The sequence below is a fragment of the Cyanistes caeruleus genome, chromosome 3 (assembly GCF_971803275.1).
Source record: "Cyanistes caeruleus chromosome 3, bCyaCae1.hap1.1, whole genome shotgun sequence".
NCBI classification, from domain to species: domain Eukaryota; kingdom Metazoa; phylum Chordata; class Aves; order Passeriformes; family Paridae; genus Cyanistes; species Cyanistes caeruleus.
The window spans coordinates 115,125,241-115,197,106 of NC_141703.1; the positions used below are offsets into that span (position 1 = coordinate 115,125,241).

Here is a 71,866-nt window from a genome sequence, read left to right on the forward strand (position 1 = left end):
AAATCCCACCAAATCTCCACAAATTCCCACAAAATACATGAAAAATCCCTCAAGATCCCTAAATCGCCTCAATATCCCACAAAATTCCACAAAAATCACACAAAACCTCCACAAGTTTCCACAAAATCTAAGAAAAATTCCTCAAAATACTTAAACTCTCCTCAAAACCACACAAAGTCCTTGAAAAGGCCCACCAAATTCCACAAAAATCCCACAGAATCTACACAAATTCCCACAAAATCTAAAACAAATTCCTCAGCATTCTTCAAGTCTCTTCAGAATCCCACACAATTCCAGAAAAACCCCCACAAAATTACAGACAAGTCCCACAAAATTCCCTAAATCATTTCAAAACCCTACCAATTCACAGGAATGTCCCACAAAATCTCCACCGATTCCCAGAACATCCCACAAAAATCCCACAAAAATCCCTAAATCTTCTGAAATCTTGACCAAATTCCAGAAACGCCCCATAAAATCACCACAGTTTCCCACAAAATTCAAGAAAAACTACACAAAATTCCCTAAATCTTTTCAAAATACTACAAAATTCTTGAAAAGCCCCACCAAAGTCCAGAAATATCCCACAAAATGACCTAAATCATTCCAAAACTCTACCAGATTCCACAAAAATCCCACCAAATCTCCACAAATTCTTACAAAATACATGAAAAATCACAGATAATTCCTCAATTCTCTGCTGAATCTCACAAAATTCCAGAAAAGACCCTCAAAATTCCACAACCATCCCACAAAATCTCCTCAAAATCCAAAAAAATTCCAGGAAAAATCCCACAACATTCCCTACATCTTCTCAAAACATGACCAAATTCTAAAAAAAAATCCCACCAAATCTCCACAAATTCTTACAAAATACATGAAAAATCACAGATAATTCCTCAATTCTCTGCAAAATCTCGCAAAATTCAAGAAAAGACCCTCAAAGATCCACAAACATCCCACAAAATCTCCTCAAAATCCAACAAAATTCCAGGAAAAATCCCACAACATTCCCGAAATCTTCTCAAAACACGACCAAATTCTAAAAAAAAATCCCACCAAATCTCCACAAATACCCACAAAATACATGAAAAATCCCTCAAGATCCCTAAATCGCCTCAATATCCCACAAAATTCCACAAAAATCACACAAAACCTCCACAAGTTTCCACAAAATCTAAGAAAAATTCCTCAAAATACTTCAACTCTCCTCAAAACCACACAAAGTCCTTGAAAAGGCCCACCAAATTCCACAAAAATCCCACAGAATCTACACAAATTCCCACAAAATCTAAAACAAATTCATCAACATTCTTCAAGCCTCCTCAGAATCCCACACAATTCCAGAAAAATCCCCACAAAATTACAGACAAGTCCCACAAAATTCCCTAAATCATTTCAAAACCCTACCAATTCACAGGAATGTCCCACAAAATCTCTGCCAATTCCCAGAACATCCCACAAAAATCCCACAAAAATCCCTAAATCTTCTGAAATCTTGACCAAATTCCAGAAACGCCCCATAAAATCACAACAGTTTCCCACAAAATTCAAGAAAAACAACACAAAATTCCCTAAATCTTTTCAAAATACTACAAAATTCCTGAAAAGCCCTACCAAATTCCAGAAATATCCCACAAAATGACCTAAATCATTCCAAAACTCTACCAAATTCCACAAAAATCCCACCAAATTCCCTACATCTTCTCAAAACTCTACAAATTTCAACAAAAATCCCACCAAATCTCCACAAATTCTTACAAAATACATGAAAAATCACAGATAATTCCTCAATTCTCTGCAGAATCTCACAAAATTCCAGAAAAGACCCTCAAAGTTCCACCAACATCCCACAAAATCTCCTCAAAATCCAAAAAAATTCCAGGAAAAATCCCACAACATTCCCGAAATCTTCTCAAAACACGACCAAATTCTAAAAAAAAATCCCACCAAATCTCCACAAATTCCCACAAAATACATGAAAAATCCCTCAAGATCCCGAAATCGCCTCAATATCCCACAAAATTCCACAAAAATCACACAAAACCTCCACAAGTTTCCACAAAATCTAAGAAAAATTCCTCAAAATACTTCAACTCTCCTCAAAACCACACAAAGTCCTTGAAAAGGCCCACCAAATTCCACAAAAATCCCACCAAATTCCCTACATCTTCTCAAAACTCTACAAATTTCAACAAAAATCCCACCAAATCTCCACAAATTCTTACAAAATACATGAAAAATCACAGATAATTCCTCAATTCCCTGCAGAATCTCACAAAATTCCAGAAGACCCTCAAAGTTCCACCAACATCCCACAAAATGTCCACAAATGTCCACAAAATCCCAGAAAAATCCCACAAAATTCCCTAATTCTTCTAAAACACGACCAAATTCTAGAAAAATATCCCACCAAATCTCCACAAATTCCCACAAAATACATGAAAAATCCCTCAAGATCCCTAAATCGCCTCAATATCCCACAAAATTCCACAAAAATCACACAAAACCTCCACAAGTTTCCACAAAATCTAAGAAAAATTCCTCAAAATACTTAAACTCTCCTCAAAACCACACAAAGTCCTTGAAAAGGCCCACCAAATTCCACAAAAATCCCACCAAATTCCCTACATCTTCTCAAAACTCTACAAATTTCAACAAAAATCCCACCAAATCTCCACAAATTCTTACAAAATACATGAAAAATCACAGATAATTCCTCAATTCTCTGCAGAATCTCACAAAATTCCAGAAAAGACCCTCAAAGTTCCACCAACATCCCACAAAATGTCCACAAATGTCCACAAAATCCAAGAAAAATCCCACAAAATTCCCTAATTCTTCTAAAACACGACCAAATTCTAGAAAAATATCCCACCAAATCTCCACAAATTCCAACAAAATACATGAAAAATCCCTCAAGATCCCTAAATCGCCTCACTATCCCACAAAATTCCACAAAAATCACACAAAACCTCCACAAGTTTCCACAAAATCTAAGAAAAATTCCTCAAAATACTTCAACTCTCCTCAAAACCACACAAAGTCCTTGAAAAGGCCCACCAAATTCCACAAAAATCCCACCAAATTCCCTACATCTTCTCAAAACTCTACAAATTTCAACAAAAATCCCACCAAATCTCCACAAATTCTTACAAAATACATGAAAAATCACAGATAATTCCTCAATTCTCTGCAGAATCTCACAAAATTCCAGAAAAGACCCTCAAAGTTCCACAAACATCCCACAAAATCTCCTCAAAATCCAACAAAATTCCAGGAAAAATCCCACAACATTCCCGAAATCTTCTCATAACACGACCAAATTCTAAAAAAAAATCCCACCAAATCTCCACAAATTCCCACAAAATACATGAAAAATCCCACAAGATCCCTAAATCGCCTCAATATCCCACAAAATTCCACAAAAATCACACAAAACCTCCACAAGTTTCCACAAAATCTGAAAAAAATTCCCTCCAACTTCTTCAAGTCTCCTCCAAATCCCACAAAATTCAAGAAAAATCCCACAAAATTCCACAAAAATCCCACAAAATTCCATAAATCTTCTCAAAACCCAACCAAATTCCTGCAACATCTCACAAAATCTCCACCAATTTGCACAACATGTAGGGAAAATACCTAAAAATTATTCGTCTCCTCCAAATCCCACAAAAATCCCACCAAATTCCAGAACCATCTCACAAAATATCAACAAATTTCCACTAAATTCAAGAAAACTCTCACAAAGTTCTTGAAAGCCCCTCAAAATTCCAGAAAAATGCCACAAAATTCCCTACATCTTCTAAAAACCCAACCACATTCCTGCAACATCCCACAAAATCTCTGGAAATTTCCACAAAATTCAAGAAGACTCTCACAAAATACTTGAAAGCCCCTCAAAATTCCAGAAAAATGCCACAAAATTCCCTACATCTTCTCAAAACCCAACCACATTCCTGCAACATCTCACAAAATCTCCACCAATAGCCAAAAAATTCAAGAAAAATCCCTCCAAATTCTTCAAGTCTCGTACAAATCCCAGAAAAATCCCACCAAATTCCAGAAACATCCCACAAAATCTCCTCAATATCACCAAACATTCTGGAAAAGCCCCTCAAAATTACAGAAAAATGCCACAAAATTCCCTAAATCTTCTCAAAACATTACAAAATTCCACAGACATCTCACAAAATCTCCACCAATTTCCAGAAAATTCAAGAAAAATCCCGCAAAATTCTTCAAGTCTCCTCCAAATCCCACAAAATTCAAGAGAAATCCTCAAAATTCCACAAAAATCCCACAAAATTCCTTCCATCTTCTCAGAACCCAAACAAACTCCTGCAGCATCTTACAAAATCTCCACCAATATCCAAAAAATTCAAGAAAATTCCCTCCAAATTCTTCAAGTTTCCTCCAAATCCCACAAAATTCAAGACAAATCCTCAAAATCCCACAAAAATCCCACCAAATTCCAGAACCATCTCACAAAATCTCAACAAATTTCCACTAAATTCAAGAAAACACTCGCAAAATTCTTGAAAGCCCTTCAAAATTGCAGAAAAATGCCACAAACTTCCCTAAATCTTCTCAAAACCCAACCAAATTCCTGCAACATCTCACAAAATCTCCACCAATTTCCAAAAAATTCAAGAAAAATCTGGCAAAATTCTTCAAGTCTCCTCCAAATCCCACAAACATCCCACAAACATGCCACAAACATCCCACAAACATCCCACAAACATCCCACAAACATCCCACAAAATTCAAGAGAAATCCCACAAAATTCAAAAGAAATCGCCCCAAAATCCACCAAAATCATCCCAAAATCCACCAAAATCATCCCAAAATCCACCAAAATCATTCCGAAATCCACCAAAATCATCCCAAAATCCACCAAAATCCACCCAAAAACATACCAAACTCACCCCAAAATCCATAAAAATCGTCCCAAAATCCACCAAAATCATCCCAAAATCCACCAAAATCATTCCGAAATCCAACAAAATCCACAAAGATCACCCCAAAATGCCCCAAAATCCATCAAAATAACCCCAAAATGCCCCAAAATCCACCAAACCCCCCAAAAATCATCCCAGACTCCATCAAAATCCACCAAAATCTCCCCAAAATCCATCAAAATCATCCCTAAATCCACCAAAATCCACCAAAATTCACAAAAATCATCCCAAAATCCCCCGAAATCCCTCCTAAACCCCCTAAATCTCCCCTAGGACCCCTCCAGGACCCCCCAAATTCCCCCAGGAACTCCCAAATCCCCCCAGGACCCCCCCCGGACCCCCACCTTGAAGGAGGGCAGCCTCAGGGCCCCCCGCAGGCCGGAACCCCCCCCCCCCCAGGCCCAGTCCACGAGGGAGAGGAGGGTGGGGGTGGCTCCTTCGGCCTCGCCCGCTCGGGGGCCTCGTCCCGGGCCCGGCCCGACTGGAAGGGCTGCGGGGAAAACGGGGGGTCAGGGGGGGTCTGGGGGGGCCTGGGGGGATTTGGGGGGATTTGAGGGGGTCCTGGGGGGTGTGGGGGGATTTGGGGGACCGGGAGGGGTCCTGGAGGGGGTTTGAGGGGTTTGAGGGAGGATTGGGGGGGTTTGAGGGGATTTTGGGGGGATATGGGGGGATTTGAGGAGTCCTGGGGGGGATTTGGGGGGCTTTGAGGGGGATTTGGGGGTCCTGGGGGGGATTTGGACGGGTTTGGAGGGGTTTGGGGGTCCTGAGGGGGGGCCTGGGGGGTATTTGGGACCTACGGGTCACCCCGAGTGTCACCGTTGAAAATGGCCAATTGCAGTGTGAGATTTTGAGAGATGGTTCTGGAATTTGGTGGGATTTTTGTGGGATTTTGAGGATTTCTCTTGAATTTTGTGGGATTTGGAGGAGACTTGAAGAATTTGGAGGGAATTTTCTTGAATTTTTTGGATATTGGTGGAGATTTTGTGAGATGCTGCAGGAATGTGGTTGGGTTTTGAGAAGATTTAGGGATTTTTGTGGGATTTTCGTGGAATTTTCAGCAGCTTTCAAGTATTTTGTGAGAGTCTTCTTGAATTTTGTGGAAATTTCCGGAGATTTTGTGAGATGTTGCAGGAATTTTGTGGGATTTTTCTTGAATTTTGAGGATTTCTCTTGAATTTTGTGGGATTTGGAGGAGAATTGAAGAAGTTTGAGGGATTTTTCCTAAATGTGGAAATTGGTGGAGATTTTGTGAGATGTTGCAGGAATTTGGTTGGGTTTTGAGAAGATGGAAGGAATTTTGTTGGATTTTTGTGGAATCTGGAGGATTTCTCTCGAATTTTGTGGGATTTGGAGGAGACTTGAAGAATTTTGCGGGAATTTTTTTAGATTTTGTGGAAATGTGTGGAGATTTTGTGAGATGTCTGTAGAATTTTGTAATGTTTTGAGAAGATGTAGGGAATTTTGTGGCATTTTTCTGGAATTTTGAGGGGCTTTCAAGAACTTTGTGAGAGTTTTTTTGAATTTTTTGGAAATTTGTTGAGATTTTGTGAGATGGTTCTGGAATTTGGTGGGATATTGAGGAAATTCAGTGAATTCTGAGAGATTTTTCTTGAATTTTGTGGAAATTTTTGGAGATTTTGTGGGATGTTGCAGGAATGTGGTTGGGTTCTGAGAAGATTTAGGGAATTGTGTGAGGCTTGTACAGAATTTTATGGGATTTCTCTTGAATTTTGTGGGATTTCTATTGAATTTTATGGGATGTTTTTGGGATGTTTGTGAGATGTTTGTGGTATTTGGAGGAGACTTGAAGAATTTTGCGGGATTTTTCTTGAAATGTTTGGAAATTGGTGGAGGTTTTGTGAGATGTTGCAGGAATTTGTTTGGGTTCTGAGAAGATGGAAGGAATTTTGTTGGATTTTTGTGGGATTTTGAGGATTTCTCTTGAATTTTGTGGGATTTGGAGGAGACTTGAAGAATTTGGAGGGAATTTTCTTAGATTTTGTGGAAATTTGTTGAGATTTTGTGAGATGGTTCTGGAATTTGGTGGGATATTGAGGAAATTCAGTGAATTTGGAGGGATTTTTCTTGAATTTTGTGGAAATTGTTGGAGATTTTGTGGGATGTTGCAGGAATTTGGTAGGGTTTTGAGAAGGTTTAGGGAATTTTGTGGCATTTTTCTGCAATTTTGTGAGGCTTTTCCAGAATGTTTGGTGATATTGAGGTGATTTGGTGGGATGTTGCAGGAATTTTGTGGGATTTTTATGGGATTTGTACGAGACTTGAAGAATTTGGAGGGATTTTTCTTGAATTTTGTGGAAATTGGTGGAGATTTTGTGAGATGTCTGTGGAATTTTGTAATATTTTGAGCAGATTTAGGGAATTTTGTGGCATTTTTCTGGAATTTTGGGGGCTTTTCCAGAATGTTTGGTGATATTGAGTAGATTTTGTGGGATGTTTCTGGAATTTTGTGGGATTTTTCTGGGATTTGTACGAGACTTGAAGAATTTGGAGGGATTTTTCTTGAATTTTTTGGATATTGGTGGAGATTTTGTGAGATGCTGCAGGAATGTGGTTGGGTTTTGAGAAGATGTAGGGGATTTTGTGGCATTTTTCTGGAATTTTGAGGGGCTTTCAAGAACTTTGTGAGCGTTTTCTTGAATTTAGTGGAAATTTATTGAGATTTTGTGAGATGGTTCTGGAATTTGGTGGGATTTTTGTGGGATTTTGAGGATTTCTCTTGAATTTTGTGGGATTTGGAGGAAACTTGAAGAATTTGGAGGGAATTTTCCTGAATTTTTTGGATATTGGTGGAGATTTTGTGAGATGCTGCAGGAATGCGGTTGGGTTTTGAGAAGATTTAGGAATTTTTGTGGGATATTCGTGGAATTTTCAGCAGCTTTCAAGTATTTTGTGAGAGTCTTCTTGAATTTTGTGGAAATTTCCGGAGATTTTGTGAGATGTTGCAGGAATTTGGTGGGATTTTTGTGGGATTTTGAGGATTTCTCTTGAATTTTGTGGGATTTGGAGGAGACTTGAAGAAGTTGGAGGGATTTTTCCTAAATGTTGTGGAAATTGGTGGAGATTTTGTGAGATGTTGCAGGAGTTTGTTTGGGTTTTGAGAAGATGGAAGGAATTTTGTTGGATTTTTGTGGGATTTTGAGGATTTCTCTTGAATTTTGTGGGATTTGTAGGAGACTTGAAGAATTTGGAGGGAATTTTCTTAGATTTTGTGGAAATTTGTTGAGATTTTGTGAGATGGTTCTGGAATTTGGTGGGATATTGAGGAAATTCAGTGAATTTGGAGGGATTTTTCTTGAATTTTGTGGGAATTGTTGGAGATTTTGTGGGATGCTGCAGGAATGTGGTTGGGTTTTGAGAAGATTTAGGGAATTGTGTGGGGCTTGTACAGAATTTGGTGGGATTTCTCTTGAATTTTGTGGGATTTCTATTGAATTTTATGGGATGTTTGTGGGATGTTTGTGGGATGTTTGTAGGATGTTTGTGGTATTTGGAGGAGACTTGAAGAATTTTACGGGATTTTTCTTGAAATGTTTGGAAATTGGTGGAGATTTTATGAGATGTTGCAGGAATTTGGTTGGGTTTTGAGAAGATGGAAGGAATTTTGTTGGATTTTTGTGGGATTTTGAGGATTTCTCTTGAATTTTGTGGGATTTGGAGGAGACTTGAAGAATTTTGCGGGAATTTTCGTAGATTTTGTGGAAATTTGTTGAGATTTTGTGAGATGGTTCTGGAATTTGGTGGGATTTTTGTGGGATTTGGAGGATTTGTCTTGAATTTTGTGGGATTTGGAGGAGACTTGAAGAATTTGGAGGGAATTTTCTTGAATTTTTTGGATATTGGTGGAGATTTTGTGAGATGCTGCAGGAATGTGGTTGGGTTTTGAGAAGATTTAGGGATTTTTGTGGGATTTTCGTGGAATTTTCAGCAGCTTTCAAGTATTTTGTGAGAGTCTTCTTGAATTTTGTGGAAATTTCCAGAGATTTTGTGGGATGTTGCAGGAATGTGGTTGGGTTTTGAGAAGATTTAGGGAATTGTGTGGGGCTTGTACAGGATTTTGTGCGATTTCTTTTGAATTTTGTGGGATGTTTGTGGGATGTTTGTGGGATGTTTGTGGTATTTGGAGGAGACTTGAAGAATTTTGCGGGATTTTTCTTGAATTGTTTGGAAATTGGTGGAGATTTTGTGAGATGTTGCAGGAGTTTGTTTGGGTTCTGAGAAGATGGAAGGAATTTTGTGGGATTTTTGTGGAATTTTGAGGATTTCTCTTGAATTTTGTGGGATTTGGAGGAGACTTGAAGAAGTTGGAGGGATTTTTCCTAAATGTTATGGAAATTGGTGGAGATTTTTTGAGATGTTGCAGGAATTTTTTGGATTTTGAGAAGATGTAGGGAATTTTGTTGGATTTTCGTGGAATTTTGAGGATTTCTCTTGAATTTTGTGGGATTTGGAGCAGACTTGAAGAATTTTGTGGAAATTTTCTTAGATTTTGTGGAAATGTGTGGCGATTTTGTGAGATGTCTGTAGAATTTTGTAATGTTTTGAGAAGATGTAGGGAATTTTGTGGCATTTTTCTGGAATTTTGAGGGGCTTTCAAGAACTTTGTGAGCGTTGTCTTGAATTTAGTGGAAATTTGTTGATATTTTGTGAGATGGTTCTGGAATTTGGTGGGATATTGAGGAAATTCAGTGAATTTTGAGAGATTTTTCTTGAATTTTGTGGAAATTGTTGGAGATTTTGTGGGATGTTGCAGGAATGTGGTTGGGTTTTGAGAAGATTTATGGAATTGTGTGGGGCTTGTACAGGATTTTTTGCGATTTCTTTTGAATTTTATGGGATTTCTCTTGAATTTTGTGGGATGTTTGTGGGATGTTTGTGGTATTTGGAGGAGACTTGAAGAATTTTGCGGGATTTTTCTTGAATTGTTTGGAAATTGGTGGAGATTTTGTGAGATGTTGCAGGAATTTGTTTGGGTTCTGAGAAGATGGAAGGAATTTTGTTGGATTTTTGTGGAATTTTGAGGATTTCTCTTGAATTTTGTGGGATTTGGAGGAGACTTGAAGAATTTTGCGGGATTTTTCTTGAATTTTGTGGAAATTGGTGGAGATTTTGTGAGATGTCTGTGGAATTTTGTAATGTTTTGAGCAGATTTAGGGAATTTTGTGGCATTTTTCTGTAATTTTGAGGGGCTTTTCCAGAATGTTTTGTGATATTGAGGAGATTTTGCGGGATGTTTCTGGAATTTGGTGGGATTTTTCTGGGATTTGTACGAGACTTGAAGAATTTGGAGGGATTTTTCTTGAATTTTTTGGCTATTGGTGGAGATTTTGTGAGATGTTGCAGGAATGTGGTTGGGTTTTGAGAAGATGTAGGGAATTTTGTGGCATTTTTCTGGAATTTTGAGGGGCTTTCAAGAACTTTGTGAGCGTTTTCTTGAATTTAGTGGAAATTTGTTGAGATTTTGTGAGATGGTTCTGGAATTTGGTGGGATTTTTGTGGGATTTTGAGGATTTGTCTCGAATTTTGTGGGATTTGGAGGAGACTTGAAGAATTTGGAGGGAATTTTCTTGAATTTTTTGGATATTGGTGGAGATTTTGTGAGATGCTGCAGGAATGTGGTTGGGTTTTGAGAAGATTTAGGGATTTTTGTGGGATTTTCGTGGAATTTTCAGCAGCTTTCAAGTATTTTGTGAGAGTCTTCTTGAATTTTGTGGAAATTTCCAGAGATTTTGTGGGATGTTGCAGGAATGTGGTTGGGTTTTGAGAAGATTTAGGGAATTGTGTGGGGCTTGTACAGGATTTTGTGCGATTTCCTTTGAATTTTGTGGGATTTCTCTTGAATTTTGTGGGATGTTTGTGGGATGTTTGTGGGATGTTTGTAGGATGTTTGTGGTATTTGGAGGAGACTTGAAGAATTTTACGGGATTTTTCTTGAAATGTTTGGAAATTGGTGGAGATTTTGTGAGATGTTGCAGGAATTTGGTTGGGTTTTGAGAAGATGGAAGGAATTTTGTTGGATTTTTGTGGAATTTTGAGGATTTCTCTTGAATTTTGTGGGATTTGGAGGAGACTTGAAGAATTTGGAGGGAATTTTCTTAGATTTTGTGGAAATTTGTTGAGATTTTGTGAGATGGTTCTGGAATTTGGTGGGATATTGAGGAAATTCAGTGAATTTGGAGGGATTTTTCTTGAATTTTGTGGAAATTGTTGGAGATTTTGTGGGATGTTGCAGGAATTTGGTAGGGTTTTGAGAAGGTTTAGGGAATTTTGTGGCATTTTTCTGCAATTTTGTGAGGCTTTTCCAGAATGTTTGGTGATATTGAGGTGATTTGGTGGGATGTTTGTGGGATGTTTGTGGGATGTTTGTGGTATTTGGAGGAGACTTGAAGAATTTGGAGGGATTTTTCTTGAATTTTGTGGAATTTGTTGGAGATTTTGTGGGATGTTGCAGGAATGTGGTTGGGTTTTGAGAAGATGTAGGGAATTTTGTGGCATTTTTCTGGAATTTTGAGGGGCTTTCAAGAACTTTGTGAGAGTTTTCTTGAATTCAGTGGCAATTTGTTGAGATTTTGTGAGATGGTTCTGGAATTTGGTGGGATTTTTGTGGGATTTTGAGGATTTCTCTTGAATTTTGTGGGATTTGGAGGAGACTTGAAGAATTTGGAGGGAATTTTCTTGAATTTTTTGGATATTGGTGGAGATTTTGTGAGATGTTGCAGGAATGTGGTTGGGTTTTGAGAAGATTTAGGGAATTGTGTGGGGCTTGTACAGGATTTTGTGCGATTTCTTTTGAATTTTGTGGGATTTCTCTTGAATTTTGTGGGATGTTTGTGGGATGTTTGTGGGAAGTTTGTGGTATTTGGAGGAGACTTGAAGAATTTTGCGGGATTTTTCTTGAATTGTTTGGAAATTGGTGGAGATTTTGTGAGATGTTGCAGGAGTTTGTTTGGGTTCTGAGAAGATGGAAGGAATTTTGTTGGATTTTTGTGGAATTTTGAGGATTTCTCTTGAATTTTGTGGGATTTGGAGGAGACTTGAAGAATTTGGAGGGAATTTTCTTAGATTTTGTGGAAATTTGATTGAGATTTTGTGAGATGGTTCTGGAATTTGGTGGGATATTGAGGAAATTCAGTGAATTTTGAGGGATTTTTCTTGAATTTTGTGGAAATTGTTGGAGATTTTGTGGGATGTTGCAGGAATTTGGTAGGGTTTTGAGAAGATTTATGGAATTTTGTGGCATTTTTCTGCAATTTTGTGAGGCTTTTCCAGAATGTTTGGTGATATTGAGGTGATTTGGTGGGATGTTTCTGGAATTTTGTGGGATTTTTCTGGGATTTGTACGAGACTTGAAGAATTTTGCGGGATTTTTCTTGAATTGTTTGGAAATTGTTGGAGATTTTGTGAGATGTTGCAGGAGTTTGTTTGGGTTTTGAGAAGATGTAGGGAATTTTGTGGCATTTTTCTGGAATTTTGAGGGGCTTTCAAGAACTTTGTGAGCGTTTTCTTGAATTTAGTGGAAATTTGTTGAGATTTTGTGAGATGGTTCTGGAATTTGGTGGGATTTTTGTGGGATTTTGAGGATTTCTCTTGAATTTCGTGCGATTTGGAGGAGACTTGAAGAATTTGGAGGGAATTTTCTTGAACTTTTTGGATATTGGTGGAGATTTTGTGAGATGTCTGTGGAATTTTGTAATGTTTTGAGAAGATGTAGGAAATTTTGTGGCATTTTTCTGGAATTTTGAGGGGCTTTCAAGAACTTTGTGAGCGTTGTCTTGAATTTAGTGGAAATTTGTTGAGATTTTGTGAGATGGTTCTGGAATTTGGTGGGATATTGAGGAAATTCAGTGAATTTTGAGAGATTTTTCTTGAATTTTGTGGAAATTGTTGGAGATTTTGTGGGATGCTGCAGGAATGCGGTTGGGTTTTGAGAAGATTTAGGGAATTGTGTGGGGCTTGTACAGGATTTTGTGCGATTTCTTTTGAATTTTATGGGATTTCTCTTGAATTTTGTGGGATGTTTGTGGGATGTTTGTGGGATGTTTGTGGGATGTTTGTGGTATTTGGAGGAGACTTGAAGAATTTTGCGGGATTTTTCTTGAATTGTTTGGAAATTGGTGGAGATTTTGTGAGATGTTGCAGGAATTTGTTTGGGTTCTGAGAAGATGGAAGGAATTTTGTTGGATTTTTGTGGAATTTTGAGGATTTCTCTTGAATTTTGTGGGATTTGGAGGAGACTTGAAGAATTTTGCGGGATTTTTCTTGAATTTTGTGGAAATTGGTGGAGATTTTGTGAGATGTCTGTGGAATTTTGTAATGTTTTGAGCAGATTTAGGGAATTTTGTGGCATTTTTCTGTAATTTTGAGGGGCTTTTCCAGAATGTTTGGTGATATTGAGGAGATTTTGTGGGATGTTTCTGGAATTTTGTGGGATTTTTCTGGGATTTGTACGAGACTTGAAGAATTTGGAGTGATTTTTCTTGAATTTTTTGGATATTGGTGGAGATTTTGTGGGATGTTGCAGGAATTTGGTTGGGTTTTGAGAAGATGTAGGGAATTTTGTGGCATTTTTCTGGAATTTTGAGGGGCTTTCAAGAACTTTGTGAGAGTTTTCTTGAATTTAGTGGCAATTTGTTGAGATTTTGTGAGATGGTTCTGGAATTTGGTGGGATTTTTGTGGGATTTGGAGGATTTGTCTTGAATTTTGTGGGATTTGGAGGAGACTTGAAGAATTTGGAGGGAATTTTCTTGAATTTTTTGGATATTGGTGGAGATTTTGTGAGATGCTGCAGGAATGTGGTTGGGTTTTGAGAAGATTTAGAGATTTTTGTGGGATTTTCGTGGAATTTTCAGCAGCTTTCAAGTATTTTGTGAGAGTCTTCTTGAATTTTGTGTAAATTTCCGGAGATTTTGTGAGATGTTGCAGGAATTTGGTGGGATTTTTGTGGAATTTTGAGGATTTCTTTTGAATTTTGTGGGATTTGGAGGAGACTTGAAGAAGTTGGAGGGATTTTTCCTAAATGTTGTGGAAATTGGTGGAGATTTTGTGAGATGTTGCAGGAGTTTGTTTGGGTTTTGAGAAGATGGAAGGAATTTTGTAGGATTTTTGTGGAATTTTGAGGATTTCTCTTGAATTTTGTGGGATTTGGAGGAGACTTGAAGAATTTGGAGGGAATTTTCTTAGATTTTGTGGAAATTTGATTGAGGTTTTGTGAGATGGTTCTGGAATTTGGTGGGATATTGAGGAAATTCAGTGAATTTTGAGGGATTTTTCTTGAATTTTGTGGAAATTGTTGGAGATTTTGTGGGATGCTGCAGGAATGTGGTTGGGTTCTGAGAAGATTTAGGGAATTGTGTGGAGCTTGTACAGAATATGGTGGGATTTCTCTTGAATTTTGTGGGATTTCTATTGAATTTTATGGGATGTTTGTGGGATGTTTGTGAGATGTTTGTAGGATGTTTGTGGTATTTGGAGGAGACTTGAAGAATTTTACGGGATTTTTCTTGAAATGTTTGGATATTGGTGGAGATTTTGTGAGATGTTGCAGGAATTTGGTTGGGTTTTGAGAAGATGGAAGGAATTTTGTTGGATTTTTGTGGAATTTTGAGGATTTCTCTTGAATTTTGTGGGATTTGGAGGAGACTTGAAGAATTTGGAGGGAATTTTCTTAGATTTTGTGGAAATTTGTTGAGATTTTGTGAGATGGTTCTGGAATTTGGTGGGATATTGAGGAAATTCAGTGAATTTGGAGGGATTTTTCTTGAATTTTGTGGAAATTGTTGGAGATTTTGTGGGATGTTGCAGGAATTTGGTAGGGTTTTGAGAAGGTTTAGGGAATTTTGTGGCATTTTTCTGCAATTTTGTGAGGCTTTTCCAGAATCTTTGGTGATATTGAGGTGATTTGGTGGGATGTTTGTGGGATGTTTGTGGGATGTTTGTGGTATTTGGAGGAGACTTGAAGAATTTTGCGGGATTTTTCTTGAATTTTGTGGAATTTGTTGGAGATTTTGTGGGATGTTGCAGGAATGTGGTTGGGTTTTGAGAAGATGTAGGGAATTTTGTGGCATTTTTCTGGAATTTTGAGGGGCTTTCAAGAACTTTGTGAGAGTTTTCTTGAATTCAGTGGCAATTTGTTGAGATTTTGTGAGATGGTTCTGGAATTTGGTGGGATTTTTGTGGGATTTGGAGGATTTGTCTTGAATTTTGTGGGATTTGGAGGAGACTTGAAGAATTTGGAGGGAATTTTCTTGAATTTTTTGGATATTGGTGGAGATTTTGTGAGATGCTGCAGGAATGTGGTTGGGATTTGAGAAGATTTAGGGATTTTTGTGGGATTTTCGTGGAATTTTCAGCAGCTTTCAAGTATTTTGTGAGAGTCTTCTTGAATTTTGTGGAAATTTCCAGAGATTTTGTGGGATGTTGCAGGAATGTGGTTGGGTTTTGAGAAGATTTAGGGAATTGTGTGGGGCTTGTACAGGATTTTGTGCGATTTCTTTTGAATTTTGTGGGATTTCTCTTGAATTTTGTGGGATGTTTGTGGGATGTTTGTGGGAAGTTTGTGGTATTTGGAGGAGACTTGAAGAATTTTGCGGGATTTTTCTTGAATTGTTTGGAAATTGGTGGAGATTTTGTGAGATGTTGCAGGAGTTTGTTTGGGTTTTGAGAAGATGGAAGGAATTTTGTTGGATTTTTGTGGAATTTTGAGGATTTCTCTTGAATTTTGTGGGATTTGGAGGAGACTTGAAGAATTTGGAGGGAATTTTCTTAGATTTTGTGGAAATTTGATTGAGATTTTGTGAGATGGTTCTGGAATTTGGTGGGATATTGAGGAAATTCAGTGAATTTTGAGGGATTTTTCTTGAATTTTGTGGAAATTGTTGGAGATTTTGTGGGATGTTGCAGGAATTTGGTAGGGTTTTGAGAAGATTTATGGAATTTTGTGGCATTTTTCTGCAATTTTGTGAGGCTTTTCCAGAATGTTTGGTGATATTGAAGTGATTTGGTGGGATGTTTCTGGAATTTTGTGGGATTTTTCTGGGATTTGTACGAGACTTGAAGAATTTTGCGGGATTTTTCTTGAATTTTGTGGAATTTGTTGGAGATTTTGTGGGATGTTGCAGGAATGTGGTTGGGTTTTGAGAAGATGTAGGGAATTTTGTGGCATTTTTCTGGAATTTTGAGGGGCTTTCAAGAACTTTGTGAGAGTTTTCTTGAATTCAGTGGCAATTTGTTGAGATTTTGTGAGATGGTTCTGGAATTTGGTGGGATTTTTGTGGGATTTGGAGGATTTGTCTTGAATTTTGTGGGATTTGGAGGAGACTTGAAGAATTTGGAGGGAATTTTCTTGAATTTTTTGGATATTGGTGGAGATTTTGTGAGATGCTGCAGGAATGTGGTTGGGATTTGAGAAGATTTAGGGATTTTTGTGGGATTTTCGTGGAATTTTCAGCAGCTTTCAAGTATTTTGTGAGAGTCTTCTTGAATTTTGTGGAAATTTCCAGAGATTTTGTGGGATGTTGCAGGAATGTGGTTGGGTTTTGAGAAGATTTAGGGAATTGTGTGGGGCTTGTACAGGATTTTGTGCGATTTCTTTTGAATTTTGTGGGATTTCTCTTGAATTTTGTGGGATGTTTGTGGGATGTTTGTGGGAAGTTTGTGGTATTTGGAGGAGACTTGAAGAATTTTGCGGGATTTTTCTTGAATTGTTTGGAAATTGGTGGAGATTTTGTGAGATGTTGCAGGAGTTTGTTTGGGTTTTGAGAAGATGGAAGGAATTTTGTTGGATTTTTGTGGAATTTTGAGGATTTCTCTTGAATTTTGTGGGATTTGGAGGAGACTTGAAGAATTTGGAGGGAATTTTCTTAGATTTTGTGGAAATTTGATTGAGATTTTGTGAGATGGTTCTGGAATTTGGTGGGATATTGAGGAAATTCAGTGAATTTTGAGGGATTTTTCTTGAATTTTGTGGAAATTGTTGGAGATTTTGTGGGATGTTGCAGGAATTTGGTAGGGTTTTGAGAAGATTTATGGAATTTTGTGGCATTTTTCTGCAATTTTGTGAGGCTTTTCCAGAATGTTTGGTGATATTGAAGTGATTTGGTGGGATGTTTCTGGAATTTTGTGGGATTTTTCTGGGATTTGTACGAGACTTGAAGAATTTTGCGGGATTTTTCTTGAATTGTTTGGAAATTGTTGGAGATTTTGTGAGATGTTGCAGGAGTTTGTTTGGGTTTTGAGAAGATGTAGGGAATTTTGTGGCATTTTTCTGGAATTTTGAGGGGCTTTCAAGAACTTTGTGAGCGTTTTCTTGAATTTAGTGGAAATTTGTTGAGATTTTGTGAGATGGTTCTGGAATTTGGTGGGATTTTTGTGGGATTTTGAGGATTTCTCTTGAATTTTGTGCGATTTGGAGGAGACTTGAAGAATTTGGAGGGAATTTTCTTGAACTTTTTGGATATTGGTGGAGATTTTGTGAGATGTCTGTAGAATTTTGTAATGTTTTGAGAAGATGTAGGGAATTTTGTGGCATTTTTCTGGAATTTTGAGGGGCTTTCAAGAACTTTGTGAGCGTTGTCTTGAATTTAGTGGAAATTTGTTGAGATTTTGTGAGATGGTTCTGGAATTTGGTGGGATATTGAGGAAATTCAGTGAATTTTGAGAGATTTTTCTTGAATTTTGTGGAAATTGTGGGAGATTTTGTGGGATGTTGCAGGAATGTGGTTGGGTTTTGAGAAGATTTAGGGAATTGTGTGGGGCTTGTACAGGATTTTGTGCGATTTCTTTTGAATTTTATGGGATTTCTCTTGAATTTTGTGGGATGTTTGTGGGATGTTTGTGGGATGTTTGTGGGATGTTTGTGGTATTTGGAGGAGACTTGAAGAATTTTGCGGGATTTTTCTTGAATTGTTTGGAAATTGGTGGAGATTTTGTGAGATGTTGCAGGAATTTGTTTGGGTTCTGAGAAGATGGAAGGAATTTTATGGGATTTTTGTGGAATTTTGAGGATTTCTCTTGAATTTCGTGGGATTTGGAGGAGACTTGAAGAATTTTGCGGGATTTTTCTTGAATTGTTTGGAAATTGGTGGAGATTTTGTGAGATGTCTGTGGAATTTTGTAATGTTTTGAGCAGATTTAGGGAATTTTGTGGCATTTTTCTGTAATTTTGAGGGGCTTTTCCAGAATGTTTGGTGATATTGAGGATATTTTGCGGGATGTTTCTGGAATTTTGTGGGATTTTTCTGGGATTTGTACGAGACTTGAAGAATTTTGCGGGATTTTTCTTGAATTTTTTGGATATTGGTGGAGATTTTGTGAGATGCTGCAGGAATGTGGTTGGGTTTTGAGAAGATTTAGAGATTTTTGTGGGATTTTCGTGGAATTTTCAGCAGCTTTCAAGTATTTTGTGAGAGTCTTCTTGAATTTTGTGGAAATTTCCAGAGATTTTGTGGGATGTTGCAGGAATGTGGTTGGGTTTTGAGAAGATTTAGGGAATTGTGTGGGGCTTGTACAGGATTTTGTGCGATTTCTTTTGAATTTTGTGGGATTTCTCTTGAATTTTGTGGGATGTTTGTGGGATGTTTGTGGGAAGTTTGTGGTATTTGGAGGAGACTTGAAGAATTTTGCGGGATTTTTCTTGAATTGTTTGGAAATTGGTGGAGATTTTGTGAGATGTTGCAGGAGTTTGTTTGGGTTCTGAGAAGATGGAAGGAATTTTGTTGGATTTTTGTGGAATTTTGAGGATTTCTCTTGAATTTTGTGGGATTTGGAGGAGACTTGAAGAATTTGGAGGGAATTTTCTTAGATTTTGTGGAAATTTGATTGAGATTTTGTGAGATGGTTCTGGAATTTGGTGGGATATTGAGGAAATTCAGTGAATTTGGAGGGATTTTTCTTGAATTTTGTGGAAATTGTTGGAGATTTTGTGGGATGTTGCAGGAATTTGGTAGGGTTTTGAGAAGATTTATGGAATTTTGTGGCATTTTTCTGCAATTTTGTGAGGCTTTTCCAGAATGTTTGGTGATATTGAGGTGATTTGGTGGGATGTTTCTGGAATTTTGTGGGATTTTTCTGGGATTTGTACGAGACTTGAAGAATTTTGCGGGATTTTTCTTGAATTGTTTGGAAATTGTTGGAGATTTTGTGAGATGTTGCAGGAGTTTGTTTGGGTTTTGAGAAGATGTAGGGAATTTTGTGGCATTTTTCTGGAATTTTGAGGGGCTTTCAAGAACTTTGTGAGCGTTTTCTTGAATTTAGTGGAAATTTGTTGAGATTTTGTGAGATGGTTCTGGAATTTGGTGGGATTTTTGTGGGATTTTGAGGATTTCTCTTGAATTTTGTGCGATTTGGAGGAGACTTGAAGAATTTGGAGGGAATTTTCTTGAACTTTTTGGATATTGGTGGAGATTTTGTGAGATGTCTGTAGAATTTTGTAATGTTTTGAGAAGATGTAGGGAATTTTGTGGCATTTTTCTGGAATTTTGAGGGGCTTTCAAGAACTTTGTGAGCGTTGTCTTGAATTTAGTGGAAATTTGTTGAGATTTTGTGAGATGGTTCTGGAATTTGGTGGGATATTGAGGAAATTCAGTGAATTTTGAGAGATTTTTCTTGAATTTTGTGGAAATTGTGGGAGATTTTGTGGGATGTTGCAGGAATGTGGTTGGGTTTTGAGAAGATTTAGGGAATTGTGTGGGGCTTGTACAGGATTTTGTGCGATTTCTTTTGAATTTTATGGGATTTCTCTTGAATTTTGTGGGATGTTTGTGGGATGTTTGTGGGATGTTTGTGGGATGTTTGTGGTATTTGGAGGAGACTTGAAGAATTTTGCGGGATTTTTCTTGAATTGTTTGGAAATTGGTGGAGATTTTGTGAGATGTTGCAGGAATTTGTTTGGGTTCTGAGAAGATGGAAGGAATTTTATGGGATTTTTGTGGAATTTTGAGGATTTCTCTTGAATTTCGTGGGATTTGGAGGAGACTTGAAGAATTTTGCGGGATTTTTCTTGAATTGTTTGGAAATTGGTGGAGATTTTGTGAGATGTCTGTGGAATTTTGTAATGTTTTGAGCAGATTTAGGGAATTTTGTGGCATTTTTCTGTAATTTTGAGGGGCTTTTCCAGAATGTTTGGTGATATTGAGGATATTTTGCGGGATGTTTCTGGAATTTTGTGGGATTTTTCTGGGATTTGTACGAGACTTGAAGAATTTGGAGGGATTTTTCTTGAATTTTTTGGATATTGGTGGAGATTTTGAGGGATGTTGCAGGAATGTGGTTGGTTTTGAGAAGATGTAGGGAATTTTGTGGCATTTTTCTGGAATTTTGAGGGGCTTTCAAGAACTTTGTGAGAGTTTTCTTGAATTTAGTGGCAATTTGTTGAGATTTTGTGAGATGGTTCTGGAATTTGGTGGGATTTTTGTGGGATTTGGAGGATTTGTCTTGAATTTTGTGGGATTTGGAGGAGACTTGAAGAATTTGGAGGGAATTTTCTTGAATTTTTTGGATATTGGTGGAGATTTTGTGAGATGCTGCAGGAATGTGGTTGGGTTTTGAGAAGATTTAGAGATTTTTGTGGGATTTTCGTGGAATTTTCAGCAGCTTTCAAGTATTTTGTGAGAGTCTTCTTGAATTTTGTGGAAATTTCCAGAGATTTTGTGAGATGTTGCAGGAATTTGGTGGGATTTTTGTGGGATTTTGAGGATTTCTCTTGAATTTTGTGGGATATGGAGGAGACTTGAAGAAGTTGGAGGGATTTTTCCTAAATGTTGTGGAAATTGGTGGAGATTTTGTGAGATGTTGCAGGAGTTTGTTTGGGTTTTGAGAAGATGGAAGGAATTTTGTAGGATTTTTGTGGAATTTTGAGGATTTCTCTTGAATTTTGTGGGATTTGGAGGAGACTTGAAGAATTTGGAGGGAATTTTCTTAGATTTTGTGGAAATTTGTTGAGATTTTGTGAGATGGTTCTGGAATTTGGTGGGATATTGAGGAAATTCAGTGAATTTGGAGGGATTTTTCTTGAATTTTGTGGAAATTGTTGGAGATTTTGTGGGATGCTGCAGGAATGTGGTTGGGTTCTGAGAAGATTTAGGGAATTGTGTGGGGCTTGTACAGAATTTGGTGGGATTTCTCTTGAATTTTGTGGGATTTCTATTGAATTTTATGGGATGTTTGTGGGATGTTTGTGAGATGTTTGTAGGATGTTTGTGGTATTTGGAGGAGACTTGAAGAATTTTGCGGGATTTTTCTTGAAATGTTTGGAAATTGGTGGAGATTTTGTGAGATGTTGCAGGAATTTGGTTGGGTTTTGAGAAGATGGAAGGAATTTTGTTGGATTTTGTGGAATTTTGAGGATTTCTCTTGAATTTTGTGGGATTTGGAGGAGACTTGAAGAATTTGGAGGGAATTTTCTTGAACTTTTTGGATATTGGTGGAGATTTTGTGAGATGTCTGTAGAATTTTGTAATGTTTTGAGAAGATGTACTGAATTTTGTGGCATTTTTCTGGAATTTTGAGGGGCTTTCAAGAACTTTGTGAGCGTTGTCTTGAATTTAGTGGAAATTTGTTGAGATTTTGTGAGATGGTTCTGGAATTTGGTGGGATATTGAGGAAATTCAGTGAATTTTGAGAGATTTTTCTTGAATTTTGTGGAAATTTCCAGAGATTTTGTGGGATGTTGCAGGAATGTGGTTGGGTTTTGAGAAGATTTAGGGAATTGTGTGGGGCTTGTACAGGATTTTGTGCGATTTCTTTTGAATTTTATGGGATTTCTCTTGAATTTTGTGGGATGTTTGTGGGATGTTTGTGGGATGTTTGTGGGATGTTTGTGGGATGTTTGTGGTATTTGGAGGAGACTTGAAGTATTTTGCGGGATTTTTCTTGAATTGTTTGGAAATTGGTGGAGATTTTGTGAGATGTTGCAGGAATTTGTTTGGGTTCTGAGAAGATGGAAGGAATTTTATGGGATTTTTGTGGAATTTTGAGGATTTCTCTTGAATTTTGTGGGATTTGGAGGAGACTTGAAGAATTTTGCGGGATTTTTCTTGAATTGTTTGGAAATTGGTGGAGATTTTTTGAGATGTCTGTGGAATTTTGTAATGTTTTGAGCAGATTTAGGGAATTTTGTGGCATTTTTCTGTAATTTTGAGGGGCTTTTCCAGAATGTTTGGTGATATTGAGGATATTTTGCGGGATGTTTCTGGAATTTTGTGGGATTTTTCTGGGATTTGTACGAGACTTGAATAATTTGGAGGGATTTTTCTTGAATTGTTTGGAAATTGTTGGAGATTTTGTGAGATGTTGCAGGAGTTTGTTTGGGTTTTGAGAAGATGTAGGGAATTTTGTGGCATTTTTCTGGAATTTTGAGGGGCTTTCAAGAACTTTGTGAGCGTTTTCTTGAATTTAGTGGAAATTAGTTGAGATTTTGTGAGATGGTTCTGGAATTTGGTGGGATTTTTGTGGGATTTTGAGGATTTGTCTTGAATTTTGTGGGATTTGGAGGAGACTTGAAGAATTTGGAGGGAATTTTCTTGAACTTTTTGGATATTGGTGGAGATTTTGTGAGATGCTGCAGGAATGTGGTTGGGTTTTGAGAAGATTTAGGGATTTTTGTGGGATTTTCGTGGAATTTTCAGCAGCTTTCAAGTATTTTGTGAGAGTCTTCTTGAATTTTGTGGAAATTTCCGGAGATTTTGTGAGATGTTGCAGGAATTTGGTGTGATTTTTGTGGAATTTTGAGGAATTCTCTTGAATTTTGTGGGATTTGGAGGAGACTTGAAGAAGTTGGAGGGATTTTTCCTAAATGTTGTGGAAATTGGTGGAGATTTTGTGAGATGTTGCAGGAATTTGTTTGGATTTTGAGAAGATGTAGGGAATTTTGTTGGATTTTCGTGGAATTTTGAGGATTTCTCTTGAATTTTGTGGGATTTGGAGCAGACTTGGAGAATTTGGAGGCAATTTTCTTGAATTTTTTGGAAATGTGTGGAGATTTTGTGAGATGTCTGTAGAATTTTGTAATGTTTTGAGAAGATGTAGGGAATTTTGTGGCATTTTTCTGGAATTTTGTGGGGCTTTCAAGAACTTTGTGAGCGTTTTCTTGAATTTAGTGGAAATTTGTTGAGATTTTGTGAGATGGTTCTGGAATTTGGTGGGATATTGAGGAAATTCAGTGAATTTTGAGAGATTTTTCTTGAATTTTGTGGAAATTGTGGGAGATTTTGTGGGATGTTGCAGGAATGTGGTTGGGTTTTGAGAAGATTTAGGGAATTGTGTGGGGCTTGTACAGGATTTTGTGCGATTTCTTTTGAATTTTATGGGATTTCTCTTGAATTTTGTGGGATGTTTGTGGGATGTTTGTGGGATGTTTGTGGGATGTTTGTGGGATGTTTGTGGTATTTGGAGGAGACTTGAAGAATTTTGCGGGATTTTTCTTGAATTTTTTGGAAATTGGTGGAGATTTTGTGAGATGTTGCAGGAATTTGTTTGGGTTCTGAGAAGATGGAAGGAATTTTATGGGATTTTTGTGGAATTTTGAGGATTTCTCTTGAATTTTTTGGGATTTGGAGGAGACTTGAAGAATTTTGCGGGATTTTTCTTGAATTGTTTGGAAATTGGTGGAGATTTTTTGAGATGTCTGTGGAATTTTGTAATGTTTTGAGCAGATTTAGGGAATTTTGTGGCATTTTTCTGTAATTTTGAGGGGCTTTTCCAGAATGTTTGGTGATATTGGGGATATTTTGCTGGATGTTTCTGGAATTTTGTGGGATTTTTCTGGGATTTGTACGAGACTTGAAGAATTTGGAGGGATTTTTCTTGAATTGTTTGGAAATTGTTGGAGATTTTGTGAGATGTTGCAGGAGTTTGTTTGGGTTTTGAGAAGATGTAGGGAATTTTGTGGCATTTTTTCTGGAATTTTGAGGGGCTTTCAAGAACTTTGTGAGCGTTTTCTTGAATTTAGTGGAAATTAGTTGAGATTTTGTGAGATGGTTCTGGAATTTGGTGGGATTTTTGTGGGATTTTGAGGATTTGTCTTGAATTTTGTGGGATTTGGAGGAGACTTGAAGAATTTGGAGGGAATTTTCTTGAACTTTTTGGATATTGGTGGAGATTTTGTGAGATGCTGCAGGAATGTGGTTGGGTTTTGAGAAGATTTAGGGATTTTTGTGGGATTTTCGTGGAATTTTCAGCAGCTTTCAAGTATTTTGTGAGAGTCTTCTTGAATTTTGTGGAAATTTCCGGAGATTTTGTGAGATGTTGCAGGAATTTTGTGTGATTTTTGTGGAATTTTGAGGAATTCTCTGGAATTTTGTGGGATTTGGAGGAGACTTGAAGAAGTTGGAGGGATTTTTCCTAAATGTTGTGGAAATTGGTGGAGATTTTGTGAGATGTTGCAGGAATTTGTTTGGATTTTGAGAAGATGTAGGGAATTTTGTTGGATTTTCGTGGAATTTTGAGGATTTCTCTTGAATTTTGTGGGATTTGGAGCAGACTTGAAGAATTTGGAGGGAATTTTCTTGAATTTTTTGGAAATGTGTGGAGATTTTGTGAGATGTCTGTAGAATTTTGTAATGTTTTGAGAAGATGTAGGGAATTTTGTGGCATTTTTCTGGAATTTTGAGGGGCTTTCAAGAACTTTGTGAGCGTTTTCTTGAATTTAGTGGAAATTTGTTGAGATTTTGTGAGATGGTTCTGGAATTTGGTGGGATATTGAGGAAATTCAGTGAATTTTGAGAGATTTTTTTTGAATTTTGTGGAAATTGTTGGAGATTTTGTGGGATGCTGCAGGAATGCGGTTGGGTTTTGAGAAGATTTAGGGAATTGTGTGGGGCTTGTACAGGATTTTGTGCGATTTCTTTTGAATTTTATGGGATTTCTATTGAATTTTGTGGGATGTTTGTGGGATGTTTGTGGGATGTTTGTGGTATTTGGAGGAGACTTGAAGAATTTTGCGGGATTTTTCTTGAATTGTTTGGAAATTGGTGGAGATTTTGTGAGATGTTGCAGGAGTTTGTTTGGGTTCTGAGAAGATGGAAGGAATTTTGTTGGATTTTTGTGGAATTTTGAGGATTTCTCTTGAATTTTGTGGGATTTGGAGGAGACTTGAAGAATTTGGAGGGAATTTTCTTAGATTTTGTGGAAATTTGATTGAGATTTTGTGAGATGGTTCTGGAATTTGGTGGGATATTGAGGAAATTCAGTGAATTTGGAGGGATTTTTCTTGAATTTTGTGGAAATTGTTGGAGATTTTGTGGGATGTTGCAGGAATTTGGTAGGGTTTTGAGAAGGTTTAGGGAATTTTGTGGCATTTTTCTACAATTTTGTGAGGCTTTTCCAGAATGTTTGGTGATATTGAGGTGATTTGGTGGGATGTTTCTGGAATTTTGTGGGATTTTTCTGGGATTTGTACGAGACTTGAAGAATTTGGAGGGATTTTTCTTGAATTTTGTGGAAATTGTTGGAGATTTTGTGGGATGTTGCAGGAATGTGGTTGGGTTTTGAGAAGATGTAGGGAATTTTGTGGCATTTTTCTGGAATTTTGAGGGGCTTTCAAGAACTTTGTGAGAGTTTTCTTGAATTTAGTGGAAATTTGTTGAGATTTTGTGAGATGGTTCTGGAATTTGGTGGGATTTTTGTGGGATTTGGAGGATTTGTCTTGAATTTTGTGGGATTTGGAGGAGACTTGAAGAATTTTGCGGTAATTTTCTTGAATTTTTTGGAAATGTGTGGAGATTTTGTGAGATGTCTGTAGAATTTTGTAATGTTTTGAGAAGATGTAGGGAATTTTGTGGCATTTTTCTGGAATTTTGAGGGGGTTTCAAGAACTTTGTGAGCGTTGTCTTGAATTTAGTGGAAATTTGTTGATATTTTGTGAGATGGTTCTGGAATTTGGTGGGATATTGAGGAAATTCAGTGAATTTTGAGAGATTTTTCTTGAATTTTGTGGAAATTGTTGGAGATTTTGTGGGATGTTGCAGGAATTTGGTAGGGTTTTGAGAAGGTTTAGGGAATTTTGTGGCATTTTTCTGGAATTTTGTGAGGTTTTTCCAGAATGTTTGGTGATATTGAGGTGATTTGGTGGGATGTTTCTGGAATTTTGTAGGATTTTTCTGGGATTTGTACGAGACTTGAAGAATTTGGAGGGATTTTTCTTGAATTTTGTGGAAATTGTTGGAGATTTTGTGGGATGTTGCAGGAATGTGGTTGGGTTTTGAGAAGATGTAGGGAATTTTGTGGCATTTTTCTGGAATTTTGAGGGGCTTTCAAGAACTTTGTGAGAGTTTTCTTGAATTTAGTGGAAATTTGTTGAGATTTTGTGAGATGGTTCTGGAATTTGGTGGGATTTTTGTGGGATTTGGAGGATTTGTCTTGAATTTTGTGGGATTTGGAGGAGACTTGAAGAATTTTGCGGTAATTTTCTTGAATTTTTTGGAAATGTGTGGAGATTTTGTGAGATGTCTGTAGAATTTTGTAATGTTTTGAGAAGATGTAGGGAATTTTGTGGCATTTTTCTGGAATTTTGAGGGGGTTTCAAGAACTTTGTGAGCGTTGTCTTGAATTTAGTGGAAATTTGTTGATATTTTGTGAGATGGTTCTGGAATTTGGTGGGATATTGAGGAAATTCAGTGAATTTTGAGAGATTTTTCTTGAATTTTGTGGAAATTGTTGGAGATTTTGTGGGATGTTGCAGGAATTTGGTAGGGTTTTGAGAAGGTTTAGGGAATTTTGTGGCATTTTTCTGGAATTTTGTGAGGTTTTTCCAGAATGTTTGGTGATATTGAGGTGATTTGGTGGGATGTTTCTGGAATTTTGTAGGATTTTTCTGGGATTTGTACGAGACTTGAAGAATTTGGAGGGATTTTTCTTGAATTTTGTGGAAATTGTTGGAGATTTTGTGGGATGTTGCAGGAATGTGGTTGGGTTTTGAGAAGATGTAGGGAATTTTGTGGCATTTTTCTGGAATTTTGAGGGGCTTTCAAAAACTTTGTGAGAGTTTTCTTGAATTCAGTGGCAATTTGTTGAGATTTTGTGAGATGGTTCTGGAATTTGGTGGGATTTTTGTGGGATTTGGAGGATTTGTCTTGAATTTTGTGGGATTTGGAGGAGACTTGAAGAATTTGGAGGGAATTTTCTTGAATTTTTTGGATATTGGTGGAGATTTTGTGAGATGCTGCAGGAATGTGGTTGGGTTTTGAGAAGATTTAGGGATTTTTGTGGGATTTTCGTGGAATTTTCAGCAGCTTTCAAGTATTTTGTGAGAGTCTTCTTGAATTTTGTGTAAATTTCCGGAGATTTTGTGAGATGTTGCAGGAATTTTGTGGGATTTTTGTGGAATTTTGAGGAATTCTCTTGAATTTTGTGGGATTTGGAGGAGACTTGAAGAAGTTGGAGGGATTTTTCCTAAATGTTGTGGAAATTGGTGGAGATTTTGTGAGATGTTGCAGGAATTTGTTTGGATTTTGAGAAGATGTAGGGAATTTTGTTGGATTTTTGTGGAATTTTGAGGATTTCTCTTGAATTTTGTGGGATTTGGAGGAGACTTGAAGAATTTTGCAGGATTTTTCTTGAATTTTGTGGAAATTGGTGGAGATTTTGTGAGATGTCTGTGGAATTTTGTAATGTTTTGAGAAGATGTAGGGAATTTTGTGGCATTTTTCTGGAATTTTGAGGGGCTTTCAAGAACTTTGTGAGCGTTGTCTTGAATTTAGTGGAAATTTGTTGAGATTTTGTGAGATGGTTCTGGAATTTGGTGGGATATTGAGGAAATTCAGTGAATTTTGAGAGATTTTTCTTTAATTTTGTGGAAATTGTTGGAGATTTTGTGGGATGCTGCAGGAATGCGGTTGGGTTTTGAGAAGATTTAGGGAATTGTGTGGGGCTTGTACAGGATTTTGTGCGATTTCTTTTGAATTTTATGGGATTTCTCTTGAATTTTGTGGGATGTTTGTGGGATGTTTGTGGGATGTTTGTGGGATGTTTGTGGTATTTGGAGGAGACTTGAAGAATTTTGCAGGATTTTTCTTGAATTGTTTGGAAATTGGTGGAGATTTTGTGAGATGTTGCAGGAATTTGTTTGGGTTCTGAGAAGATGGAAGGAATTTTGTTGGATTTTTGTGGAATTTTGAGGATTTCTCTTGAATTTTGTGGGATTTGGAGGAGACTTGAAGAATTTTGCGGGATTTTTCTTGAATTTTGTGGAAATTGGTGGAGATTTTGTGAGATGTCTGTGGAATTTTGTAATGTTTTGAGCAGATTTAGGGAATTTTTTGGCATTTTTCTGTAATTTTGAGGGGCTTTTCCAGAATGTTTGGTGATATTGAGGAGATTTTGTGGGATGTTTCTGGAATTTTGTGGGATTTTTCTGGGATTTGTACGAGACTTGAAGAATTTGGAGGGATTTTTCTTGAATTTTTTGGATATTGGTGGAGATTTTGTGGGATGTTGCAGGAATGTGGTTGGTTTTGAGAATATGTAGGGAATTTTGTGGCATTTTTCTGGAATTTTGAGGGGCTTTCAAGAACTTTGTGAGAGTTTTCTTGAATTTAGTGGCAATTTGTTGAGATTTTGTGAGATGGTTCTGGAATTTGGTGGGATTTTTGTGGGATTTGGAGGATTTGTCTTGAATTTTGTGGGATTTGGAGGAGACTTGAAGAATTTGGAGGGAATTTTCTTGAATTTTTTGGATATTGGTGGAGATTTTGTGAGATGCTGCAGGAATGTGGTTGGGTTTTGAGAAGATTTAGAGATTTTTGTGGGATTTTCGTGGAATTTTCAGCAGCTTTCAAGTATTTTGTGAGAGTCTTCTTGAATTTTGTGGAAATTTCCGGAGATTTTGTGAGATGTTGCAGGAATTTGGTGGGATTTTTGTGGGATTTTGAGGATTTCTCTTGAATTTTGTGGGATTTGGAGGAGACTTGAAGAAGTTGGAGGGATTTTTCCTAAATGTTGTGGAAATTGGTGGAGATTTTGTGAGATGTTGCAGGAGTTTGTTTGGGTTTTGAGAAGATGGAAGGAATTTTGTAGGATTTTTGTGGAATTTTGAGGATTTCTCTTGAATTTTGTGGGATTTGGAGGAGACTTGAAGAATTTGGAGGGAATTTTCTTAGATTTTGTGGAAATTTGTTGAGATTTTGTGAGATGGTTCTGTAATTTGGTGGGATATTGAGGAAATTCAGTGAATTTTGAGGGATTTTTCTTGAATTTTGTGGAAATTGTTGGAGATTTTGTGGGATGTTGCAGGAATGTGGTTGGGTTCTGAGAAGATTTAGGGAATTGTGTGGGGCTTGTACAGAATTTGGTGGGATTTCTCTTGAATTTTGTGGGATTTCTATTGAATTTTATGGGATGTTTGTGGGATGTTTGTGAGATGTTTGTAGGATGTTTGTGGTATTTGGAGGAGACTTGAAGAATTTTGCGGGATTTTTCTTGAATTTTGTGGAAATTGGTGGAGATTTTGTGAGATGTTGCAGGAATTTGGTTGGGTTTTGAGAAGATGGAAGGAATTTTGTTGGATTTTTGTGGAATTTTGAGGATTTCTCTTGAATTTTGTGGGATTTGGAGGAGACTTGAAGAATTTGGAGGGAATTTTCTTAGATTTTGTGGAAATTTGTTGAGATTTTGTGAGATGGTTCTGGAATTTGGTGGGATATTGAGGAAATTCAGTGAATTTGGAGGGATTTTTCTTGAATTTTGTGGAAATTCTTGGAGATTATGTGGGATGTTGCAGGAATTTGGTAGGGTTTTGAGAAGGTTTAGGGAATTTTGTGGCATTTTTCTGCAATTTTGTGAGGCTTTCCAGAATGTTTGGTGATATTGAGGTGATTTGGAGGGATGTTTCTGGAATTTTGTGGGATTTTTCTGGGATTTGTACGAGACTTGAAGAATTTGGAGGGATTTTTCTTGAATTTTGTGGAAATTGTTGGAGATTTTGTGGGATGTTGCAGGAATGTGGTTGGGTTTTGAGAAGATGTAGGGAATTTTGTGGCATTTTTCTGGAATTTTGAGGGGCTTTCAAGAACTTTGTGAGAGTTTTCTTGAATTTAGTGGAAATTTGTTGAGATTTTGTGAGATGGTTCTGGAATTTGGTGGGATTTTTGTGGGATTTGGAGGATTTGTCTTGAATTTTGTGGGATTTGGAGGAGACTTGAAAAATTTTGCGGTAATTTTCTTGAATTTTTTGGAAATGTGTGGAGATTTTGTGAGATGTCTGTAGAATTTTGTAATGTTTTGAGAAGATGTAGGGAATTTTGTGGCATTTTTCTGGAATTTTGAGGGGCTTTCAAGAACTTTGTGAGCGTTGTCTTGAATTTAGTGGAAATTTGTTGAGATTTTGTGAGATGGTTCTGGAATTTGGTGGGATATTGAGGAAATTCAGTGAATTTTGAGAGATTTTTCTTGAATTTTGTGGAAATTTTTGGAGATTTTGTGGGACGCTGCAGGAATGCGGTTGGGTTTTGAGAAGATTTAGGGAATTGTGTGGGGCTTGTACAGGATTTTGTGCGATTTCTTTTGAATTTTATGGGATTTCTCTTGAATTTTGTGGGATGTTTGTGGGATGTTTGTGGGATGTTTCTGGGATGTTTCTGGGATGTTTGTGTTATTTGGAGGAGACTTGAAGAATTTTGCGGGATTTTTCTTGAATTGTTTGGAAATTGGTGGAGATTTTGTGAGATGTTGCAGGAATTTGTTTGGGTTCTGAGAAGATGGAAGGAATTTTATGGGATTTTTGTGGAATTTTGAGGATTTCTCTTGAATTTTGTGGGATTTGGAGGAGACTTGAAGAATTTTGCGGGATTTTCGTTGAATTTTGTGGAAATTGGTGGAGATTTTGTGAGATGTCTGTGGAATTTTGTAATGTTTTGAGCAGATTTAGGGAATTTTGTGGCATTTTTCTGGAATTTTGAGGGGCTTTCAAGAACTTTGTGAGCGTTTTCTTGAATTTAGTGGAAATTTGTTTAGATTTTGTGAGATGGTTCTGGAATTTGGTGGGATTTTTGTGGGATTTGGAGGATTTGTCTTGAATTTTGTGGGATTTGGAGGAGACTTGAAGAATTTGGAGGGAATTTTCTTGAACTTTTTGGATATTGGTGGAGATTTTGTGAGATGCTGCAGGAATGTGGTTGGGTTTTGAGAAGATTTAGGGATTTTTGTGGGATTTTCGTGGAATTTTCAGCAGCTTTCAAGTATTTTGTGAGAGTCTTCTTGAATTTTGTGCAAATTTCCAGAGATTTTGTGAGATGTTGCAGGAATTTTGTGGGATTTTTGTGGAATTTTGAGGAATTCTCTTGAATTTTGTGGGATTTGGAGGAGACTTGAAGAATTTTGCGGGATTTTTCTTGAATTGTTTGGGAATTGGTGGAGATTTTGTGAGATGTTGCAGGAATTTGGTTGGGTTTTGAGAAGATGTAGGGAATTTTGTTGGATTTTTGTGGAATTTTGAGGATTTCTATTGAATTTTGTGGGATTTGGAGGAGACTTGAAGAATTTTGCAGGATTTTTCTTGAATTTTCTGGAAATTGGTGGAGATTTTGTGAGATGTCTGTGGAATTTTGTAATGTTTTGAGAAGATGTAGGGAATTTTGTGGCATTTTTCTGGAATTTTGAGGGGCTTTCAAGAACTTTGTGAGCGTTGTCTTGAATTTAGTGGAAATTTGTTGAGATTTTGTGAGATGGTTCTGGAATTTGGTGGGATATTGAGGAAATTCAGTGAATTTTGAGAGATTTTTCTTGAATTTTGTGGAAATTGTTGGAGATTTTGTGGGATGCTGCAGGAATGCGGTTGGGTTTTGAGAAGATTTAGGGAATTGTGTGGGGCTTGTACAGGATTTTGTGCGATTTCTTTTGAATTTTATGGGATTTCTCTTGAATTTTGTGGGATGTTTGTGGGATGTTTCTGGGATGTTTGTGGGATGTTTGTGGTATTTGGAGGAGACTTGAAGAATTTTGCGGGATTTTTCTTGAATTGTTTGGAAATTGGTGGAGATTTTGTGAGATGTTGCAGGAATTTGTTTGGGTTCTGAGAAGATGGAAGGAATTTTATGGGATTTTTGTGGAATTTTGAGGATTTCTCTTGAATTTTGTGGGATTTGGAGGAGACTTGAAGAATTTTGCGGGAATTTTTTTAGATATTGTGGAAATTGGTGGAGATTTTGTGAGGTGTCTGTGGAATTTTGTAATGTTTTGAGAAGATGTAGGGAATTTTGTGGCATTTTTCTGGAATTTTGAGGGGCTTTCAAGAACTTTGTGAGAGTTTTTTTTAATTTTTTGGAAATTTGTTGAGATTTTGTGAGATGGTTCTGGAGTTTGGTGGGATATTGAGGAAATTCAGTGAATTTTGAGAGATTTTTCTTGAATTTTGTGGAAATTGTTGGAGATTTTGTGGGATGTTGCAGGAATGTGGTTGGGTTCTGAGAAGATTTAGGGAATTGTGTGGGGCTTGTACAGGATTTTGTGCGATTTCTTTTGAATTTTATGGGATTTCTCTTGAATTTTGTGGGATGTTTGTGGGATGTTTCTGGGATGTTTCTGGGATGTTTGTGGTATTTGGAGGAGACTTGAAGAATTTTGCGGGATTTTTCTTGAATTGTTTGGAAATTGGTGGAGATTTTGTGAGATGTTGCAGGAATTTGTTTGGGTTCTGAGAAGATGGAAGGAATTTTATGGGATTTTTGTGGAATTTTGAGGATTTCTCTTGAATTTTGTGGGATTTGGAGGAGACTTGAAGAATTTTGCGGGAATTTTTTTAGATATTGTGGAAATTGGTGGAGATTTTGTGAGGTGTCTGTGGAATTTTGTAATGTTTTGAGAAGATGGAAGGAATTTTGTGGCATTTTTCTGGAATTTTGAGGGGCTTTCAAGAACTTTGTGAGAGTTTTTTTTAATTTTTTGGAAATTTGTTGAGATTTTGTGAGATGGTTCTGGAGTTTGGTGGGATATTGAGGAAATTCAGTGAATTTTGAGGGATTTTTCTTGAATTTTGTGGAAATTGTTGGAGATTTTGTGGGATGTTGCAGGAATGTGGTTGGGTTCTGAGAAGATTTAGGGAATTGTGTGGGGCTTGTACAGAATTTGGTGGGATTTCTCTTGAATTTTGTGGGATTTCTATTGAATTTTATGGGATGTTTGTGGGATGTTTGTGAGATGTTTGTAGGATGTTTGTGGTATTTGGAGGAGACTTGAAGAATTTTGCGGGATTTTTCTTGAAATGTTTGGAAATTGGTGGAGATTTTGTGAGATGTTGCAGGAATTTGTTTGGGTTCTGAGAAGATGGAAGGAATTTTGTTGGATTTTTGTGGAATTTTGAGGATTTCTCTTGAATTTTGTGGGATTTGGAGGAGACTTGAAGAATTTGGAGGGAATTTTCTTAGATTTTGTGGAAATTTGTTGAGATTTTGTGAGATGGTTCTGGAATTTGGTGGGATATTGAGGAAATTCAGTGATTTTGGAGGGATTTTTCTTGAATTTTGTGGAAATTGTTGGAGATTTTGTGGGATGTTGCAGGAATTTGGTAGGGTTTTGAGAAGATTTATGGAATTTTGTGGCATTTTTCTGCAATTTTGTGAGGCTTTTCCAGAATTTTTGGTGATATTGAGGTGATTTGGTGGGATGTTTCTGGAATTTTGTGGGATTTTTCTGGGATTTGTATGAGACTTGAAGAATTTGGAGGGATTTTTCTTGAATTGTTTGGAAATTGTTGGAGATTTTGTGAGATGTTGCAGGAGTTTGTTTGGGTTTTGAGAAGATGTAGGGAATTTTGTGGCATTTTTCTGGAATTTTGAGGGGCTTTCAAGAACTTTGTGAGAGTTTTCTTGAATTTAGTGGCAATTTGTTGAGATTTTGTGAGATGGTTCTGGAATTTGGTGGGATTTTTGTGGGATTTGGAGGATTTGTCTTGAATTTTGTGGGATTTGGAGGAGACTTGAAGAATTTGGAGGGAATTTTCTTGAATTTTTTGGATATTGGTGGAGATTTTGTGAGATGCTGCAGGAATGTGGTTGGGTTTTGAGAAGATTTAGGGATTTTTGTGGGATATTGGTGGAATTTTCAGCAGCTTTCAAGTATTTTGTGAGAGTCTTCTTGAATTTTGTGTAAATTTCCGGAGATTTTGTGAGATGTTGCAGGAATTTTGTGGGATTTTTGTGGAATTTTGAGGAATTCTCTTGAATTTTGTGGGATTTGGAGGAGACTTGAAGAAGTTGGAGGGATTTTTCCTAAATGTTGTGGAAATTGGTGGAGATTTTTTGAGATGTTTCAGGAATTTGTTTGGATTTTGAGAAGATGTAGGGAATTTTGTGGCATTTTTGTGGAATTTTGAGGATTTCTCTTGAATTTTGTGGGATTTGGAGGAGACTTGAAGAATTTGGAGGGAATTTTCTTAGATTTTGTGGAAATTTGTTGAGATTTTGTGAGATGGTTCTGGAATTTGGTGGGATATTGAGGAAATTCAGTGAATTTGGAGGGAATTTTCTTGAATTTTGTGGAAATTTCCAGAGATTTTGTGGGATGTTGCAGGAATGTGGTTGGGTTCTGAGAAGATTTAGGGAATTGTGTGGGGCTTGTACAGAATTTCGTGGGATTTCTCTTGAATTTTGTGGGATTTCTATTGAATTTTATGGGATGTTTGTGGGATGTTTGTGAGATGTTTGTAGGATGTTTGTGGTATTTGGAGGAGACTTGAAGAATTTTGCGGGATTTTTCTTGAAATGTTTGGAAATTGGTGGAGATTTTGTGAGATGTTGCAGGAATTTGGTTGGGTTTTGAGAAGATGGACGGAATTTTGTTGGATTTTTGTGGAATTTTGAGGATTTCTCTTGAATTTTGTGGGATTTGGAGGAGACTTGAAGAATTTGGAGGGAATTTTCTTAGATTTTGTGGAAATTTGTTGAGATTTTGTGAGATGGTTCTGGAATTTGGTGGGATATTGAGGAAATTCAGTGAATTTGGAGGGATTTTTCTTGAATTTTGTGGAAATTGTTGGAGATTTTGTGGGATGTTGCAGGAATTTGGTAGGGTTTTGAGAAGGTTTAGGGAATTTTGTGGCATTTTTCTGCAATTTTGTGAGGCTTTTCCAGAATTTTTAGTGATATTGAGGTGATCTGGTGGGATGTTCCTGGAATTTTGTGGGATTTTTCTGGGATTTGTACGAGACTTGAAGAATTTGGAGGGATTTTTCTTGAATTTTGTGGAAATTGCTGGAGATTTTGTGGGATGTTGCAGGAATGTGGTTGGGTTTTGAGAAGATGTAGGGAATTTTGTGGCATTTTTCTGGAATTTTGAGGGGCTTTCAAGAACTTTGTGAGAGTTTTCTTGAATTTAGTGGCAATTTGTTGAGATTTTGTGAGATGGTTCTGGAATTTGGTGGGACTTTTGTGGGATTTTGAGGATTTGTCTTGAATTTTGTGGGATTTGGACGAGACTTGAAGAATTTGGAGGGAATTTTCTTGAATTTTTTGGATATTGGTGGAGATTTTGTGAGATGCTGCAGGAATGTGGTTGGGTTTTGAGAAGATTTAGGGATTTTTGTGGGATATTGGTGGAATTTTCAGCAGCTTTCAAGTATTTTGTGAGAGTCTTCTTGAATTTTGTGGAAATTTCCGGAGATTTTGTGAGATGGTTCTGCAATTTTGTGGGATTTTTGTGGGATTTGGAGGAGACGAATAATTTTTAGGTATTTTTCCTACATGTTTTGGAAATTGGTGGAGATTTTGTGTGATGTTGCAGGAATTTGGTTGGGTTTTGAGAATATTTATGGAATTTTGTGGGATTTTTGTGGAATTTTGTGGGATTTCTCTTGAATTTTGTGGGATTTGGAGGAGACTTGAAGAATTTGGAGGGAATTTTCTTGAATTTTTTGGATATTGGTGGAGATTTTGTGAGATGCTGCAGGAATGTTGTTGGGTTTTGAGAAGATTTAGGGATTTTTGTGGGATTTTCGTGGAATTTTCAGCAGCTTTCAAGTATTTTGTGAGAGTCTTCTTGAATTTTGTGGAAATTTCCGGAGATTTTGTGAGATGTTGCAGGAATTTTGTGGGATTTTTGTGGAATTTTGAAGAATTCTCTTGAATTTTGTGGGATTTGGAGGAGACTTGAAGAAGTTGGAGGGATTTTTCCTAAATGTTGTGGAAATTGGTGGAGATTTTGTGAGATGTTTCAGGAATTTGTTTGGATTTTGAGAAGATGTAGGGAATTTTGTGGCATTTTCGTGGAATTTTGAGGATTTCTCTTGAATTTTGTGGGATTTGGAGGAGACTTGAAGAATTTTGCGGGAATTTTCTTAGATTTTGTGGAAATTTGTTGAGATTTTGTGAGATGGTTCTGGAATTTGGTGGGATATTGAGGAAATTCAGTGAATTTGGAGGGAATTTTCTTGAATTTTGTGGAAATTTCCGGAGATTTTGTGGGATGTTGCAGGAATGTGGTTGGGGTTTGAGAAGATGTAGGGAATTTTGTGGCATTTTTCTGGAATTTTGAGGGGCTTTCAAGAACTTTGTGAGAGTTTTCTTGAATTTAGTGGAAATTTGTTGAGATTTTGTGAGATGGTTCTGGAATTTGGTGGGATTTTTGTGGGATTTTGAGGATTTGTCTTGAATTTTGTGGGATTTGGACGAGACTTGAAGAATTTGGAGGGAATTTTCTTGAATTTTTTGGATATTGGTGGAGATTTTGTGAGATGCTGCAGGAATGTGGTTGGGTTTTGAGAAGATTTAGGGATTTTTGTGGGATATTGGTGGAATTTTCAGCAGCTTTCAAGTATTTTGTGAGAGTCTTCTTGAATTTTGTGGAAATTGTTGGAGATTTTGTGAGATGGTTCTGCAATTTTGTGGGATTTTTGTGGGATTTGGAGGAGACGAATAATTTTTAGGTATTTTTCCTAAATGTTGTGGAAATTGGTGGAGATTTTGTGAGATGTTGCAGGAATTTGGTTGGGTTTTGAGAAGATTTATGGAATTTTGTGGGATTTTTGTGGAATTTTGTGGGATTTCTCTTGAATTTTGTGGGATTTGGAGGAGACTTGAAGAATTTGGAGGGAATTTTCTTGAATTTTTTGGATATTGGTGGAGATTTTGTGAGATGCTGCAGGAATTTGTTTGGGTTTTGAGAAGATTTAGGGATTTTTGTGGCACTTCCCAGGAATTTTGTAGGATTTTTCTGAAATTCTGTGGGATTCTGAACAGAGTTGAAGAATTTTGAGGAATTTTTCTTAGATTTTTTGGATACTTGTGGTGGTTTTGTGTGATTTTTGTGGAATTTTGTGGGATATTGAGGCGATTTAGGGATCTTGAGGGATTTTTCATGTATTTTGTGGGAATTTGTGGAGATTTGGTGGGATTTTTCCAGAATTTGGTCGTGTTTTGAGAAGATTTAGGGAATTTTGTGTGATTTTGTGGGATCCAACGGATGTTTTGTGGGATGTTCCTGTGAATTGGTATGGTTTTGAGAAGATTTAGGGAATTTTGTGGGACTTCTCTGGAATTTTGTAAGGTTTTTCAAGGACTTTTTGGGATTCTGAATGGACTTGAAGAATTTTGAGGAATTTTTCTTAGATTGTGTGGAAACTTGTGGTGGTTTTGTGTGATTTTTTTGGAATTTTGTGGGATATTGAGGAGATTTAGGGAATTTTGTGACATGTTCCTGGAATTTTGTGTGGTTTTAAGGGGATTTAGGGAATTTTCTGGGATTTTTCTTGAATTGTATGGAAACTTGTGTAGATTTTGCGGGGTGTTTCTGGAACTTTTCAAGGTTTTGAGAAGATTTTAGGATTTTTGGGGGATTTTTCAGGATTTTTGTGGATTTGTCTGGAATTCTGTGGGATTCTGAACAGACTTGAAGAATTTTGAGGATTTTTTTTTAGATTTTTTGGGAATTTGTGGAGATTCTGTGGGATTTTTGTGGAATTTGGTGGGCCTTTTCAAGGACTTTGTGTGGTTTTGAGGAGAGTTGAAGTATTTTGAGGAATTTTTCTTAGATTTTGTGGAAACTTGTGGAGGTTTAGTGTGATTTTTGTGGAATTTTGTGGGATATTGAAGCGATTTAGGGATCTTGAGGGATTTTTCATGTATTTTGTGGGAATTTGTGGAGATTTGGTATGATTTTTTCTAGATTTTGGTCTTGTTTTGAGAAGATTTAGGGAATTTTGTGGGATGTTCTGGGAATTGGTGGAGATTTTGTGACGCATTCTTATCATTCCATTGGTGATTGTGTTGACTGTCCAGATACGTTTTAGGGATGATCCATGGCTGTCGTCTTCCCAACAGGGTAATCTTCTTTCACAGTAAAGGTTTTAGATTTAAATGTAGCTTTCGAAATGGCACAAGTCTGCCGCCACTCACATTATGGTCCAAGCACAACTTCCTTTCCAGGGTTTTGTGTGGCTCAGAAGCCATCTATGCTTGTTGCTGAATTGATAAGAGCTTTGTAACAGTAAAATATTTTACCCAGCCACTACTTCCACCACAAAAAACCAACCAAACAAAAAGAATAGACATCTTGACTTGTTGTGTAGGTCATGATGCAGAAAATTGGTCAAAGATTATTTCGGGGGGGAAAAAAAGGGTGATGTGCTGCTTATGGTAATTTAAAAAACTTACGGACTTCAGTGCTAAAAATTAGAATCTAGGCCTTTGAGGAGATTTATTTGTTCTTGCAATTTTCCTTGTTGAATGGAGTTGACTAAGATATTTGAGATGTTTTTTCACTGTATTGCATCAAAGCAATTGAAATAAGCATCTGAAATGTAGTTTTTATGTCTGAACAGACCAGCCTTTTCAAATACTGGCTTTATAATCCTGACCTGAAAGAATGTGCTTCAGACAAAACCAACCAAGATGAGCTTAACGCTCTGATGCTAGGAAAAAAACCCTCAACTAAACAAATCTCTAATCACTTTTTTTAATATGAAAAATAAAACTTGGTTGAAGATTCTGTTACTTAAAGTAGGTGATAGTGTTCAGTAGTGTGAAATCTGACCTTCAATTTTTCATGTCCTTTTCTCTTTTTTTCTGCTATGAAAACCCCTCTAAGTCACACATGTTCATTTGTTACATCATTGATACTTGTGGTACCTACTGCATTAGTTACTGCATACTAGAATATGATTTGTGGTTTATAGAATCTTTGCCCAGTCCTCAGGAGGTCTCCTGGCAGATCTCTTGTGCCCTCTTGCAAGACATTTATACTATTCCTAGAAGCCCAGGACAAATTCCACTTACACTGTTCTTAATTGGATTAATAGATGTTGATTAAGGAAGGAACAACCTAGATAAATTATATTGGGGAAAAATACAGTCTTGGAAGGATTCTTAAAGGTTGCATTGCATTCTGCTTAAGTTGATGGGGCAAGGTTAGATTTGATTTTCATTCAGGTGTTGACTCTGGTTCATGGAAGGGTCACCAGTCTAAATATCACACGGCCTGTCAGCAATGACTTCAGCTGTTGTGTACATTTGTCTTTGTTTATTCAACCCTAAAATATCTAAATCCTCTGAGAAATTGAAGAATGTTATCACATGACTGAGTTTCTTGTCAAACTGAAACACAGAAAAGCTTTACATTTAAGATAAATGGGTCTCAGGTTCTGACAGAGGAAGTGGTTTTAAATGATAATGCACATCCATGAAATAGGCAGCAGTGTATCATTAGGTTTAGAGTAGTTACTTAAGTCCACTACAAATAAGATTGTTTTAAAAGGGAAGATTAAACCTGAGCCACATCCTCTGTGGGAAGGTGTGTATGTATGTGTATATATATATATATATATATATATATATACACACACCTTCAAAGGAATATATATATCCTCCCTTTGAAAGAGAGTACCGTGAATTTAGGGTTCCAACTAGTCTCTAACAGTTGTGGTGGTTTTGTTTTACTGTTTGCTGGTTTGGTTTTTTGGGGGGGTTGTTTGTTTCTAAATGGTTATGCATTGTTGCAGGGTATTTTCCTAGGAATTTAAAGAACATGTGGATGTTCAGTTTGTACAAATAACCAGTGGTGGTTTGCAGTGACCCATTTTGGAAATACATTGCTTTTGGCATCTCCTAGCTTAGGGAAGACAAATGCATAGGAACTATTTCTGTAGTATTTATTCTGAAACATGTAATCAGCTGATGCAACCAAATTTGAACAAATGCTCAAGAAAAAGGAGTGATTATCTTACTTGTTATAAAACAAATTATACTATTTTAAGAACTTTAAGTCTGATTTCAAAGCAATGATATATAGTATAAGCCATAAACAAAAATAGGTTTCTACCTGTAAATCCCTGAAGCATTAACACATAAACTTTTTAATTAACAAGAATTTTGTAGTTCTTGGCATATAAATAGAATTAAAATCTCCATGCAAATGCTCTTTATGTTGCCTTGCCTCCGTGTTAATACCATACCAGTAATCACACAGGTGGAATGTAATGGTAATGTGAAGCTGAATAACACATACTGTGAAATGAAAGCAAGGGATGCTTCACTAATGCTGACTTTCATGTGCATGGTATGAACATATGGTTGAGTGTGGAAGAGAATGAAATAGCTGTTAGTGTTATGGTGGGATTTGTTTTCCATACTTAGGATAATCTACTGATCTCGCACTGGTTTTTTTATATCGCTAAAGGTTTGTAGAGAGAGAATCAAATCTGTGAAATCAACCTATGTGAGCTTGTGATCCTGGTGACACAGCCATTTCATATTGAGCTTGTTGCAGCTGCCACCAATCCTACTTATGAACAGAAATCTTCTGGAATCTTCACCTGATCATTTCACCTGATACCTGGTTTATGAAGACTGAGATACTGTTGAATGTCTTGTCGTGCTAACTCGGAAAAAAATGTACCGTGTATAGTATATTATGTCTAAAAGTGAAATTAAAGCTCTTAGTGAAGATGCTATTTTAATTTTCAGGTTCGCTGGATGATGTACTGGATTGTGTGTGCTCTTTATATAGTTACTGAAACGATAACTGACCTAACAGTCTCTTGGTAAGACCCTGCTTTTTATGAACTGTAGAGGAAACTATATTTGTTTCTGATGTTTTTGGAGTTGTATTGATTTATTTTATATAAAGAAGTCACGTTAATTTAATAGCCCATTTTACAGGAAAAGATCTTGGTGCATAGATGAACAGCATCTGCTTTCAAATTTGCTATACACTGTTACTTGAAGTAGGGATTATAACATTTCTAGCTCCACTGTAGAAACTGAATACGAGAATGAAACTCTTATAAGGATGGCCTAGAATTTCTCTGTGTAGGAATATATAATGAAAAACAAGCATATTAACTGTTTTGATTGCTTAAATGACAGTCCATAAATCCGTAACTCATTTAATTTCTGTCTGATGTAACTTCTTGTATTTGAAGAATCCTAAATGCTAATATAATTGTGGTTTTTTAATAGATCTCTTTATAAAGATTAGTTACTGTGCATTTTCTACTGCAGTTGTTAATTTTGTGCAACCTTTAACTTGTCTGTAGCTTTCCACTGTACTATGAATTGAAGATAGCTTTTGTTACCTGGCTCCTTTCCCCATATACTAGAGGGACAAGTTTAATCTACAGAAAATTCCTCCACCCACTGCTTTCTTCTAAAGAAAGGGTAAGAAATAACTTCTCAGATTTTTAATGCCTAATATGGAAACAACATGTGCTGAAATAAAAGCTGTTGCTAGATACAGTATAAGAGCAGAGCAGCTTGTTACTGTATTGCCAGGCAGCATGAATTTGGACTAGCGGAAGCAAGTGCACATGATTGTCCATGTCTATGCTTTTGTTTAACTTGCCTGAGCAGACCAGGTCCTGCTTCCTATTAACATGAGAGTTTCGTGTGCCCTGCTCTACTTGATGCACTCTGAGGAGCCCAGTTAAGTGGAAGTGATGCAGTTTAACTTTCTACTGCAAGCATGTGAATGTATGAACACAGCTTTACTAAAAGCTGTTAATGTTAACATTTTTTTCTAGCATAAATGAGGAATAACACTCCTCAGGATGATTGACATCAATGACTTTTTTTGGTTCGCAAACTGACAAGAGGAGAGACTTGTTTAAAGGGTAAACCAGTCTGCAGCAGTAAATACCCAAACATAAAAATAGCCAGAAGATGGTTTGCTTTAATCAAAGTATGACAGGGACACAGCTCTGCTTAGCTCTTTTTCAGCATCCTGTTTGGATGAGGGGAAAGAGCAATTAGCAAAGGTCTGAAGACAAGCACTGAGAAACCTCACACTACAGAAAAGAGCATTCCTGAAGGTCAGTGCTAGGCTTGGCCTTTATTAGGTAAAGCAGGTAGTAAGATTGTCACTGATAGGAACAGAGCAAGTATCTTGACATTCTGAATGTTGTGCAATAAACAACTTGCAACTTTGTGAGCTAGAGGGATACTTCCCTGTACTCTCCAAACTATTGGGAAGTACCTTGCAGTCTTTATCTTCAACTCCAGGCATTTACCAGAGCTGGAGATAAATGTCGTAACTGTTTTGTCCTTGGTACTTAACTATTTCAAAGCTGTGGGTTTGGAAGTTCTTTGCAAGTTGACTCTACCTTTCTAGGGAGCTGACTGAGTTCTTCATGTAAGATGATGTTATTTCTTGAAATGCATGATATTTCTTGAAGAACTTCTGTCCAACAAGTTAAGCTTACACTCTCTAAGGAACATTTTGCAACGTTTCTGAGCTGTACTGAAGTGATGTACTTTATCTTCTTGTTTGACCACATATAATAATTTTTTTAATGAGAGAGTTGTAATGAATAAAACACCTGTATACAAAGATATATCCCATTAAATATTTTCTTAAATATTTTTCTGTCTTCCTTTACTGATGGGAAAATAATACTGTGGGGTAACTTTGCTCTCTTATGAACAGCACTCTAAAATTTAAATACGTTTTTCTTTTAGGAGATTGATGAGTACATTGTCCAAGCCAAAGAAAGAGGCTATGAGGCCATGGTGAATTTTGGAAGGCAGGAGTTGAATTTGGCAGCAACTGCTGCAGTGACAGCAGCTGTAAAGGTAAGTTTCTGCTTGCATTAATTGCTTTTGAGCTTGATATCAGTGTCATTGCACTGGGGATTTACCACTCTTATATAAAAAAGATAAATTCTGCAAGTGTATTGAAATCCTGGGACACAATTCAAGGCTTGCAGCCCTCTTCTCATAGTACGTTTGTTGTTTTTTTGTTTAAGATGGCTTGCAGTTATTTCTTGGATTATGAGGATCAATTTACTCTAAATTCAAAAGTTACCATTCAGTTTTCTGTGCAGGCTTTTAACATAGATGTCCATTGTTTCTTTTCTGTCTGTGTTGTGCTTTCTTACTGGTAAACAAACTTTTTAAAGGACTTCTGGCTTTTCTGCTGTTTTTCTCCAATCATCCTGAGGTAATGCCACATAATGAATTTAGGCATGAAGGACTACTACCATCGATAAAAATTATCTTGACACAATTAACCTGTTTGCAACTTGAGTGAATTATTAAATTATTATGCTAAGCATAAGCCTGCCTATTGGTGTTTAGAATACATTTTCTTTGCCATGGATTTGCCATTAAATTATGAAGTAATCTGTCATTTTTTCTAGATTACCTTCCCGCAAAAATTCACTACCTTTAATATTTCAGACGGCTCTGGGTCTAGAAAGACAAAATACAGGCTAATATGTAAGATTGTAACCAATTTGTGCACCACTGAAGGGAATATACTTCAGACCATGTGTATCCTACCTAATAGTAATTCAAACCAAAACACACACACACACACACACGCACACACACAAAAAAAAAGAAAAAAAGAAAAAATAAAAGGTATAGAGAGAAAAAGTTGTATGTCCAAGTGAAATCACAGGTTTAAGGCAATCATGATTAATTTCTTCCTGGGAATAAATGGAACCATTGTGCTCATAGTAACAGCACTGAAAACCTGAACACTGTCTGTAGATAACAGAAAACAACGAAGAGATCCCTGCCTGTCAAAGTCGAGTATGTACAGCTGGCATTAACTTAAATGTCTGGGCTTCTATGTGAACTTTCTGCATTAGAAATAAAAGACATTCCTAAAAACTACACTTTTACGTGCTACCTCAAAAAGCTTTGGAAAAGTAGTCGTGTATATCTTGTTTGCTCATTTTCTCTGTTCTTAAAGATGCATGTGGCTGGTATAGCATTGTAACTTTTTGTTTTAAAATATGGTCATAATGAGCCTAAAATACTGAGAAAGTGATTGCATTTGATCACTGTGGGTTTCTTCTTCATTATTCAAATTCTTAATAATGCCTTAAGACATGAAATAATTTTGAATGCAATAGAATGCACCACCAAAGGAATTAAAGTATCCAGAGTGAAAATAGGTTATTTAAACAAGCCAAGGAAACCCAACAAGCAAACACCCAAAGTGCTCTATGGGGAAATCAAGTTTAATTGCTAAATGCTAAAATTCAAGTTCTTTGCATTACAAATTTATTAGAAGAAGCGCCTGTAAGGATTCCTAGGATTTGTGTGTGTTCTTCATGTTTGGCTATGGTTGGATATTTCTGTGGTAACTTTTAGGGTGTAACTGAAGTACTGTAAAATAAATAACACCAATATCTCCTCAATCTTTTCTGAAATAATGAATAACTTTTTCTGAAATGTCTATGTTTAGACTTCATTGCTATTCAGCTGTGACTCGCAAGATGCCTGCTCTTTTTGTTAAAACTTGTTAAACACGCTCATGAATATTTGTACAGAATTAGTTCAGTGCAGATCAGATGCTTGCGAAAAAAAACCACCACAATACCAAGACCTAAAATAGGCACGATTTTTAAACAGATGAAAGAGAAGACTCACTGAAAAAAAAATAAATAAAATCTTTATTTTGGCATGTTAAGCCTCTTATGTTTGTCATTCCAAAATGCTGAGCATGCCTGCTTCATGCAAGCAAATGGACACAATGCATGCGTTCTTGATTTTGTTCCCTGTTTTTCAAGAGTTAACTGCTGCCTCTAGCAGGTGAAATTATTATCCCTTCACCAAGAGCTGGTGGAGCATGCTATATGATTTCAGGAATTGAATTGAAGTAGTGGGATCAGGACACACTTTCACCACTATTCTTTTTTTTTTTTTTTTTTAAATAGAGCACACATACTTATTCTGACATAGCAGATCTCAAATTAGGAGAGGGGGAGAGGCTAAACATGTGCAAGATTAAACCTATGTCAAAAGACACTAAAGTGTCCAAGAAAACTGCTTATAGTGACTTTAGGAGGGTGTTAAAAATGGCTTGGAAACTTACTGAAATATTTTGAATATCAAATGTGGAAGAGAGTGATTTTCTTCAAGGGTTGTCAAAGGAATAGGGGATTACCATTAAAAGGTAATGCTGGCTCTGTTAGGGAGGTTGGAGCAGCCAGCCAGGTGAGTCTACTGAAATTTGACATAGATTTAAACCCTCTCCCCTATAGTTAAATTTAAATGTATTTGGCAAGAGTATTGACTTATAGCTTACATTCTCATACTGTATTTTTAGCTGGTACTAGTTAGCCACTGGTCATATAAAATGTAGTGTTTCAAAACCTACTAAATACATGAGCAAAATAGTGTTAAATAAGCATGTCAGAAAACAAATCTTTGTGAAATCCTGATTTCAGGAAATTTAGAGATGATAGTCTGTGCTGAATTTGTATATAAGGAAATTTTTATTAGTTAAGGAATCAAAAACAAGATACCTCAATAGCTCAGTTGTTTATGGATTTGGGGGAATTATATTCACAGCGCTTAGGTTCCAGTGCTACATCTCATACTTGGATACATCTCATACTCCTCTGTTTTTCAGGTCTTCTGAGATGATGGTTACCTCTGTGTTTCAATTTCTGCCAACCCATGCATTCAGATTTCTTGAGCTACTAGTGAAATCTGGTGTCTTTATCATTATGAGCAGGGGGACTGCTAATTAAGCTGTGAAATACTCGGGGGGTATTTCACAGCTTATGGGGTTACACAAATAGTGTTAATTTGTAAAGTGTTATTGGTGATGATAATATGTTTTGAGGGCTGTGTTTTCTGAATGTGTTCTAGTCATCCTGAATCTGCTGCCCTTTTGCTAATTGACTGTTATTCTCCTGGCCTTGCTCACACTTCCCCTTGTTCTCACTCAGGACATGGCAGAGGAAGGAGGTATCTTGCAGCCAGCTGTGGCACACAGCCAGTATCACTATGGGGAGCAGTACTGCTTTCATCCTCCTCCCTGCTGGGACAGCCTGTCATGCTGCAGAGGTTATTCACGGGACAGGAGTCCCTCTCCACGTTGAGAGGGAACAGAAGTCATTCCCTGTCAGCTTGGATTGGATCAGGGAGAGAAGAGCTGAGAATGTGGGTACTGCATGCTGTAGAGTCCATTGAGAACTCGTCCAAGGGAGGCAGGCAGCTTCTGTCAGTGATCCCGGCCAGTGGGGGGTGCAAGTCCAATTTAAAGAACAAAGAGTCCCTGAGGCAGACAAAGTGGTGTTTGTTTACTTCCCTGGGTTAAGCATACAGACTGTAAAAGCACATGCTCAATAACAGAATAGAAAATGTAATTTCATTTATGAGGGTCAGCTGATGAGACTGCATACTAATAACATACCAGAGGCTGAGTAGACTTGAAAGGAGACCCTTAAATAGGCTTTATTTATTTTTAAAAATTGATTTAAAAACATATTATGACTTTAATTGGTCACATTGGTCACTGTTAATGAATGTGGACTCCAAAAAATGGTTAGTATGTTTTAGGAAATGCTATTGAATAATGAAGAAAAATCATTCTCAAAGACTTGCATTTTCTTTAAGACAACACACAGACTTCACAGTTCATCCCTCTTCAGTGTTTGCATACATAGAAATTTCAGTGCTAAGTTGTGTGATTTTTTTAAAATTTTTTTTTTCTTCCCCTGGCATTGTAAATATATGTGTCTCAATCTTTTATGCTGTAATTTAGTCACCAGCCTCTGGCCTGAGTGCAACCTAATGTATACCTTCCTTACTGGCAGGAACTGTCAGTATAACTGGCCACCAGTGGTAACTGCTCTGCCATCTTCTCCTGAGCAGCATCTTGGAGTGTGTATATCTGCGGAGAGCTGGCAGCTTCTGCCATATCCATGGCATGGGAGTGGAAGCAGGAGGTCCTCTTCTGCTCCACCTACAACTGAATTTCAGTTTTTAGGGCAAACATGTTGCTTTCAAGCTGTAACTCTGACCTTTCAAACAAAATATCAAAGCTCTTAAAGCATTATTTTAAATGTCAATGTTACTCTCACATTTCCTGCAGTGGAGAACATTTAATCACACATTTCCTGCAGTAGGAAAGAATTTAATATTTTTCAGCCAGACTTTTATCCTAAGCTGATAGTAATCCAGATCTTCACAGAACGCTTTGCTTCAGCAGAAAGCAATTAACAGCTGCTTTTGAGCGTGGGGGTGGAAGAATCTTAAGTCTTACATGCAGTGTAAGCACAGTGATATGTACACTCCCACAGAACACCTTGAATTTGTCCTTCAGTCTATGCAGTGGAGTTAAAGTAGATATCAATCTTGATTTGGCTAGACTGGATGTTCCCAGGGGTGGGATAGAGACTGGAGGCACTGTAGGGAGTATCTATATAGGGTTAGTATGTGTGATGGGGACTGTCCGGTTGTTGTGCAACTCCCACTCCTACTGTGACTCTCAGGCATGTGTACTGCATCTTTATTTGTATACATATCCTTTCAAACTTCTCAATGCTTTCTGTGTGTAACTGTGTGTAACTTGAGTAAAACTTTCCATCTTGGCAAGTAGTTCTGAAACGAAGGGCCCATTTACGTCCTCTCTGAGGCGCCACAGGAGCTCCAGCTCAACCATGCAGTTTGGTTAAGGGCACAATGTTATTTTATGGCACATCCTTGACTTTTTTTTTCCCTTTGAAAAACAAAATTCTGTATCCAAAAGCTTCACTGGAAAATAGGGTTGAATGTTCCTAGCTTGGATCTAGTCCTTTATCTACAGTGGAATAAGAACTACAGGCTTGTAATGTGAATTCTTAGTATTTTAGTTGTTATGTTTAGTTGCTATACAATTTCCAAATGTCTTTTTGTAGTATATCACATGATGAATGAACTTTCTGGGCAACTAAACAAGTGTCTTTCTATACTTCTGCTGCTGGCCAAAACCAGCTTCTGTCACTATTTTAAGTAGACTCTTCACATTTGGTGAGTGGAATTGTGCTGAATTTGTATGGATTCTGCTGTGAACCAACTAGGCCCATTTTACATATTCACCAGCATTCAGTGACTGAGACTTAAGTCCTCTTCAAGCATTGGACATGGACTGATGAACAGTCTTCATACTATAGCAGAGTAATGTATATACTGTAAGCTGTTACTTGTCAAAAGAAGCAGTTCTTTCTCCAGTCCTCTTCTCCATGTCCTAGCAGCTGGTAAAGTATAGCTGGTTCCTGATGTATTTTACTTGAAATGCTTTTCAGTGCAAGAAGTGGAGTAGTGGAAGGGCAGGATTTTTTCTGCCTTAGGAGGAACCTTAGGAGACCTGTCTTAAGCCATTTTGGGGAAATCAATTTGACTTCATAATTTCTATAACCTTTAATACAGACACTGTACAGCATTCATAGGGCATTTTTAACTCAAAGGCAAGCTGTACTTAAGTTTTTGAGAACTGAGTAATCATACAAGTTTGTAGAAAGAGAGAGAAAAGTTAAGGCTCCTACTTCTCTCACAAGAAACCTTTTCTTTGTTATTGTTTGGTGACAATGTATGAATGGTGGAGTAAGAATTATAATAGGTTTCTTGTGCTTAAATAGCACTCTGTTCACTATGTTAATTTTATATACTGTACTAATAGCTAGTCATTAGAAAATTAAAATTAGGTTTCAGCCACTTTTCCCTCCTGCCCTTTGGTACCCAAGCAAACTCAAATAGCTTTCATTCAATTGTCTCTTCACTTTACATGGCTATTCTTAGCATGGAATAATTCAGTATGCTGGTCTACCAATGGCAAACAGTTGTTGTCATAAGTGCGGGAACAAACGGCTGTGGCCTGCAACACCAGAATTGCCTTCTGCTGGTGCTGTTGCAGAAAAAGTTGTATGGAATTGTACCCAGGTTTCTGCTCCTGCTAGCTAACATGCTGATCAAACAAAGAATTTTACTTAAAATCTTCATTTGTAAGAATGAAATTAACTATTTTAACACTTGCTTGAAGTGGAATTCATGCACAGGCTTGTTAACCTTTCCCTAAAATGGTTATTTTTTGCCTTCTGCCAGAGAGGGAAGAATAAGGTGTTATTTTAACATGACTTTGAGTACTTTACTCGTGGTCATATTCTTTTAGTTGCTTGTGTAATAAATTAATCTTTAATGCTTTAGTAGTAACATCATCTAATGTAAGATGAAAGAGCTGCTGGATGACCTTTCTTTCCAACAGGGAAATTTCCATATGTTCCATACAGAAAAGAAGTGAAGACAATTGGAGAAGGAATACTTAATGTTCATATGTGATTAACTATTCTCCTGTGTAGCATTCGATTTTGCATTGGTATTATGTCAGTGAAGCTATACTAGTAAGAGAACTTGCTATCCTGTAGTCCAGACTGGACCTCTTTGGTTTGTAGTTTCAAGTTTCTGTCAACTGGAGCTCCTTTTGTAGTGCTGCCAGTTTCTCAGTTATTTGAATTAATGTTACAGATTGTATTTTTAACATGTTTCTCCTTCACTTTATTCAGATTTGTGGAGGATAAAATATAAAATAGCAGAAGAAAACTATCTTCAACCATACTCTTTAAAATGCAGGTGTTACTGTCATGCTACCTTGAGCTGCTATGCTTGAAGTTAACATTTCTGATGTGTGTTTCTTTTAAACACTTGCCCTCGCCCACGTCTTTATTTGCTCTGATTAAAGGAGTGAAGTGCAGCATTTGTAATTAAGCTGCTAGCATGTGTAACTTTGTCATCTGCAAGCAATGTACAGTTAAGCATGGGTAAAAGTAATACCTAAATCAGATGTAAAGCAGCTGCATGTGTATGTTCAATGTATTTTGTTGTGCAGCAAGGAAGCATGGGCTTAAACATCTTAACCCAAGCTGAGCAGCAAAGTTAAACCTCTGCCTGGTTTCCAAAGATACTGTTGTTGTATTTCAGAGCCAAGGTGCAATAACTGAGAAACTGAGAAGTTTCAGTATGCATGATTTGACTGCTATACAAGGAGATGAGTCTGTTGGACAGAGACCTTATCAGACATTGCCAGAAGCTAAAAAGAAAACCAGAGCCTCTGCAAGTGAATCTTCAGGTATGTATCTTTTCTTTTCCCTGCCTAAAAGAACAATTCACCCAAAGCAAAAGTGGAAGAGCAGAAATGCATTTACCCTCTTTCTAAATGGAAAAGGCCTCAAAGAACTCCAGTAGACTTAAACAGAGTACACTCAAAGTAAATTATGGCAGTTCAATTCTTCCTGAATGACTTTCTTCTCTCATCCACTCCCAGTGTAATCACACTGTATTCATTACTCCTGTCATTGCCAATTGGCAACAAGAACTTATTACCAAAGTAAAACTTAATTGGAAGTCAAACGTTATATGATTAAGTAGTGTTTCTGTGACAAATGTAAAAGAAGTTAAACATGAAAACATATGGAAGCTCAGTAAATAAAAGAGAAAATTAATAGAAATTACTTCACCAGGTGTCCTGGGGTGACTTTATGATACTAGTATTCCCAATCTCCTGCTTTATAGATTAAGTTCTTCACCTTTAATATTAGCTTTGAGAGCCAGGGAAGTTAAAACTGCTGGAGGCTGATGGGAGTTTTTTCTCCGACCAATAACTAGCTATTTCTGAGAACTGACAGTGGTTTTGACCATTGAAAAGTGAAATCAACCTGTGAACACCTACTTTAAGACCTAAACCCGAGAATTTCTTGTTCTCTTTGGTTTCTGGCTTTTGAAGAAGTAACAGGTTCCGGCTCAGCCTCCTCCTCCACCACAGCAGGCCAGACAAGGTCGCGGAGGGGAGTGGCGGGGAGGTGAGCAGGCCCAGGCCGGATCAGGCCAGTTCCCCTGGCTCGGTTGCAGTTTCTGCCACTGCTGAGTTTTACCAGAGACTGCCAAGTAAGGAGAGGCCATCGCAGACATCTCTAGCCACCGCTCTGGCAGAGATAAGAGAACCACCTACCAGGCCTGGGCAAGATTTTAACCCTTTCATTACCCAGATGAGACTTGCAGATTAATCCTTTTTTCCAGAGAGAGAAAGTGATCAGCATGTAAAAGAGACCCTATAAACTATCAAAGATAGTGAAGAAAGGAATTAAGCCTCAGAGGAGGTAGAGAAAGAAGAAGATGCTTTAATAAGCTGAAATATTTTTCTGTTAAAGCTATGGAGATGGACAGTAGTGTTCTGAAAAAAACTTTAATTCATGACAGTATATTGGGAGGAATGGAGTGTTTCAAAGTGAGGATTTTGAGCAAATGGTGAAGTGGTTGTGGTACTGTGAGATGCTGGAACAGAGGGGGAGAAGTAATAGTTGAAGATTTGCAGCCTTTAAGAGGCAAAGAGAACACTTCTGTTTCCAGAGTAGCTCACAGAGACACATGAAGAGAACTTTTGCCTTTGAATAACTCAGCCTTAAAAATGACATCCCTAGACTCATTTGACGCATAACACACCTCAGAGTGATGTGAAGCGAGAGGAGAGAACCGATGGCAGAATTTCCAGGCAGCTGGCATCAGAGCTATAAAAGAAAGCTATAAAAGAAATAGTTTTCTTGTGAGAAACTCCATAGGTAGCAGAAGAAGACTTCTGTTTCTCTGCAAAGACTGATGAAAAGACTCTAGCAAGAATTGGGACTGTTTTAAACAAAAGAGTTCTTTTTGTCTCTATGTTGTCATGTGAACAAGGGAATGGTTGGGTAGTGAGCCAGAAAAGGGTTGTTCTGGAGGTTTTATTCTGGTTTCTTATTCTTGTAGTTTTTGTTAATAAACCTTCTTTATTCCTTTTAAGTTTTAAGCCTGTTTTGCTCTTGTTCTAGTCCACATCTCGCAGCAAGAAATAAGTAAGTTTTCTAGTGATTTTTTAGTTACTGCTTTAAAACCACAACACCAGGTTTGTAGTAATAGATCAAAATGTAAAATTGTATATGGTGATACGAATAATAAAGGCATCAAGTTGTCATAATAGACTGATGTCTATTAACACTCAGACGATGGTGTGTGGTGATCAATATATGGTCTTGTTGAAAGATAGTATTATTTCATTATTATGTTACATATACTGTTATTGTCATCATCACTTTGCCCTTGAGCTTGTGATGCTTGAAGGAAGGTTTTGCTGAAGGTCTGCTAACTACGTAATTTTTAAATAGCAAGACTGTGATGTATAGGAACTGCTGTTTCCCACAAAAGAAGTGGGTCTGGGCTATTTCTTTTCACCTAAGACTGTCATTCCTTCTCATCCCTCCATTTTGGGGATGGATAGCATTTGTGGGGTCCAAGGAATTTCATGAATAGTGTGCTAGCCCATTCTAAGGAATAGGTGACCAGCTGAAGGGACCTAATCTGAATTGGAGTTTCCAGAAGGTATCCTGTGCAGGGCAGAGTGAACTGGAGCCTCTGGCTAGAGAGAAAGCCAAGAATTCACAAAGAGCTGCACTAGAGATCATGTCACTGCAGCTGTTGTGCAGGATCTGTTCCTCAGTAAGAGAGCATTATTTACCTATCTGAAATAGCTTTAAAATGCTCTAATTTTTTTTAAAAAAATTCTTCAGTTTATACTATATAAATAATCACCGATTGTGAGATTCAATCTCAAATGTCAAAAAGCTTTCTTACAGCTAGTTGAACTTAATTAATCTTTTCTGGTCCTGGTCTCATCTAGCATACACCTCTCATGTTTTCTTTGAATTTTCTTCAGCATTAGGAACTTAAAAAAGATCAAAAGTACACATAGATTTAGGAACACTGTGTAGCAATATTCTCTTGTGCTGAGCTGGATCTTATTTTTTGTCTGGGCCAGGAGTTCTCTGCAAATTGATTTAAAAGGCCTAGCTGTAGGATGTGGATTGTAGGATGATGCTGAGCTGGCAGTGCTCTTGCTGTGAAAAAGGCAGATGGGATGCCGATGCATCAGGTATTACAAATGCAGATAAAAAAGTATTGGTGTCACTGCAAACACTGCTACTCTGAAACAGAGAAAGAGATGTGATTCAAATCTTCTGTGTTGAAAAAGATTAATTGAAACTGTACTGGAAGCAGAGACATGTTGCCTCTAAAATGGCAGAAGAGAATGACCGAATGTTTGTCTCAAGTAGCTGTGGAATGGATGATGTGATTCTAATTTCTAGGGAAAAAAATTGATGAAAAAAATTAGATAAGCCTAAATAAAATATTGGCTTAAGATAAAATGTACACAGGTCATTGATAAAATTTGGTTTAGAGTCTAAAAGGTGTTCCTGAGTGTTACCGCCAGTAGATTCTGGGATAAAAGGAGTGTTCAGTGGAGGAAGGAATCAGACTGGATTTGGTAGCTTTGCGATAGGTCTGTGGTGGAGATTCGGGGCTGTTGGACCCCAAGGAGCTTTCGGAGTGTATTTTTAAGCAGTTAGTGCCCTCTAGTGAGAGTCTTCGGTAATAATCTTGGTCCTGGTTTTGTAGTATGTTAACAACTCTTAACAGTACTTTGGTGTGTTACCGAAATGAAAGAAGCTTTGGTATTAAAAATGCAGGAGGATGAGTGTATGAAGAAAGATCCTATGAATGCAAGTCATCAAATGGTTTGTATTGGGAGGGATCTTTAAAGGCTTATTATAAGTGTAACCACCTTCTCATGTGGATTGTGTCCTAAAATCTTAGGTACTTCTTTAGATATTAACTCAAGTTTTTGCAGTTCAGTGTAAAGCAGAAGATGTCAGCAAACTTGTGATTTCAGTCTTGACAACTGAAGAAGCACTGCATTACATACATGTGGAACCAAGTGGCAGGATTAGAAGCACCAAACTCGTGGCAAAGTAGATGTTTCTGTTTTGAAATAAGCACATCATCTAAAAGCATAAATCACGATAAAAATCGCTGCTTTCTTAGAAGTCAAAAAGTTACAGCTACTATTTTTTAAATATTTTTTTTCTAAAGATTAGAAAACCCCACTGGAAAAAAATCCTGGAGATGATAAAACAGATGAAGAGATGGAGGGGACACATTCGGAGGATGAAATGTTCGCTCCGAGAGGCCTTCGCAGAACTCAGAGTATGAAGTCTGTGAAAACTATTAAAGGCCGTGAAGAAGCAAGTATAATCCTGGTTAATTGAGTTTGTTCTTTCAGTGTATATTGGCATTATTCTTAGTGCAGAAATTTATTTTTATTTTTAATATTGGAGAAGTTGTCAACAATAACTGGGTTCCAGAATGCTAAATGGGGAAGAAAGCATGTGACAACAATATCTAAGTTTGGAGCTTTTGTAGTTTGATGTGTTTAGGGGAAATATATGTATGAAATTAATGAAGCAAGGAGCAAGGGAGAGGAGACGAAACAGACTCTGTATTTGAAATGCTAATTTTGGCACCACCAAGCCTAATTTCAGGAAGTGTTCGCCTTGAAAGGGGTATGGATAACAATAATATTATCTGTGTGTTGTGCACACTTAAACATCTGCTGTTTAATAGATAAAGAATATTCAGAATTTTTTAGTTGCCATAGACAAACAGCCTGACTCTTTGTGATCTACAAAGAGAAGATCCTACTTAGCATCCTAGTGCATGCATCACAAAATTTAAAGATACTCCAGTATAAATCTCTGTGAAGTCTCATAAAAGTTTTTGGGTCATTCCAGGAAAACAATTGATACTTACTCTTCTTGCCCAATTCTGTTGAAACTTTATCTTATTCAGTCATAGGTAGATTCTCTTAGTGAAACCGGGTGTCCAAAGCACATTGGAAGACATTTGCTAAATAGGATTAGTGGGGAGGTGAATCATATTTCCATTTCATGTGACTTAGTACTTCATTATAATTTTGTTTTTCCCCTCAGATACGATACGGATCACTAAAATACAGAGTAAAGAAGAGACCCGTTGTATACTTTTACGTGTACTGCACAATTCCTGCAAGAGCAACTGCTGTACTATAGTAACTTGAATTCAAGTGTTAAAGATCTGTGTACAATGCCTAGAATGAGTCTGTATGAACAGATATGGTAGGACTTGGTTTTGTGAGCCCAAGTGATCAGATAAAGTACTACTCTGTTTTTCTATAATTGTGTCATGTTTAGATTTAAATCTGGACAAGTTACAGCATGGATTTCAGCACTCCTTAAATAGGAGTAAAATGAGTAATAGGAAATACTCCTTTGCCAGAGGTATTGAACAGATTGAAATAATTGCAAATCAAATTGAATTAAGAGAAGCTGTAAGTATGTAGAGCTTGTGAAAATTGAACCATAGTGTCCCCAAGTTTACACTGTAAGATAAATATACTTGAAACATTTTTCTGAACTACAATTCCTGAAAAGGCCTTTGTGTAATTTTTAAATGTACAGTTTAAAGGACAGTGGGTGATGGTGGGAAAGGAAAAGGAAAGATGAGGTAGGTAGGATACATCCTTAACTTCATCATTTTGTGTCATATTGCCAAGCTTAGCAAACTGGGGTACATACAGCACTTTATGCAAAACTGTATAGTTTTGCACACTCTTAATGATTTACAACTGCACGCCATTTTAGTGACTTGCTACATAGGCTAGAGTTACATTTTGAATGCCAGCAATTCTTGTATTTCATGATATTTTTAAAATTCATCTTGATTCCTTAAGTACACTTAGGATGCTGTAGATATCTGCTACTAATGATATTATCAGGTGCCTTTCTATGTATTACCGGGCTGCGTAGGTTTTGTGGTTTTGGGGTTTTGGGTGGTTTTTTTTGTTTGTGGGTTGTTTTGTTCGTGTCTGTCTTCCTCCATCTAAAGAGATATAACATGATTTAAGTCAGATTTTGGTTAAAATTGTGGTAAGTAAAACTTGTAGCAATTCCAGTGATGCACCTCAGGGATCTTATCAGCCCATGAGCTGTGTGTTCAAGTCATGCTGCCGTAAAGTCATATATGATAGGTTAGTCAGGCCCTGGTTTAGTTTTGCTCTACATTGCTTTAAGAAAAAATATATTTTTATATATATGTACTTTAGAACATGTATGAGTGTATATTTCATACTATATGTGGATTCTAAGATGGTCTGTGTAGTACTTTTTTTTTTATTGCTAAAGTTATTACTAAAATATTTGCATATAAATAGCTTCTTCTAAAGATCTAGTTGATTTAGTGAATCATTTTATAACCTAGAATCCCATGGCATATCTACACAGAGATTAATTTTGAAATGACTTTCAATGCAGTGATTTGTCAAAATTACTTTTTTAGGTCACCTTTGGTATTATTTTCTGCAGTTCTGAGAATTAGACTGATTCTAATTTTCTGTGTGACTATATTTCTACTGTGGCTTTAGGGAGAAACAACCCATTTCTTGCAGATAGTACTTTATTATGTATCTTTGGGACAGACCTTGTGACTTGCCTCAAAGAGAACATAGCATGGATTCCTCATATCCTTCGATCTCTGACTTCAATCCTCAGACCTTCCCCCAGGTATTGACAATCATCTGCTGTTGGTGGTGTTGCTCTCTAGCTGTGGGAAATGTCTGCAAGCCATGTGCAAAGCTGTGCTCAAAATGCAACAGCACTTAGAGCATCTCTGAGGAACCTCGGTGCTTTAGTGAGAAGTCCCAGCAGGCCATGTGTGATTAGAAGGATGAAGTTTGCAATACTTTACTCAGAAACACAGTTTGATACCAGAAGACAGGAAGGCTGCTGTCTCTCAAATGAGTACAGTGCAAAACTCCCATCCCCTAAACAAAACTGTACCTAGTTATCCAGCTTTTCTAAGGAGCTGTAGGCAAGGAGTGATCAAGAAAAAACCTCCCTGGGAGTGTGGGACTTCTGCCCCAGGAGTGTTTGTGCTTCTCATCTGTTTCCCTGAGGCTTGTCTGTATGTTAAGGTACATAAGAAATTGAGGAACCTAGAGCTCTTGTATTTGCATCTCACCAGTCTCTGAATAGTAGACTAACCAGGGCCTGAGATGGACACTCTTACTGTATAGCTGAGCATTTGCTGACACATTTTTCTATAACTAATCATGCTTGTTTTACCAGCAAGCATTGCAAAAAAAGATCCTCTTTCTACAAGTCATAATCCTGCATGAAGGAGTAGGGTAAGCCATTTTTTCAGAATTACAGTTCCTGTTACAAGTTCATGTAGATCCTGTTTGGGGAGTTGTGTTTTTACCCCATCTCTAGGACTAGAGATCATTGAAGTATTTTAGGCTCTACCACACTCATGTCAGGAAGTTGCTCTATGTGTCTCTATGTACCTGAGGCTGTAACTTCTGGCAGACTTAACTTGCCAGCTCAGTAGTGATAAAGACTAAATAAACACTCCTCTATCTGGAACTTGCATGGAATTAGGAAAACTGGCAGTGTTATTAATATTCATTACTGTTTGCATAAAAATGTACTTCTTTCAGATCTTACATGACCAAATCTTCAATGTTTTCCTAGCTGTTGTCTTCATTCTAATAGCCAACTCTAAAAATATTTTCTTTTTATATCTCAGACTGATTTTGATCTTTGAATTCATCCTCAGACTTGTTCACTGGATTATCTTAATTTTTTTCCTCTTACTGTTCATTGTTAGCTGATGCTAACAATGCACACAATGGCATGATTAGCTTTCATCCCAGTGATACATAGTTCTCCTTACTGAATTTAGTTTAGTTTGGGTTTGAAATATTACAATCTTTTAACTTTAGTTACAGGAAATTTTCAAACTTTTCTTGCCTTAGCAACTGCAGAAGTCATCTGTCTAGCTCTTACAGGAAACTTCTTGAAAAAAATGTTAAAAATTGATGTTTATTATTCATTGTGGGTTTGGAATGTAAAATGTAGTTCATGCCAAATTATCTAATCTTCTGAAAAAAGTGTTTTCTGAGAACTGACTGACTGCCACCAACAGGACTGCTGGTGTACTTAAACAAAGACTTGGGGTTTAAAAGTGTTTTAAAGGAGAATATGTATTTCCATTTAAATCGTATAAAGGTTTGAAGCCTTTCCAAAATATATCTGAACTGACGGCTCTCTTAGCAAGAGCCTACTGTACTTCTAAAATACCCAGTCTGAGATGAGGATTAAACTGGTGGCCTCAGCTGCAAATAAGCTTAGGCTGGACTTTGATTACAATGTAATTGCCAATATTGCTAATTCCTTTGCTATGTGAAACTCACCAAATAATATCCAATATACATTTTGCAAAATATAATGAATTTTAAAATAGAAGGTAACTTAGTAAAAGAGAATGGTGGAGAAAATTCTGGGCGCATTCAACGTACTGTTCATGACAAAAATATGTTTTACTTTTGGTGTTGCTTTCATTAATGGGAAGTTGGTATTTTAAGGTATTTTTTCTACAAAAATGTATGTGCAAAGGCAATACTTTAACATTTTTCAAGAACTTATACTGTTAAATGCTACAAACCACAGAATATACATTTGGACTGAAGGTAGTAGCTTTAAAAAAATGCAATGTAAGCTTTAATTTTTATATTATAGTAATAACTTGCTGTCAACTTGTTTACATATTTGTAGGATGGAAACTTCATTATGCATTGACTTACCTTGATGCTGTCTTTAATAAATACTGCTTTGAGCAAGATGCAGTGGATATTTTATTATCTGAATTACTATTATAAACCTAGTCACTATGTAATCTGTATTCTGTTACTTATTATAATGGTTCAAACACAAAAACAATCTATCTGAAGTTTGGAGAAACTTTTAAAACTCGTTGAATTATGACTAAGCTACTCTTGATTTTCTGCCCCCAAGTTTGAAGCTGATTTAGGCTGAAATAAAATGTACCCTGCCAGAGGCAACTTGAACATACTATAGTGTCACCTGGTTTGATTAGGTGCTTGGTTCAGAGTGAATTAAAATTGAATTGCTCAATGTCCCAAAAGAGTGTAACTTCCTGTGGAACTGCTGGACATGAAACTGATTTTGTTCTGTATTCCCTAGTCAGGGTTCTTCTGGTAGTCCAGAGGAGGACATGCATAGGTGAATTTGGCCCTTTCCTTTTTCAAACCTCCCTTCAAGTCATCTGTTAACACCCCTACCAAAACTCAAGTAAAAACCTCAGTAACCACATTTTCTAGGCCTTGTTTGCAAGGCTTCCTCAAGGCTTGTTTTCAAGCCTCAATAAAATATATTTTTTATATGGTTCATTGAGGAGAAAGATTTAAAAGACAGTAGCAATAAATGATTTTTAAGCATTATGAAAATCCATCCCAGAAGCACACACTGACTCTTAAGGGACCTTGCCATGATTCAGTTTCTGATGTCAGAAAAGTTCATGCAGTACAAGCACCCTGCCAAGAAATTGTGGATGTCTGAAAGTAATGCTGACTTTTTTCCTTTATTTCTTCAACTAACGTTTAGCAGGTAGTGGGAAAGTGGACTAAAAGCTGTCTACCTGATGCTGGTGAGATCCAGTCGGGGAATAATCTGAAAATTCAAAACTAATGCTGGTACATACATCTTAGGTTAAAATGTTAATTATTCAGCAGCAGCAATGGTGACAGGTCTTTTGTGGGGGTTTTGTTGTAGTTGTTTTGTTTTTTGTTTCTGGGGGCTTTTTAAGTTCTGAGGCATTACGTATTTTCCTCACTAGTATGGGAAAACAAATGGTGGAATAGGAGGGGAAATCTAATATGTATTGTAAAAGCAGTAGACTTCCAAAATTATTTTCTTCCTTTATGTAGATGTACTCAGGGGACAGAATGGGAGCCTGTCTTATATCTGCCTGCCTTTGCCAAATTTCAGCAACAGATTGCTCTGTTTGCATTAGGATAGGAATCATGAAAGCAAGCTGGAGTAGAGACTACAAGGAGTTTAAAACAAAAGATTTCACTATTGTCTGCTAATGTACTGTGACTACATAGATAGGGAAAGTTATAAATGACAATATAGTATTGGCTTTTGTATTTATGTATTAGCTTTTGCATATTATTATTATTATTAGTCACAAATATATTGATATGGTACAATTTTCTTTTAACTGCTTTTTGGTATAGTATAACCGGTGAGTTTATGTATGCACCATATAGCTTATATAAACAGCAGTGTGATAAATATAGTTTAAGCCATAGCGTAATATTAAAATAGAGACTGTGATATTAAAATGCACCACTCAGAAAATGGTGTAAGATAATTAGGTGGATTCTCACATTGGTGGATTATCCTAGCTGAATGATAAGAGAACAGTGACAAAAACCAGAACACCAAGAAGAATTTACTGACTCTTTGTTAGCAGGTAGTGTAAAAACAACAGGATAGAACCACAAGAAGAAATAAAATATATTGATTTAATCTACAGGATGGCATGAAGACAAGTCAAAGGTTAAAACCAAGCAAAAGAAATTCCTGGAACATCTAAACTCACAGGTATGTTTGAATAATGTATAAACTCTCATGAATATGCACGTAACTCCTGTAATGTAACAGTATATAAGAACATTGCCTTAAGCAAATTGTGTGGTTTTGGCATATTGCCGAACACCCCAGCCTGGATATTGTCCCTTTTATCTCTCATTCAACTTATTAAAAAAAAACTTTAAATAGCGAAACTTGTTTTTCACGGGGAAGCTTAGAAATTATTTAGAAAGTTTGTTTTTTCCAGGCTGTAACAGTTCAAAGGCAAGGAGTAATTTGACCCTCACTTAGCTCTTCCTGTGTACCACACTCACTATGTTGCATGGCCCACACTGCTTCCTCAGGGAGTGCACCACTCCAGACAATATTTCTACTAATTTTAGTTCTCCTGAACTAAGAATACCGAGGGAAAGTCATCCTACCTTACTAAAGGAAAACCACTTGGAATATTCACGGAGTCCTCATAGAGGTAAAAGTGAACTTCGTTTATTGCATAACTCAGTACATTCTTATGGGGTTCTTTCAGGGTTCACGCAGCTTAAGTAAAACTGCTGTTGGCTAGTGTATCGTGTTGTAGTGTGTTTCTTGTTAATGTTATGTTCTGTTATTACCCAAGTTGATAGTTTGGTCCAAATGAGACCCTCCCACCCCATGTTGTCAATCTACCCCGAGTCTCCTGTCAATCTGTCTTAAGCCCACCGCATGCTTGGAATTCCACTTCGGAAACCCCCTGAACTTCAGCGCTTGATTAGTCCATGTGACCCAACTTTCCCCCACTACCTCCACATTGGATGATGATTTTGTGAACCCTGCCTTTTACCCTCTCCAGGATATCTCTGATCAGCTGATGCTTTGTACCCTCCCTTTGAACTGCCTCCCTGTTTCAGCTGTTGCATGCTTGCATTTTCTGTCTTTTGTCCCCAAGATTCCCCAGAGCAATAAATGCTTTATCATCCCATGCAAAAGACCTCCCTCTTGTCCTTGTCTCCTCAGAGCACAGACTGACAGCCAAAAAGCCATTGAGCAAGTGCTCTAGTCGCACCTCGGGTCATCCTGCTCCTGGGGTGTGACCCACTCCTGTTGCAGGCCAAAGTGACAGACCTCCAGCCCGATGCGATAGCTGGTGCCTAATGTGGGGCCCTGTGAACAGATCCCACAGATGAACTGTGGATTTTATCCAAGAAGTTCTGGCCCTCAGCTGCCTCTGAGTGCAGCAGAGTGGTTTTTCACCTGTGGCTCTTGTGGGGAGGAAGTGATAACCCTCTAGCATCCAGAGGACCACTTCCCTGAGGAGGACTTCCCTGCAGCCCCTGTCCAGTGGACCAAAGGAGGATGAGTATACCCCAAGTGAGGCTGAGGGTGCTCACAAATTGTGGGAAGGGTGCACTGCTCCCCGGGAGTGGTGGAGGGGGCAGCCACGAACCTACAGGCCATGATAGTTGCCTGCGGAAAGCACCCTGTCCTGAGACTGGCCCTGGATCTTTTATCTTGAGCTTGTTTCTTTTGCTGCAGAGGAGGGTGCATTTTTGCTGTGCCGGCAGCTTAACATCAAGGAAAATGGGTGTGAAATTGTCAGCACAGTAGAGAGGAATCTATTTTCAAATTTTGGGTACCCTGGAGGGTGGGAAAGGAAAGTTTTCAAAAGGGTTGTTAAAAAAGTTTGTTCAATGGCTTTTCCTCCACTTTCCAAGGGTATCTCCAGAGGAAATACCAAGCATCCCCTTCTGGGATATAGCTGGAAGCAAATTAACAGCCTTGACAAATAAAGGTGATACATCAGTTGCTAAATTCTTTTCATTGTTTGTGCTAATTCGATCAGCGACAGTTGAAGAAAAGAAAGTAAAGGCTCAAACTAACCCCCTCAGCTCCCCCGTCCCCTGATCCAAAATCCTTGTCCCTTGCATCAGGAAGACTGTGCCAGGCAAACTGCACAGGAGAGCTACCAACTCCCTGGCCTCCCACAGACTTCTCAGTACCCTTGCCTTGAGAGCAATGGTCATGCTGTCAAGGACCCTTTCCTAAACCCCTCTTTCCCAGCTGTTAATCCTCCAGTTCAAGTGAATGCCCACAAGGGAAATTCCCAAGTTTTCCCTGAGTCCTCTCCTGCCCCTCAGAATGACTCTCAAGAGACACAAGATGGTGGAAGCCACATGGCTCGGCCCCCACCTTGTGCTTCTTCTTCCCAGAATGCCTTTCACTCTGTTCTTTCCAACCTCTTCTTATCCCCTGACCCTACCCCTACGCATGCCCCTCCTTCTCCTCCCCTCTCCCCAAACTCAGCCCCTTCCCCAGGCAACCCCTCTTCCTTTCCACTGTCTCCGCCTCCCATTCCCATGACATCATTTGTTCCCATGATGTGACCTGGGAACAGCAGCTCCCATTCCAATTGCTGTCCTACCCCTGCTCCCTCCTCCTTCTCTGGCAGCTCTCATCCTCTTCCAGTTTCAAATTCCCATGATGGCATGGGAACTGAAAGCCATGAGCCCAAAATGCAAAACCTGGAACAGGAGACCATCCCGTTCGCTGCACCTGTTTACCTATACCCAAACAAGAGGAACCCCTGAGTGGCAATCTTGATTATCTGCATAGAGAGGAGCTTTGCAAGGCTCAGAAGGAGTTTGGGAGAAAAAGTGAATATTTTAAAGGTCTTCTAAAGGACACGTTTTCCTCAAACACACTAGTTCCTGACGATATCAGGGATTTGTTTGCACATCTCCTAATCCAAACAGAGTATCTGTTGTGGGAGAGGACATGGAGATTATTACGAGAACTCTTTCCTGAGCTCTTGCAAAGCCCTGACTGTGCCATTGATGCAGACAACAACAATATCTCAATGGACCGCTTGTGTGGTGAAGGGGATTAGTCACAAGCTAGAACTCAGGCTGAAAAAATACTGCAGCCTGTGTTGGAACAGGTAAAGAGAACTGCAGAGAAGGTCTTTATCCTTATGCCCACCAAAGAACGTAAGCAAAGTTATGTGAATATTAAACAGTTTCCCTTTGAGGCTTTTATAGATTTGGTTGAAAGGCTCCGAGTCGAAGTAGAGAGGCCGGTGAGAGTTGGCAACTACAGGAACAGATAATAATGGAAGTGGCCCAAGCAAATGCTAATGACATCTGTAAGAGGATCATCCTGGGTCTACCCTTTGAGCCACCACCAGCCCTCGACTTGATCATCGAAGCCTGCACAAAGAGAGCCATCATCCCAGAGCCTCAAGAAAATGAGACAAAATGGAGAAAACAGCTGCTGCTGCTATTCCAAAAATACACCAACAGCCTTATCAGTGTTTTAACTGTAGGCAGGAGGGACACATAGCAAAAGTTTGCCCAAAGAGGCAGCTTCTGCAAAATAAACCAGTAAGTTCTCAGGGGGGAGGGGGACAACCGCTTCTAAAAAACTAGATGGGAAGCGTGGGCCTGCTTCGCATGTAGACAAAAATGAAGCAGGTCAGAATGGGGACCCAGAGAAGGTTTGGAAGACACAATCTCCCTTTAAGCTAGTTGTGATACAAAGTGCATTCTTTAATACAGATGACTCGTAGCTTGTGTCAGTTGACCCACTTGACAAAGACTTATTTGCTGGACTAGACTCTAAGTATGTCGTTATCAGGGACACCAAGCACACAGCAAGAGATTGAAATCTCTCCGGCAATCATAACATCAGAGCCAGAGGCACTGATTCTCATGGCACGTTGTGTCCACCCACCCTTCTTTATGCCACAAGGCCAAATCATCACCCAGGCAATTCTGATGCCAAATGAAATGCCAGTAGATAATTCTTCACCAGGTGTCCACTGGGCAGAAGTCATTGGAGAAGACAAGCCTTGGATGGGGTGTGGACTCTGGCGAGGTGAAGATTACCTTCACCTTGATGGAGTGTTGGACATGGGCAGATGTGACAATCATCCCAACCACCAGATGGCCGTCACATTGGGAATTGCAACCCGTGAGAGGTAAAGTACAGGGCATTGGGGGTGCCCAATTAGCCAAACAATCTAAGAGCATCGTCCAAATTAAAGGGCTGGATGGGCAATTGGCCAGCTTACGCCCATTCGTTTTGAACTATAAAATTCCCCTGTGGGGGAGAGACACTATGTCCCAATGAAGAGTAAAAATTAAAATCCCAAAAACCCTACAGGATTTTTCATAGTGGCCGCTGATGAGTGCCCTGCCCAGAAGCTGAACTGGGAAACAACATCCAATATGGGTAGATCGGTGGCTGCTGAATAAACAAAAATTGAAGGTGCTCAGTGAATTGCTAGAAGAGCAGTTAGCAAAAGGCAACATTGTGCCAACCACCAGCCCTTGGAATTCCCTGGTCTTTGTTATCAGGAAGCCGGGAAAAGGCAAGTGGCAACTCATCCAGGACCTTAGAGAAATTAACAAAGTCATTGAAAACATAGGGTCTCTTCAACCAGGAATGTCCTCCCCATCGATGCTCCCCCAAAATTGGAATTTGGCAGTTGTTGATATAAAAGACTGTTTCTTCCAGATTCCTCTTGACCCTGCTGATGACCCATGGTTTGCCTTGTCAGTTCCCTCCATCAATCGAGAAATTCCAATGAAGCGCTACCATTAGCGAACCTTGCCGCAAGGCATGAAAAACTGTCCCAGTATATGCCAGTGGTACACTGCTTCATTGCTGTCCCCAGTGCGTGCCAAAACAAGAGAAACCATCATCCTGCACTATATTGATGATGTGCTCAAGTGTGCCCCCGATGATGATAGACTACAGTGTGCACTTGACCTAGTTGTCAATGTTTTGATTGCTGCAGGATTTGAACTCCAAAAGGACAAAGTTCAACAGCTGCCCCCTTGGAGGTATTTGGGGCTCCAAATTAGCAAGAGGACCATTACTCCTCAAAAACTGATGATCAGAAACAACCCAAAAACCTTAGCTGATCTCCACCAGCTGTGTGGGTCCTTAACTTGGGTCAGACCCTGGCTGGGATTAACAACAGAAGACCTAGCCCTCCTTTTCAGTTTATTGAAAGGGGGAGAGGAGCTGAGTTCTCCTAGGGTCCTGACCCAAGAGGCCAGGCTGGCTATGGAGAAAGCTCAAGAGGTGATGGCAACAAAACAAGCTCATCGCTGCCTGCCAGACTTGCCATTCAAGTTTATTGTTTTGGGAAGACTGCCACACCTCCATGGCCTGATTTTTCAGTGCGATTAGGGCCAGAGGGATCCGCTCTTGAGCATAGAATGGGTATTCCTCAGTCACCAGCAGTCCAAAAGTATCACCAGGCCACAAGAGCTAGCAGCTCAATTGATCCAGAAGGCCAGGCCAAGAATGCAAGAACTGGCAGAGTGTGACTTCACATGCATCCATATCTACCACTTACCCCAACATCAGGTAAGTTAACAAAAGTGGTTCTGGAGCAGTTACTTAGGGAAAATGACACACTCCAATTTGCTCCAGATAGCTACCCAGATAGCTATTTCAATTCATAATCCTGGACATAAATTATTTAATTCAGCATTTAAATTAGTCCCCAAGGAAAAACAAAGTTGGAGGCCACTCAATGCTGTGGCAGTTTTCACAGATGCATCTGGAGCATCCCACAAGTCAGTGATGACCTGGAAGGATCCTCAGACTCAGAAATGGGAGACAGATGTTAAAGATGTTAAATCCAAGAGGCCTCAACAGCTGTGAAGTGTGGCAGATGGACGTGACTCACGTCCCGCAATTTGGCAGGCTGGGGTATGTTCATGTTTCAGTGGATACTTTCTCTGGAGCAGTCTATGCTTCTGCCCATACAGGAGAGAAGACCACAGATGTGCAAAAACACTTAGTGCAGGCCTTCTCTGTGTGTTGGGGATCCCTAAAGAGATTAAAACAGATAATGGTCCCACATATACCTCCAAGGCCTTCCAGGAGTTCCTGCAGAAATGGGGAGTAAACCATAAAACAAGTATCCCTTATTCACCTACAGGTCAAGCCATCATTGAGCAAACACATCAGTCGCTCGAGAGAGTTCTAGAGCAGCAGCAGAGTAATACCACCAGTGATCCACCACAGATTAAGCTTTGTAAAGCACTGTTTACCATAAATTTTCTAAACCGCTTATTTGAACACTGTAACCCGCCTGTTCGGCATCTCAGCAGTAACACACAGCTGAAATTGAGAGAACACCCGCCAGTTTTAATAAAGAGTCCTGAGACAGCAAAAGTAGAGGGCCCATTTGGGTTAATCACTTGGGGTCAGGGATATGCTTGCATATCCACGCCCTCTGGGTTGAGATGGGTCCCTCAAAAGTGGGTCAAACCGCCCATCCTCAAGCCTGTACCACGATCAGTCCAGTCCACCAAAGATGTAACTGTGGCTTCCCTCCGGAGGCACTGGCACCAAGGAACTGGAAAACCCGATCCCCTAATTGACTGTCAGATTATCCCTGACTGTTCTTTTTCTCAGTGATATGTCAGATTTTTTTAGTTAATGTTTACCATATTGAAGTCAGTCATATAGCAGTATCCACACAGCAATCCTCATGGAGAAATGTGTTCCCCTGATCAGAATCTATTCCTCAATGCCAAAACTCTCCTTCTTAAACAGAAAACGGGGAGATGTTGCATTGTGTTTCATGTTAATGGTATGTTCTGTTATTACCCAAGTTGATAGTTTGGTCCAAATGAGACCCTCCCACCCCATGTTGTCAATCTACCCCGAGTCTCCTGTCAATCTGTCTTAAGCCCACCGCATGCTTGGAATTCCACTTCGGAAACCCCCTGAACTTCAGCGCTTGATTAGTCCATGTGACCCAACTTTCCCCCGCTTGATTTTGTGATTTTGTGAACCCTGCCTTTTACCCTCTCCAGGATATCTCTGATCAGCTGATGCTTTATACCCTCCCTTTGAACCGTCTCCCTATTTCAGCTGCTGCATGCTCGCAATTTTCTGTCTTTTGTCCCCAAGATTCCCCAGAGCAATAAATGCTTTATCATCCCATGCAAAAGACCTCCCTCTTGTCCTTGTCTCCTCAGAGCGCAGACTGACAGCCAAAAAGCCATTGAGCAAGTGCTCTAGTCGCACCTCGGGCCATCCTGCTCCTGGGGTGTGACCCACTCCTGTTGCAGGCCAAAGTGATAGAGCCAGATAAGCTCCAGCCCAATGCGATATTCTCCTTCTTTGTTTTCATTCTTCACAGTGACTTCACGGTCAGTGTAATCTGAGTTGTGCAAACAGGTTTTGAATAAAATATTGTGTCTACGCCTCACTGCCTTAAACAATAGCATTTCTTCATATGGCTGAAGAGAAAGACTTTTTAAAAAAGTCCCAGTGGACACCTAAAACTCTTTATAAAGTTAATGTGATTGTAAACAAATGTAATGCTAGGGAAAATGCAGCCATGACCACGTGTGTTAGTCTTGAAGGAATTCTAACAACAGCCACTCTCTGTGCTTTTGTCAAACCTCTTTCTGCCATGTTTAATTGAGAGTTGATGTCTTCATGCTTGCTAACTTGTTGGCAGCGAGTTTCTTGTGCTGTGCATAGGATGTGGAGCATTCTAGGTGTTGCTTTGCAAGCCCCTGGGTGAAGAGAGCACTTATAGTAGTGATAGTAAAAGATTTCCACAGAAAATCTGGGGAGTTAGAAAGAAAGTTAGGCTTGGCAAGCCCTGGGAAAAGAAGGCCCTGGGAAATGTTAGGCCTCATGCTTGCTAAGATCATGTGAAACTGCACCTGTGTAGTCAAGATATGATAAATAATATAACGGTTGCTTAAAGAATCATGAGAAACTATGTTAAGGGTTTGAGGGGAATCATGAGAAATCCATGCTTGGATGGAATCAATGTATAAAATATAACATTGTAAGTTTAATAATAATGAAAATGTAAATTATATAGCGAGAGAGTATAAAATAGGTTCAGCTCGAAACCAAGTCCGGTCAGATTTGGGTATGTGTCCCCCTGATACCCAGAGCTCTTTAATAAAGAACCTTCATATGATCATTCCATGATTATGTGTTCCTGAATGGTAGCTGCCATGGTGGGGTCGATGGCATGGGTGTCACGACTACCCTGTAGAAGCTGTCCTGAAAAGGACAGCCCAAGAGCACAGGCACGTCCCTTGCCCGGCGAGTGATCTCAGCTCAGCGGCAGCTTGCAGGCGACACAGAGAGAGAGATTAGAGCTCTGTATGGCATTCCACTGAGAAATAGCCTTTATTATAACACAGTCCTCAGTGAAGGGAGCCAGTGACAGCAGCTCTCTTCAACTGGGGAAATACCACAGTATATATAGGGAAGGAGAGGGGCGGGGGAAACTTGGATACAAGTAGCAGGGTGGAAAGGCAGGGGAGAACACCAATGGGGTGCAACAGTTTAACATAAAACAGGAAAGGGTGTCGGGGAGATACATTTCTCTCACTATGAGGGGAAGTGCCTGGCCTAGTATGAAGCTCTCCAGGGGAGTGTCAGCACTCATCTGCTTGCCGACTCCTTGGCCCCCACAGCTCCCTTCTTTATTTAATAAAAATGCATCTTCCAGTGACCTCGCTAACAACCTTTTACAACAACTAAACATACAAAGTAAAATAATGATGATTAAGAAAATCTAGAAAATGTTCTTTAAAAGGGAGGAAGCCCACCCTCTGAGTCCCCAACTTCCAAAAAGGTCCTCAAACCATTGGGGCTCTTTTTCTCTTTTTCTTTTTCTTGAGTTCCTGGACCATGTTGCTGATCTTCTGGATGCATGTGTGGATGCTCTCGCCATGGTTGGACAGGTTAAAGGAGTACAACCTGTCAAATTCCTTCTCCTGGGGCTGTGCTACCAGCCAGGCATCCACAACTGATGTTTCCAGAAGCATCGAGAGGGTCAGGAACTCAAAGATGGTTCTGCCTCCCATGGTCTATAACGGAGCATAAAAAGTTTAACTTCTGGTTTTGGAGCAGGGGCTCCACCTTTTTTCTTTTAAAACGAAAAAAGAACAGGTATGGGTTGAGGTAGTGGTTTGCTGGTGGGGTCATTCTGTGCAGAGGGGGCGCATGACCTGTCACCAGCAGCAGCAGCACTAAAGGTGCATTGCAATTGTATAAAAGGGTAGGTTTTTGAGGGGAAAGGAGCATAGGGAACAGGAAGGGAAAGGGGAGGGAGTTTCAGGAGCTCTACTTATCCGGCATGGTCTCGGCTGTGATGTGGTGTCTCATTTGAGATTTGGTAACGATTGGAGTGGTTCTCTGCGTCAACTTCTTTTGGCGATGTCTCCGTCTCCAGGCAGCGGTGGCTTGTTGTTTTTGAGAAGCTGTGTGGGTCTCAGGAGACGTTAAGATGTCTGTGTCCAGTGCAGGGTTTGCAGGGACTAGGTATGGTTTTATTTTTTTCCCTGGGAGCCACCTAGGACCAGATGGTGTTAACACACAAGCATACCCTCTCCCCCAGCTAATCAATGGGAAAGGTCCTGATGTCTGTTGTGACTCAGGATCCTTGATCAGCATTGGTGACCTCTCTGTGAGTTTGGCATGGGTCAAATTAGAGAAGTGCCGTACTTCTACAGGGGTATGTAGAACTACAGGGGGGTCGGGCTCTGTAGGTGAACAATTTAGAAAATTCATAACATGCAGAGCCTTACAGAGCCTCTCAATGGGAAGAATGATCTTTGTTCCTCCCCACTGCTGATCAAGGACTCTTTTAAGGTTCTGATGTGTCCTTTCCACTATTGATTGCCCTGTGGGAGAGTGAGGTATGCCTGTGGCGTGCTTCACCCCGCACTGGCTGAAGAAATCTCTCAGTCTATGGGAGGTGTAAGCGGGCCCATGATCTGTTTTTATTTGTTCTGGGACTCCCAGGGTAGCAAACACAAAGAGAAAATGTTGGCTGGTATGTTTGGCATTTTCTCCTGTGTGGGCTGAAGCAAACACTGCACCTGTGACCTAAGTCCCCATGGAGGCGGGATGGTAGTTTTTGCAGGAGGGATGGAGTGGTGCAGCATTTGATTTGATGTCAGTGCACGGGGCTGTCCCATGCTCTGATTGAAGTTTCCTTAATGCCAGTTTGGTCTGGGTAACCATTGGTGGTTGGGTGGCTATAAAAAATGTCTCTCGGGGCAATCCTTAAAAAAGTGTCCAGGCTTGCCGCAGTTAAAACAGTGGCTTGAGCTTGAGTCCTTTATCATTTCAGCTGCATAGGCACTGGATATCCTTTCTGCCAGCCCTTTAGAACCCGCAAGGGCTACTGTGTTTTCGGTAGAAGTGGAAACATGCTTGGCGCAGGCTTCAACCATTTGGTCTATGGTTGGTTCAGGGTCAAGTGGGAGGGCCTGTAAAACTGCTTTACATTCCATGTTGGCATTGGCCATTGCTATTTTTACCAACAATTCTTTTTGTGCCTTTGGGCACTCTATTTGCTTTTCAATGGCAATTTCAGCTTGTCTATATATTTAATGAAATACTCACTTGTCCCTTGCTTAATGTTAGTGAAGCACTGCGTTGGGACCTTGTTACCTGGGGTGACAAGAAGAGATGTCAGAGATTGCAGCATTGGCAATATCATGGAGAGTGTTATGAATACACGAATACACTAGAAAGAGAGATATATAAGGAAAGGTTTTATTAATTATAGCAAGCCAGCAATAAGCAAAGTCGGCGCCGGGCGGCAGGGAGGAGGAGGAGAAACCTCTTCCCACGGAGCTGCCGCGCTTCCCGCTTCCATGTTTGTCCTTTTATTCGTTTCGGCCTCCTGATGATGTGGCTTTCCTCCGGCGTTTTTACGCATGCGTCTCTGGTCATTAGATGATCTTTCTCTGCCCTCTTGTGGTCGTAGAAGGGAGGCTCCAAGTCTTCCTCACTCCTACTCTACTGACCTTTTCTCACTGTTTCTCTCTCAAGGTTTATCTTGTCCTAGTGTTCCAGGAATTTCTGCTAGTCTGTTATTAATTATGCCAGCTTCAGCAAGTTAGTGGCCTTCAGCCCCTTCTCAACTTTATATCTAAAGTACAATTTCGCAAAGCATTCTATCATATCTTTTTATTTAGGCGAACAAAAGAGTTTCTATCTATCACAACCCCCCCTTTTTCTATTTCTTACTTTTGTTCGCTGAATCTTTGTAGTTCTTTTTTACTTAATTCTAAATAATCTTCTGTTTCTTCTCCCTTTAAGGCCTCATATTTAGCATGTATTAACATAAGGTGTGCTGCTTCTAATCTGTTTTTTACAATATTAATAATTTTATTAAGAATGCAAGGGCCTAAAGTAAGTACTAAAATTAGTAAAATTGAGGGCCCCATTATGGTGGATAATAAAGTACTTAACCAGGGGGAGTAATTAAACCAAGATTCATACCAATTCTGTTGCATTTCTTGTTCTTCTTTTCTCTTTTTCAGTCCTTCCTGTAATTTGGCCATGGTTTCTCTTACTATTCCACTTTTATTTACATGTACACAACGTTCTTCCTTAAGGGCAGCACAAAGGCCTCCT

The 71,866-nt window shown here is 38.4% G+C and overlaps 1 protein-coding gene across 1 annotated transcript; it reads left to right on the forward strand.

The window, feature by feature from the left end:
- The first annotated feature begins 5,358 nt into the window (after window positions 1–5,358).
- LOC147654486 (receptor expression-enhancing protein 3-like) lies at window positions 5,359–58,691 on the forward strand. Its single transcript, XM_086883776.1, has 8 exons — window positions 5,359–5,384; window positions 38,175–38,217; window positions 40,857–40,933; window positions 41,429–41,549; window positions 42,846–42,959; window positions 50,085–50,232; window positions 54,060–54,211; window positions 54,956–58,691. The coding sequence occupies exons 2-7, from the start codon at window positions 38,188–38,190 to the stop codon at window positions 54,062–54,064; spliced, it is 495 nt and encodes a 164-aa protein (XP_086739902.1). The 5' UTR covers window positions 5,359–5,384; window positions 38,175–38,187; the 3' UTR covers window positions 54,065–54,211; window positions 54,956–58,691.
- Window positions 58,692–71,866: the final 13,175 nt, after the last annotated feature.

What these genes read in the sequence shown, in the direction of transcription:
- LOC147654486 (XM_086883776.1), top strand. Translation starts at nt 38,188, where the DNA reads ATGATCCATGGCTGTCGTCTTCCCAACAGG. An exon ending in GCTGTCGTCTTCCCAACAGG is followed by an intron (nt 38,218 to 40,856) that starts GTAATCTTCTTT and finishes TTTAATTTTCAG; the next exon opens with GTTCGCTGGATGATGTACTG. An exon ending in TGCTTTCTTCTAAAGAAAGG is followed by an intron (nt 41,550 to 42,845) that starts GTAAGAAATAAC and finishes TTTTTCTTTTAG; the next exon opens with GAGATTGATGAGTACATTGT.